The sequence below is a fragment of the Leptodactylus fuscus genome, chromosome 6 (genome assembly GCF_031893055.1).
Source record: "Leptodactylus fuscus isolate aLepFus1 chromosome 6, aLepFus1.hap2, whole genome shotgun sequence".
Lineage (NCBI taxonomy): Eukaryota > Metazoa > Chordata > Amphibia > Anura > Leptodactylidae > Leptodactylus > Leptodactylus fuscus.
In genome coordinates, this window is record NC_134270.1 from 5415577 (window position 1) to 5487665 (window position 72089).

Below are 72089 nucleotides of genomic sequence, written 5' to 3' on the forward strand. Positions count from 1 at the left end.
CTCTGAGGTTAGGGGTGACTCTCTCCAGAGTGATGGGTAACTCTCTCTGGGATGATTGGTGAATCTCTCCAAGTTGAGGGGTGACTCTCTCTGGGGTGAAGGTTGACTCTCTTCGGGGTGATGGGTGACTCCCTCCAAGTTGAGGGGTGACTCTCTCCGGGGTGAAGGTTTACTCTCTCCGGGATGATTGGTGACTCCCTCCAAGTTGAGTGGTGACTCTCACTGGGGTGATGGGTGACTCTCTACGAGGTTAGGGGTGACTCTCTCCAGGGTGATGGGTAACTCTCTCTGGGATGATTGGTGACTCCCTACAAGTTGAGGGGTGACTCTCTCTGGGGTGAAGGTTGACTCTCTTCGGGGTGATGGGTGACTCCCTCCAAGTTGAGGGGTGACTCTCTCTGGGGTGATGGGTAACTCTCTCCGGGATGATTGGTGACTCCCTCCAAGTTGAGGGGTGACTCTCTCTGGGGTGAAGGTTGACTCTCTCTGGGGTGATTGATGACTCCCTCTGAGGTTAGGGGTGACTCTCTCCGGGGTGATGGGTAACTCTCTCTGGGATGATTGGTGACTCCCTCTGAAGTTAGGGGTGACTCTCTCTGGGGTGATGAATGACTCCCTCTGAGGTTAGGGGTGACTCTCTCCGGGGTGATGGGTAACTGGGTAACTCTCTCCGGGATGATTGGTGACTCCCTCCAAGTTGAGGGGTAACTCTCTCCGGGGTGATGGGTGACTCTCTCCGGGGTGATGGGTAACTCTCTCTGGGATGATTGGTGACTCCCTCTGAGGTTAGGGGTGACTCTCTCTGGGGTGATGGGTGACTCTCTCCAGAGTGAAGGTTGACTCTCTCCGGGGTGATGGGTGACTCGCTTCAGGGTGATGGTTTCTCCCTCTGGGGTGATGGGTGACTCGCTTCAGGGTGAGAGGTGACTCCGTCATTTATGTTTTTTTGGCTCTGGATTTTATGAGACGTGATACTCAGCAATAATAATCCCATTTTTAGTGACTTGGAATAAAGGATGACGGCTACGGTAAATTTAGAAAATGATATTTGGCGCACCTCTGACCCCACCCTATGGCTCGTCATGAAGTTATACATCTCCTCTAATGATATTCCATATTTGACAATCCCTTTTCATCACAGAGTGAATCCTACTGGGAAACCAACAAACAACCAGTGCTCTGCTGCCCCCAGAGGCAAAATGAAGTATTACATGTGAAAGTCCTCCAGGGAGAGAGATGGAGATGAGAAACTGTCCGCTATTAAAGGGGTTTTCTCACTGGTATTGTTTATCCTCCAGTCACTGGATAGGGCAGGCTGAGATGGGGCTGAGCAGGGCGAGATGGGGCTGAGTAGGGCGAGATGGGGCTGAGCAGGCTGAGATGAGGCTGAGCAGGGCGAGATGGGGCTGAGTAGGGCGAGATGGGGCTGAGTAGGGCGAGATGGGGCTGAGCAGGCTGAGATGAGGCTGAGCAGGGCGAGATGGGGCTGAGTAGGGCGAGATGGGGCTGAGTAGGGCGAGATGGGGCTGAGTAGGGCGAGATGGGGCTGAGCAGGCTGAGATGGGGCTGAGCAGGGCGAGATGGGGCTGAGTAGGGCGAGATGGGGCTGAGATGGGGCTGAGTAGGGCGAGATGGGGCTGAGTAGGGCGAGATGGGGCTGAGTAGGGCGAGATCTACTATGATGTCATCAGGGTGACAAGATGTGAGTCCGGACATGTGAATCACCATGGCCAGCCTGTTTGCTATGGACAAACTGCATGACAACCAAGGGCGTCTGTATGAGTTGTCACACAACGTTGCGTTAGTAACCAGGCTGTGTCCGTTGTTCATTGAGGTCTCCAGCTCTGAGAAGACATAGTAGCATCCCCCCTCCCCCCGCTGCTCTTGTTACATAGTAGCATCCCCCCCTCCCCCCGCTGCTCTTGTTACATAGTAGCATCCCCCCCTCCCCCCGCTGCTCTTGTTACATAGTAGCATCCCCCCCTCCCCCCGCTGCTCTTGTTACATAGTAGCATCCCCCCCTCCCCCCGCTGCTCTTGTTACATAGTAGTGTCCTCACCCCCCACTCATGTTACATAGTAGCGTCCTCACCCCCCACTCATGTTACATAGTAGCGTCCTCACCCCCTACTCATGTTACATAGTAGTGTCCTCACCACCGCTCATGTTACATAGTAGCGTCCTCACCCCCTACTCGTGTTACATAGTAGCGTCCTCACCCCCTACTCGTGTTACATAGTAGCGTCCTCACCCCCTACTCGTGTTACATAGTAGCGTCCTCACCCCCTACTCGTGTTACATAGTAGCGTCCTCACCCCCTACTCGTGTTACATAGTAGTGTCCTCACCACCGCTCATGTTACATAGTAGTGTCCTCACCACCGCTCATGTTACATAGTAGCGTCCTCACCCCCCACTCATGTTACATAGTAGCGTCCTCACCCCCTACTCATGTTACATAGTAGCGTCCTCACCCCCCACTCATGTTACATAGTAGCGTCCTCACCCCCTACTCATGTTACATAGTAGCGTCCTCACCCCCTACTCGTGTTACATAGTAGCGTCCTCACCCCCTACTCGTGTTACATAGTAGCGTCCTCACCCCCTACTCGTGTTACATAGTAGTGTCCTCACCACCGCTCATGTTACATAGTAGTGTCCTCACCACCGCTCATGTTACATAGTAGCGTCCTCACCCCCCACTCATGTTACATAGTAGCGTCCTCACCCCCTACTCATGTTACATAGTAGCGTCCTCACCCCCCACTCATGTTACATAGTAGCGTCCTCACCCCCTACTCGTGTTACATAGTAGTGTCCTCACCACCGCTCATGTTACATAGTAGCGTCCTCACCCCCCACTCATGTTACATAGTAGCGTCCTCACCCCCTACTCATGTTACATAGTAGTGTCCTCACCCCCCACTCATGTTACATAGTAGTGTCCTCACCACCGCTCATGTTACATAGTAGCGTCCTCACCCCCTACTCGTGTTACATAGTAGCGTCCTCACCCCCTACTCGTGTTACATAGTAGCGTCCTCACCCCCTACTCGTGTTACATAGTAGCGTCCTCACCCCCTACTCGTGTTACATAGTAGCGTCCTCACCCCCTACTCGTGTTACATAGTAGTGTCCTCACCACCGCTCATGTTACATAGTAGCGTCCTCACCCCCCACTCATGTTACATAGTAGCGTCCTCACCCCCTACTCATGTTACATAGTAGTGTCCTCACCCCCCACTCATGTTACATAGTAGTGTCCTCACCACCGCTCATGTTACATAGTAGCGTCCTCACCCCCTACTCGTGTTACATAGTAGCGTCCTCACCCCCTACTCGTGTTACATAGTAGCGTCCTCACCCCCTACTCGTGTTACATAGTAGCGTCCTCACCCCCTACTCGTGTTACATAGTAGCGTCCTCACCCCCTACTCGTGTTACATAGTAGCGTCCTCACCCCCTACTCGTGTTACATAGTAGTGTCCTCACCCCCGCTCATGTTACATAGTAGCGTCCTCACCCCCTACTCGTGTTACATAGTAGCGTCCTCACCCCCTACTCGTGTTACATAGTAGTGTCCTCACCCCCGCTCATGTTACATAGTAGCGTCCTCACCCCCTACTCGTGTTACATAGTAGCGTCCTCACCCCCTACTCGTGTTACATAGTAGTGTCCTCACCCCCGCTCATGTTACATAGTAGTGTCCTCACCCCCTACTCGTGTTACATAGTAGCGTCCTCACCCCCTACTCGTGTTACATAGTAGCGTCCTCACCCCCTACTCGTGTTACATAGTAGTGTCCTCACCCCCGCTCATGTTACATAGTAGCGTCCTCACCCCCTACTCGTGTTACATAGTAGCGTCCTCACCCCCTACTCGTGTTACATAGTAGCGTCCTCACCCCCTACTCATGTTACATAGTAGTGTCCTCACCCCCTACTCGTGTTACATAGTAGCGTCCTCACCCCCTACTCGTGTTACATAGTAGTGTCCTCACCCCCTACTCGTGTTACATAGTAGCATCCTCACCCCCTACTCGTGTTACATAGTAGTGTCCTCACCCCCGCTCATGTTACATAGTAGTGTCCTCACCCCCTACTCGTGTTACATAGTAGCGTCCTCACCCCCTACTCGTGTTACATAGTAGCGTCCTCACCCCCTACTCGTGTTACATAGTAGCATCCTCACCCCCGCTCATGTTACATAGTAGCGTCCTCACCCCCTACTCGTGTTACATAGTAGTGTCCTCACCACCGCTCATGTTACATAGTAGCGTCCTCACCCCCTACTCGTGTTACATAGTAGTGTCCTCACCCCCGCTCATGTTACATAGTAGCATCCTCACCCTCTACTCGTGTTACATAGTAGCGTCCTCACCCCTGCTCATGTTACATAGTAGCATCCTCACCCCCGCTCATGTTACATAGTAGCGTCCTCACCCCCTACTCGTGTTACATAGTAGTGTCCTCACCCCCTACTCGTGTTACATAGTAGTGTCCTCACCCCCGCTCATGTTACATAGTAGTGTCCTCACCCCCGCTCATGTTACATAGTAGCGTCCTCACCCCCTACTCGTGTTACATAGTAGTGTCCTCACCCCCGCTCATGTTACATAGTAGCGTCCTCACCCCCTACTCGTGTTACATAGTAGTGTCCTCACCACCGCTCATGTTACATAGTAGCGTCCTCACCCCCTACTCGTGTTACATAGTAGTGTCCTCACCCCCGCTCATGTTACATAGTAGCATCCTCACCCTCTACTCGTGTTACATAGTAGCGTCCTCACCCCTGCTCATGTTACATAGTAGCGTCCTCACCCCCTACTCGTGTTACATAGTAGTGTCCTCACCCCCTACTCGTGTTACATAGTAGTGTCCTCACCCCCGCTCATGTTACATAGTAGTGTCCTCACCCCCGCTCATGTTACATAGTAGCGTCCTCACCCCCTACTCGTGTTACATAGTAGTGTCCTCACCCCCGCTCATGTTACATAGTAGCGTCCTCACCCCCTACTCGTGTTACATAGTAGTGTCCTCACCCCCGCTCATGTTACATAGTAGCATCCTCACCCTCTACTCGTGTTACATAGTAGCGTCCTCACCCCTGCTCATGTTACATAGTAGCATCCTCACCCCCACTCATGTTACATAGTAGCATCCTCACCCCTGCTCATGTTACATAGTAGCGTCCTCACCCCCACTCGTGTTACATAGTAGCATCCTCACCCCTGCTCATGTTACATAGTAGCATCCTCACCCCCACTCATGTTACATAGTAGTGTCCTCACCCCCTACTCGTGTTACATAGTAGTGTCCTCACCCCCGCTCATGTTACATAGTAGCATCCTCACCCCCACTCATGTTACATAGTAGCGTCCTCACCCCCGCTCATGTTACATAGTAGCGTCCTCACCCCCGCTCATGTCCAGTGTCATCTGCTCTATAGCACTGCCATATACTGTAGTGCTGCACATAGAGGTCAGATCCTGCCTTGGATGGAATCAGCCGAACTACAACCCCCACTCTGCAATGTGTCAGGGTGTATTAACCCTCGGTATAAGTAACAAACATGACGGTGCAAAGTGACAGTTCGGGGGTTTCTGGTTTTATATAAAGACGGTTCCTCACTTTCTGCATCGGTTCCTCACATCCCCCCCTCCCCACTGCACAAACCACAGACATTCACTTGTAGGTTTTGCATTCGGTTGGTGCTGGGTATTGTGCTGCGCAACGTCAGTAAGTGAAGAAAGTGAACGACTAAACTAAGAAAAAATGTATAGGATCTAGAGGGCGGGGGATCCTGATAGATAACACTGGATCTAGATGGCGGGGGATCCTGATAGATAACACTGGATCTAGAGGGCGGGGGATCCTGATAGATAACACTGGGTCTAGATGGCGGGGGATCCTGATAGATAACACTGGGTCTAGAGGGCGGGGGATCCTAATAGATAACACTGGGTCTAGAGGGCGGGGGATCCTGATAGATAACACTGGATCTAGATGGCGGGGGATCCTAATAGATAACACTGGGTCTAGAGGGCGGGGGATCCTGATAGATAACACTGGGTCTAGAGGGCGGGGGATCCTGATAGATAACACTGGGTCTAGAGGGCGGGGGATCCTAATAGATAACACTGGGTCTAGAGGGCGGGGGATCCTGATAGATAACACTGGGTCTAGAGGGCAGAAGATTCTTTGATCATGGACATGTCCTCCAGAGCTGCGCTCCTCTGCCTGACTGCTGTAATGTCCTTCCATTGTATGTTGCGGCCCCCAGCGCCCGCTGCGCCCGCAGATGACAGTCTCCCCTCTTCCCCCGGCCGCTCTTGCACAAGGTCTCTTTTCATCAGGTCTCTAACAGGATAGAAAAATCAATAAGGGGCTGAATAGGGAGCGGGATTAGGGGATTCTCGGCTCGGTTTTCCCACAGATCGGATTCTGACTGATTTCGGATTGCGGTTTGTAGAGAACGAATTAACCCTTCGCGATCTGGACCGACTGAGGCCGAGGCCTACGGAGGAAAGTCGAGGGATTGGGGCCACATTGAAAGCGGCGGCTTAGTAGTGTTTTCCTATAGGGTCAATGGGGTCTGAGCTGTGCGGAAAATGTGGTTGTGCCCTAGGGTGTGCATTGGGGTCAACAGGAGGAGGGGGCTCAGTATATACCTGTGTAGGGCCCCGCTATCCTCTACCCTACCTTGTGCTTAGTGATATATTTTATATGGCTTTGGGGTCCGGGGCCCAGTAGTGACCGCTACCCATGCACCCCTCATAGCTAAGCCACCAAAACTGGAAGACCCTACTCTGCCTTTACCCCGACCGTTAATGCTTGTTTCTGAAAACAGAGCCACCCCTGTCCACAGGTCATTTGTGGTATTGCAATTCAACTCTATGCACTTCAGTAGAGCTCAATAGGGTTGTTGCACCAAGGTGCCAGAATTCTGTCCTCGGCCGAGGTGTTTGGGGGTGACCGTCCTCTCTGCACCCCTACCGTTACACCGCTGCACCTAGGTCTACTCCACCTGCTCTCGGCATGGACCGTTGCCCTTAAACCAAATCCCTCTCAGCCAGAACATTTTGTGTCCTTGGAACAAAAACAGATTTCACATTTTTTCCAAAAGCAGAAAAATCTCCGTCAAGTAATTGATCTCCTCACATGACCTTCTCCTCGAAATCTGCTCCTGGGTCTGAGCTGGATTATCGGATTCTGCTCCCCGGCTTCTTATGTAACCCAGAGAAAAGCTGCGGCTGCCTCCTCGCCCCTGCAATGTGCTGCCATAATCTACTATGTGAGGCTCAGGAACCCTGCCAGGGGTTACTACAGTTCTTCTAGATATACAGTGGAGGTGCAGCGCCCCCTGGTGACGGACTGGGGGATTACATGGTGGCCATGAAAAACATCCAAGAGTCCAGGTTATAATATTAGGACATTGCACCAGAATACAGGACGAGACGTCTGACACTCAATGAGATGATTAAATGCTCCGATTGTATTCTATCCGGATAGTATAAGATGAAACGTTTCGGCCATTACATCCGGAGCGTCATCATTCACCTGTAGTATTATACAATATGGGATTATAGATGGACCCTATGCAGAGGCCTTTCCATAAGGTTGGGGTCAGCGGTGCACATTTGGGGTGTCCTGACCTTGTAGTGCCTGTAGTAGGGGCAGAATAGACACAAGTCACACCTTGGACCACTGACCAGTACTAGGACTCCCCGCAAGCTCTCAGACTGCAGAACCTCACTGTCCCCTACTGGGCCAGCCTGGTATGTGTGCTGCACTGAGTACCGCTCCACCAGGACCAGTCTACAGGAGCAGAGGGCAGGGATATAGGAGCACTATCACCTAATAGGGTGGATTTTAGCAGTGTTGAGAATTGTGAACGCAGCTCTAGATGTGACTGGAGTATAAGATGCAACGCAGATCGAGATCAGCACAAGAGACTGATCTAATATTGGTGTTGCTGCTTATTCTGCTCCATATGCACAGTGGTGTGAGGATTCGCACCGTGCACCTGCTGCCCTGCCTGACGTTCCATGTTCCAGCCGCACAGTATAATCCTTCTCCAGCCTGCAGGATCATTTCTCTGGGACCGGCACATTTTCTGCTGTGTTGTTTTTTTTCTATCCTTTTCATTTGTCTGCGGCGGCCAAAAATAACAACATTGCTGGAGTTCAGTCTGCAAAGTTCTGATCTGGTTCCACCCTTGGCATCACGACAAGCCCACAAGTGTAAAGATCTCCATCTTACCCAGAACGGACCTCAAGAGACTCTTATTAGGAAACTGCAGAGATGGACAGAAAGATCTTCATCTGGGGCATGTGTCCAAAAGGAAAGGAGTATATAGAGAACAGCCGAGCGAGTATATAGAGAGCAGCCGAGCGAGTATATAGAGAGCAGCCGAGCAAGTGTATAGAGAGCAGCCGAGCGAGTATATAGAGAGCAGATGAGCGAGTATATAGAGAGCAGCCGAGCGAGTGTATAGAGAGCAGATGAGCGAGTATATAGAGAGCAGCCGAGCGAGTATATAGAGAGCAGCCGAGCGAGTGTATAGAGAGCAGCCGAGCAAGTATATAGAAAGCAGCCAAGTTAGTGTATAGAGAGCAGCCGAGCGAGTATACAGAGAGCAGCCGAGCGAGTATATAGAGAGCAGCCGAGCGAGTATACAGAGAGTAGCCGAGCGAGTATATAGAGAGCAGCCGAGCAAGTGTATAGAGAGCAGCCGAGCGAGTATACAGAGAGCAGCCGAGCGTATATATAGAGAGCAGCCGAGCGAGTATACAGAGAGCAGCTGAGCGAGTATATAGAGAGCAGCCGAGCGAGTATACAGAGAGCAGCTGAGCGAGTATATAGAGAGCAGCCGAGCGAGTGTATAGAGAGCAGCCGAGCGAGTGTATAGAAAGCAGCCGAGCAAGTATATAGAAAGCAGCCAAGTGAGTGTATAGAGAGCAGCCGAGCGAGTATATAGAGAGCAGCTGAGGGAGTGTATAGAGAGCAGCCGAGCGAGTATACAGAGAGCAGCCGAGCGAGTATATAGAGAGCAGCCGAGCGAGTATATAGAGAGCAGCCGAGCGAGTATACAGAGAGTAGCCGAGCGAGTATATAGAGAGCAGCCGAGCAAGTGTATAGAGAGCAGCCGAGCGAGTATACAGAGAGCAGTCGAGCGTATATATAGAGAGCAGCCGAGCGAGTATACAGAGAGCAGCTGAGCGAGTATATAGAGAGCAGACGAGCGAGTATACAGAGAACAGCCGAGCGAGTATATAGAGAGCAGCCGAGCGAGTATACAGAGAGCAGCCGAGCGAGTGTATAGAGAGCAGCTGAGCGAGTATATAGAGAGCAGTCGAGCGATTGTATAGAGAGCAGCTGAGCGAGTGTATAGAGAGCAGCTGAGCGAGTATACAGAGAGCAGCCGAGCGAGTGTATAGAGAGCAGCCGAGCGAGTGTATAGAGAGCAGTCGAGCGATTGTATAGAGAGCAGCCGAGCGAGTGTATAGAGAGCAGCCGAGCGAGTGTATAGAGAGCAGTCGAGCGAGTGTATAGAGAGCAGACGAGCGAGTGTATAGAGAGTAGCCGAGCGAGTATATAGAGAGCAGCCGAACGAGTATATAGAGAGCAGTCGAACGAGTATATAGAGAGCAGCCGAGCGAGTGTATAAAGAGCAGCCGAGCAAGTATATAGAAAGCAGCCAAGTTAGTGTATAGAGAGCAGCCGAGCGAGTATACAGAGAGCAGCCGAGCGAGTATATAGAGAGCAGCCGAGCGAGTATACAGAGAGTAGCCGAGCGAGTATATAGAGAGCAGCCGAGCAAGTGTATAGAGAGCAGCCGAGCGAGTATACAGAGAGCAGCCGAGCGTATATATAGAGAGCAGCCGAGCGAGTATACAGAGAGCAGCTGAGCGAGTATATAGAGAGCAGCCGAGCGAGTATACAGAGAGCAGCTGAGCGAGTATATAGAGAGCAGCCGAGCGAGTGTATAGAGAGCAGCCGAGCGAGTGTATAGAAAGCAGCCGAGCAAGTATATAGAAAGCAGCCAAGTGAGTGTATAGAGAGCAGCCGAGCGAGTATATAGAGAGCAGCTGAGGGAGTGTATAGAGAGCAGCCGAGCGAGTATATAGAGAGCAGCCGAGCGAGTATATAGAGAGCAGCCGAGCGAGTATACAGAGAGTAGCCGAGCGAGTATATAGAGAGCAGCCGAGCAAGTGTATAGAGAGCAGCCGAGCGAGTATACAGAGAGCAGTCGAGCGTATATATAGAGAGCAGCCGAGCGAGTATACAGAGAGCAGCTGAGCGAGTATATAGAGAGCAGACGAGCGAGTATACAGAGAACAGCCGAGCGAGTATATAGAGAGCAGCCGAGCGAGTATACAGAGAGCAGCCGAGCGAGTGTATAGAGAGCAGCTGAGCGAGTATATAGAGAGCAGTCGAGCGATTGTATAGAGAGCAGCTGAGCGAGTGTATAGAGAGCAGCTGAGCGAGTATACAGAGAGCAGCCGAGCGAGTGTATAGAGAGCAGCCGAGCGAGTGTATAGAGAGCAGTCGAGCGATTGTATAGAGAGCAGCCGAGCGAGTGTATAGAGAGCAGCCGAGCGAGTGTATAGAGAGCAGTCGAGCGAGTGTATAGAGAGCAGACGAGCGAGTGTATAGAGAGTAGCCGAGCGAGTATACAGAGAGCAGACGAGCGAGTATACAGAGAGCAGCTGAGCGAGTATAGAGAGCAGCCGAGCGAGTGTATAGAGAGCAGCCGAACGAGTATATAGAGAGCAGCCGAACGAGTATGTAGAGAGCAGTCGAACGAGTATATAGAGAGCAGCCGAGCGAGTGTATAAAGAGCAGCCGAGCGAGTTTATAGAGAGCAGCCGATCGAGTATATAGAGAGCAGCCAAGTGAGTATATAGAGAGCAGCCAAGAGAGTATATAGAGAGCAGCCGAGTGAGTATACAAAGAGCAGCCGAGCAAATATATAGAGAGCAGCCAATCAAGTATATAGAGAGCAGCCGAGAGAGTATATAGAGAGCAGCCGAGATAGTATACAGAGAGCAGCCGAGAGAGTATATAGAGAGCAGCCGAGAGAGTATATAGAGAGCAGCCGAGATAGTATACAGAGAGCAGCCGAGAGAGTATATAGAGAGCAGCCGAGTATATAGAGAGCAGCCGAGAGAGTATATACAGAGCAGCCAAGCAAATATATAGAGAGCAGCCGAGCGAGTATATAGAGAGCAGCGCTCACTATTCTGCTGGTACAGTCACTGTGTACATACATTACATTACTTATCCTGTATTATACTCCAGAGCTGCGCTCACTATTCTGCTGGTGCAGTCACTGTGTACATACATTACATTACTTATCCTGTATTATACTCCAGAGCTGCGCTCACTATTCTGCTGGTACAGTCACTGTGTACATACATTACATTACTTATCCTGTATTATACTCCAGAGCTGCGCTCACTATTCTGCTGGTGCAGTCACTGTGTACATACATTACATTACTTATCCTGTATTATACTCCAGAGCTGCGCTTACTATTCTGCTGGTACAGTCACGGTGTACATACATTACATTACTTATCCTGTATTATACTCCAGAGCTGCGCTCACTATTCTGCTGGTACAGTCACTGTGTACATACATTACATTACTTCTCCTGTATTATACTCCAGAGCTGCGCTCACTATTCTGCTGGTATAGTCACTGTGTACATACATTACTTATCCTGTATTATACTCCAGAGCTGCGCTCACTATTCTGCTGGTACAGTCACTGTGTACATACGTTACATTACTTATCCTGTATTATACTCCAGAGCTGCGCTCACTATTCTGCTGGTGCAGTCACTGTGTACATACATTACATTACTTATTCTGTATTATACTCCAGAGCTGCGCTCACTATTCTGCCGGTACAGTCACTGTGTACATACATTACATTACTTATCCTGTATTATACTCCAGAGCTGCGCTCACTATTCTGCTGGTGTAGTCACTGTGTACATACATTACATTACTTATCCTGTATTATACTCCAGAGCTGCGCTCACTATTCTGCTGGTGCAGTCACTGTGTACATACATTACATTACTTATCCTGTATTATACTCCAGAGCTGCGCTCACTATTCTGCTGGTACAGTCACTGTGTACATACATTACATTACTTACCCTGTATTATACTCCAGAGCTGCGCTCACTATTCTGCTGGTGCAGACACTGTGTACATACATTACATTACTTATCCTGTATTATACTCCAGAGCTGCGCTCACTATTCTGCTGGTGCAGTCACTGTGTACATACATTACATTACTTATCCTGTATTATACTCCAGAGCTGCGCTCACTATTCTGCTGGTGCAGTCACTGTGTACATACATTATATTACTTATCCTGTATTATACTCCAGAGCTGCGCTCACTATTCTGCTGGTACAGTCACTGTGTACATACATTACATTACTTATCCTGTATTATACTGCAGAGCTGCGCTCACTATTCTGCTGGTACAGTCACTGTGTACATACATTACATTACTTATCCTGTATTATACTCCAGAGCTGCGCTCACTATTCTGCTGGTACAGTCACTGTGTACATACATTACATTACTTATCCTGTATTATACTCCAGAGCTGCGCTCACTATTCTGCTGGTGCAGTCACTGTGTACATACATTATATTACTTATCCTGTATTATACTCCAGAGCTGTGCTCACTATTCTGCTGGTACAGTCACTGTGTACATACATTACTTATCCTGTATTATACTCCAGAGCTGCACTCACTATTCTGCTGGTGCAGTCGCTGTGTACATACATTACATTACTTATCCCGTATTATACTCCAGAGCTGCGCTCACTATTCTGCTGGTACAGTCACTGTGTACATACATTACATTACTTATCCTATATTATACTCCAGAGCTGCACTCACTATTCTGCTGGTACAGTCACTGTGTACATACATTACATTACTTATCCTGTATTATACTCCAGAGCTGCGCTCACTATTGTCCTCTTAGTTACAAACCAGTAAATCCCCCATGTCCTTGAGTTTGGAGATATCTTGGATCTTCTCCTTTGTGGCTATAGATTGATAATCCATCCCCCGCCCCAGATATATTTCTGTAACATCCCCTATCACTAGGGGGAGCTCTAGCAGTACCACGACTCTCCCTGATTACACACATGCTGATTTTGTGACCTGATCCTGATCACAGACACAGCCCGGTGACACCCCGAAGATTGGGCGGAGATTTGGGGTCCATGGCTCACCAGGGGTTTCTGTTCTATGTCAGGCTCTCGTTCTATGTGATAGGTTGTCAACATCACCGTAAGACACTGAGGTCACCGCAGGCTGCCGAATTATCCATGGATACCCCCTGTACAAATCTGTGTACACCCAGTCACATGACTAACCTGCAATATCTCCGGGGTGAAAAGGACCTGCAATAGTCTGCCACTGACAGGACAGGAGAGATATCAGGCATTAAGGATCATCAGACCTCACCCTGGATTAGGAGAGACTTTCATCATCCACCATCAAAGAGACCGCTCACCGAGCTGTCTAATCGGGATGTCACCTCGTATCATAGTAATGAGCGCAACGCGTGTCCGCTACCAGTGCAAGGATAAATATATATTGTGTAGTCACGTACATAACCAGATACAGGGCCCAGAGCTGCAGAGGAGCCAACAACATGTGCAACAGACAAGATGTGAGCGCTCAGTGCCATGTATACAACCCAGAGAGCAAATGGTGCAAGAAATGTCAGAATTACTTACCGCACACGTCTCCCCAGGATTCCTAATCCAGCCCTGCTAAGGCATTCACAGGTTATGTGGGGATCAGAGAAGGATTGGAGAGTCCAAAGATCTCTGAGGGACGAGTAATACTGAAATATGTAACACCAATCCATGTACATAGGAGTAGTAATATAGTAGTTATATTCTTGTACATAGGAGCAGTATTATAGTAGTTATATTCTTGTACATAGGAGGTAGTATTATAGTAGTTATATTCTTGTACATAGGAGTAGTATTATAGTAGTTATATTCTTATACATAGGAGTAGTATTATAGTAGTTATATTCTTATACATAGGAGTAGTATTATAGTAGTTATATTCTTATACATAGGAGTAGTATTATAGTAATTATATTCTTGTACATAGGAGGTAGTATTATAGTAGTTATATTCTTGTATATAGGAGTAGTATTATAGTAGTTATATTCTTGTACATAGGAGTAGTATTATAGTAGTTATATTCTTGTACATAGGAGGTAGTATTATAGTAGTTATATTCTTGTATATAGGAGTAGTATTATAGTAGTTATATTCTTGTACATAGGAGGTAGTATTATAGTAGTTATATTCTTGTACATAGGAGCAGTATTATAGTAGTTATATTCTTGTACATAGGAGCAGTATTATAGTAGTTATATTCTTGTACATAGGAGTAGTATTATAGTAGTTATATTCTTGTACATAGGAGTAGTATTATAGTAGTTATATTCTTGTACATAGGAGCAGTATAATAGTAGTTATATTCTTGTACATAGGAGTAGTATTATAGTAGTTATATTCTTGTACATAGGAGCAGTATTATAGTAGTTATATTCTTGTACATAGGAGCAGTATTATAGTAGTTATATTCTTGTACATAGGAGGTAGTATTATAGTAGATATATTCTTGTACGTAGGAGGTAGTATTATAGTAGTTATATTCTTGTACATAGGAGTAGTATTATAGTAGTTATATTCTTGTACATAGGAGCAGTATTATAGTAGTTATATTCTTGTACATTGGAGATAGTATTATAGTAGTTATATTCTTGTACATAGGAGGTAGTATTATAGTAGTTATATTCTTGTACATAGGAGTAGTATTATAGTATTTATATTCTTGTACATAGGAGGTAGTATTATAGTAGTTATATTCTTGTACATAGGAGGTAGTATTATAGTAGTTATATTCTTGTACATAGGAGTAGTATTATAGTAGTTATATTCTTGTACATAGGAGTAATATTATAGTATTTATATTCTTGTACATAGGAGGTAGTATTATAGTAGTTATATTCTTGTACATAGGAGGTAGTATTATAGTAGTTATATTCTTGTACATAGGAGTAGTATTATAGTAGTTATATTCTTGTACATAGGAGTAGTATTATAGTAGTTATATTCTTGTACATAGGAGTAATATTATAGTATTTATATTCTTGTACATAGGAGGTAGTATTATAGTAATTATATTCTTGTACATAAGAGGTAGTATTATAGTAGTTATATTCTTGTACATAGGAGGTAGTATTATAGTAGTTATATTCTTGTACATAGGAGCAGTATTATATTAGTTATATTCTTGTACATAGGAGTAGTATTATAGTAGTTATATTCTTGTACATAGGAGCAGTATTATAGTAGTTACATTCTTGTACTTAGGAGCAGTATTATAGCAGTTATATTCTTGTACATAGGAGTAGTATTATAGTAGTTATATTCTTGTACAGAGGAGGTAGTATTATAGTAGTTATATTCTTGTACATAGGAGCAGTATTATAGTAGTTATATTCTTGTACATAGGAGCAGTATTATAGTAGTTATATTCTTGTACATAGGAGCAGTATTATAGTAGTTATATTCTTGTACATAGGAGTAGTATTATAGTAGTTATATTCTTGTATATAGGAGGTAGTATTATAGTAGTTATATTCTTGTACATAGGAGTAGTATTATAGTAGTTATATTCTTGTATATAGGAGGTAGTATTATAGTAGTTATATTCTTGTACATAGGAGTAGTATTATAGTAGTTATATTCTTGTACATAGGAGCAGTATTATAGTAGTTATATTCTTGTACATAGGAGCAGTATTATAGTAGTTATATTCTTGTATATAGGAGTAGTATTATAGTAGTTATATTCTTGTACATAGGAGCAGTATTATAGTAGTTATATTCTTGTACATAGGAGTAGTATTATAGTAGTTATATTCTTGTACATAGGAGTAGTATTATAGTAGTTATATTCTTGTACATAGGAGGTAGTATTATAGTAGTTATATTCTTGTACATAGGAGGTAGTATTATAGTAGTTATATTCTTGTATATAGGTGTAGTATTATAGTAGTTATATTCTTGTACATAGGAGTAGTATTATAGTAGTTATATTCTTGTACATAGGGGCGGTATTATAGTAGTTATATTCATGTACATAGGAGGTAGTATTATAGTAGTTATATTCTTGTACATAGGAGCAGTATTATAGTAGTTATATTCTTGTACATAGGAGTAGTATTATAGTAGTTATATTCATGTACATAGGAGGTAGTATTATAGTAGTTATATTCTTGTACATAGGAGTAGTATTATAGTAGTTATATTCTTGTACATAGGAGGTAGTATTATAGTAGTTATATTCTTGTACATAGGAGTAGTATTATAGTAGTTATATTCTTGTACATAGGAGTAGTATTATAGTAGTTATATTCTTGTACATAGGAGCAGTATTATAGTAGTTATATTCTTGTACATAGGAGTAGTATTATAGTAGTTATATTCTTGTACATAGGAGTAGTATTATAGTAGTTATATTCTTGTACATAGGAGCAGTATTATAGTAGTTATATTCTTGTACATAGGAGGTAGTATTATAGTAGTTATATTCTTGTACATAGGAGCAGTATTATAGTAGTTATATTCTTGTACATAGGCGAAGTATTATAGTAGTTATATTCTTGTACATAGGAGCAGTATTATAGTAGTTATATTCTTGTACATAGGCGAAGTATTATAGTAGTTATATTCTTGTACATAGGAGCAGTATTATAGTAGTTATATTCTTGTACATAGGCGAAGTATTATAGTAGTTATATTCTTGTACATAGGAGTGACAGTACTTTAGTCATTATATTGTTTGCCATTTGGTTGAAACTCATATTGGTTGCGTATTATTATATAATAGGTGTCTCGGTGTATTATGTACAATATCTGTTACTGACTCGTATTACTATATAGGTAACTGCATAAACTGTAATTTTCTGACTTGTGAAATGTTTTCAGCCTACATTAATAATTAAATTAATCCTTTGGAATTTCAGATTTTTACATCAGGATTATGATGACGTTTCGGGTAAATTTCTCCTATTATACTCGGCTTACTCCAGGCATACACTGACCACAATGGGTCCCTCAGGACGGACTACCAGGTCTTGGCTTGTTTTTGGCTATCACTTAATTTCAGTCTTGCTGCGATTCATGTTTTTGGTGACTGTCAGAGCTGCGCTCTATTAACCCTTTGTTGGTGATCTGGTGGCTTATGCCAAATATCTCCCGATCCCCCCATAGCCCTCTAATAGGTGATATTATCCTATAGATCCTTTATTCCTGGTAATAGTCTTTACTTTATCTGGAAACAACATAAGTTCACGAGTAACAATTATCTGGCGACATCCTGACGATTTCAGCGCCATTTTTTTTAATGGTCTGTTATTGTTTTTCATCAATTTGCCCTCATTAAAGCTTCTTGTTATTATCTCAGGATCTCGCCGGGTTTTTCTTCTTAGTAATAATGCCAGCGAATTGAGTCAACGCTCCAAAGAAAATTTCAGTCAATTATTGTACGACTGGTCATAAAGGACAATGACTTATAAGGAAGAAATATAGTAATCTGTCCATGGGTGAGAAGAGATGAGCGAGCGAAGAAATCCAAAGTGCGGGACTTAGATAGATAGATAGATAGATAGATAGGAGATAGATAGATAGATAGATAGATAGATAGATAGATAGATAGATAGATAGGAGATAGATAGATAGATAGATAGATAGATAGATAGGAGAGAGATAGATAGATAGATAGATAGGAGATAGATAGATAGATAGATAGATAGATAGATAGATAGATAGGAGATAGATAGATAGATAGATAGATAGATAGATAGATAGATAGATAGATGGATGGATGGATGGATGGATAGATAGATAGATAGATAGATAGATAGATAGATAGATAGATAGATAGATAGATAGATAGATAGATAGGAGATAGATAGATAGATAGATAGATAGGAGATAGATAGATAGATAGATAGATAGATAGATAGATAGATAGATAGGAGATAGATAGATAGGAGATGATAGATAGATAGATAGATAGATAGATAGATAGATAGATAGGAGATAGATAGATAGATAGATAGATAGATAGATAGATAGATAGATAGGAGATAGATAGATAGATAGATAGATAGGAGATAGATAGATAGATAGATAGATAGGAGATAGATAGATAGATAGATAGATAGATGATAGATAGATAGATAGATAGATAGATAGGAGATAGATAGATAGATAGATAGATAGATAGATAGATAGATAGGAGATAAATAGATAGATAGATAGATAGATAGATAGATGATAGATAGATAGATAGATAGAAGATAGATAGATAGGAGATAGATAGATAGATAGATAGATAGGAGATAAATAGATAGATAGATAGATAGATAGATAGATAGATAGATAGATAGATAGGAGATAGATAGATAGATAGATAGATAGATAGGAGATAGATAGATAGATAGATAGATAGATAGATAGGAGATAGATAGATAGATAGATAGATAGATAGATAGATAGGAGATAGATAGATAGATAAATAGATAGATAGATAGGAGATAGATAGATAGATAGATAGATAGATAGATAGGAGATAGATACATAGATAGATAGATAGGAGATAGATAGATAGATAGATAGATAGATAGATAGATGATAGATAGATAGATAGATAGGAGATAGATAGACAGATAGATAGATAGATAGGAGATAGATAGATAGACAGATAGATAGATAGATAGGAGATAGATAGATAGATAGATAGATAGGAGATAGATAGATAGATAGATAGATAGATAGATAGATAGGAGATAGATAGATAGGAGATAGATAGATAGATAGATAGATAGATAGATAGATAGATAGGAGATAGATAGATAGATAGATAGATAGTAGATAGATAGATAGATAGATAGGAGATAGATAGATAGATAGGAGATAGATAGATAGATAGATAGATAGATAGATAGTAGATAGATAGATAGATAGATAGGAGATAGATAGATAGGAGATAGATAGATAGTTGTATAATCCCTCATGGATTTCCCTCTGTTCTCTTTCCTCTTATACGATTCTTATTCGCCGTTGCTTTCGCCACAAATGTTTATGATCAGATTTTCCAGTGTGAATTCTCGCCATCTGCTTCCGATTATTCGGGCGCTTCGTGTCACTTCGCGGTCTGTAATCAGAGACTCCTCGTGTTTTTCCAGCCCCGGTTCCAGGACACAAGTCATCTGCGTATAATGGCTGCGGCCGCCATGTAATTAAAGGGAACCTGTTGTGGATTTCTGTGCAATGCTCCGGATTGTTCTCTGGATGTGGACGGGACAATATTACTTAGTCAGGACTTACTCTATAAGTTTGTGAACCCCTGAGAATGTGACATAGGTCTAGACATATAGTGAGGACGTGGCCATATATACACCATATATACAGCAGTCTTGCTTGTCGTTCTTATTTCTTGTATCTTGGTCCTAGTGCTAGTCCTGTATATATTTGGGTCAGGGCTGAATATTGGGGTCACACTCGGGGTCCCCTGAGGAGTCACTATCAGTAGCCAGAAAAGGAGATTGTCAGAGGTAACGTCCAGGTCTGACATCTAGTGTCCGCTCCCTGTCATTACACTGACACCAAATCATGCAGAAGGTTAATTTTGGCAAAATCTCAAACATTTACTTTACCCCTGATATTATCTTATCCCCCCTCTAGATACCTGAGCTTAGATACAGCACCCGGCAAGGTCTAGGAAACCTTAGATACAGGGCTGCCCCCCTGACAATGTGGGAGACTCCCAAGTATATGGAACTTTTCCTTTGCTTCTTCTTTCAGCTTTCCAGGTCTCAAACCTACAGTATGAGATACAGAAGGACTAACAGAGGCCTATTAATTCTATTAATTTAATTAATATTATAAATGTGAAAATTTATGTGTTTGGATGTTCGGATGTTTGTTCCTCAATCACACAAAACCCGCTCGACCGATTTGGCTGAAATTTTCCCCAAACATAGTTAATACACCCGATTGCGCAATAGGCTACTTTTCGTCACAATAGCGCACATACGTTTGTGCCAGGACCCCCACAAATCCCAAACTCACATCACTATCTCTGCAATCTCACACACTTTGGACCATAGCAAGCCACAAAATTCCTATAACCCTCTACAGCCTCGCCCCTAACCCCACACAATCTCATATACATATACTTTACCACTTTGCCCCTCACCTTACCGATACTCCAGGAGGCGCTCTATAACGCTCCAGAGCAGCCATGTTTGCCGACCCTCCACCCCTTTCACGATCCGCAACACCCTGTGGAATTCCTCAACTCCATAGAATTACCCGGCGTCCCTTCACATAAACTGGAACTCACGATTGGCGTCCCTGTCCTACTCATGCGTCATCTCGATGCACCCCAATTGTGTAATGGGGCGAGGCGACGGGTCACACTACTAGGAATAAATCTCATTGCAGCCACTACAGGAGCAGCGACAGGTGACAGTGTGTTAACCCCGCGCATCCCAATTATACCAAATCATTTCCCATTACAATTCACACGACTACAATTTCCCCTTCAGTTACAATGACCATTAATAAATCCCAAGGACAAACGCTGAGAGTAGCCGGAAGACATTTACCACACCAGGCTCCTCACATGGACAACTGTATGTGGCTGCTCCAGAGTCTCCTGTGCCCAAAACTTACATGTACTGGTGGAAAATAACAAATCCTACAATGTCGTATATCCAAGTACATTCACTTGTAATCCCTCTGTCCCAAAGTCACTATGTACAGTTTATACCAACACCGTATATATAGCAGCTGAAATACAAATTACCTTCATCACAAAAGTCTCACGTATTCTCAGAATTACAGCAAAAACAAGATACACAGTTACATTTCATATCCCATACCTTATACACAGTACGAAAACCTGACCCGCGCCTGTATATACCCACTGCTACAATCACCGCAGACCAAGTCGCGGGTACCAGCTAGTTGTGCTATACAGCGGTCTATAGGCTGCACTGATATCTATGAGATGTGCAGGTATAGGCAGGCATGGACGCACATTGTGCTATACAGCGGTCTCTCAACTTTTAACGGTTTGTTCACAAATCAATTTTATGAAAAAATATTTTTAAAAAATGCAAAAAATCTGGCAATAATGTTGTGCATTATACTGGGTGAGAGAAGGTGTCGGGCAGTGACTGTATATAGCACTGGGTAAGCAGAGATATACAGGACAGTGTCTGCGGGTCTTTGTTTCTTGCTCTTGTAGTGCCCTCTGCTGGACATACTTGGTTCTGGATCTTCCTTCTCGTTCTTTCTTCCACTACCTGCCTGACAGCTCAGTCACTATATACTGCCATATTCTCTATGTCTGGGAACCTGTACGGGCTGACAAGTCCCCGAGACACAACTAGTCGCCGACCATGATCTCTGCCGGTCCAGTCTCAGGGCCCGGGAGTTATTAAAGCCAAAGCACAGACTCTGACATCTCTGCTGTTTCAGACTCCAACTCTGAAGTTCCATCTTCTTCATAAGAGACTTGTGCAAAATATAAGAAGAAATGAATAATGTCCTGTAATAAAATGGTAAAATACAGAAGGCTGTACACTCAGCATTATATATATATACAGTATATAGCAGGGAGACGTCACCAGTCTACCAGTAAGGCTTCTATCGCCTTGAGATTCTCCCCAGATGTCGGTGATAGTAGGAGAAGTAATTGTAGTAGTAATAATACAAGATGTCCCACCCCGGAGTATAACAATGTGAATTACTCTACAAGGTGCCTGTATCATCCTGCAACAAGGCGGAAAATATTCCTTATTTAATGAAGAATTGATTCTGTGTCATACGGCGGCGGGGACTATAGATGGCACGGGTACAGCGGCCCGGAGTGGCATAGGAAGCCTGCAGTATACTGTACCATTGTGACGACCTGCTGGGTCACCGGATCAGCAGGGGTATTTGAAGAAATTTGGAGGGAGAAACCCACCTACCTTCAAAACCATCACAAAATGGGCAAAAAGTTGTAGGCTCCAGCCCAAGGGCCAAAAAATGAAACACTGCTGGTGCAAGGCTCTAGTCACCCCAAGAGCCAAAAACCCTGCTTTCTAAAGGCTCCACTCACCCAAAGAACCAACAAATCTCTGCTGGTGAAGGCTGAACTATGTAAAAGGGCCTAAATCTCTGCAGGCAGAGGCTGAAGTCACCTGAAGGGCCCCAATCTCTGCTGGAGCTCAGTTTAAAGGCCTGGAACTTCATTTTGAAGGGCTCATGTTAAGGGCCATAAAAGTGAATTTTGGAAGGTCTCACCACATCACACACATCCACAATGACAGGTATTTTCCCACCTTGATAGAGGTTGTAGTGAGTGTGTATAGTGTGTAGTTGTTAGGCTGTGATGTTGGGGTAATAGAGGGACTTTGGTGTGTTAGATGCCCCCAGACATGCGCCCCCTGCTGTCCCATTTCCATTGCAAAGGTGTTGGCATCATTTCCTGGGGTGTCATAGTGGACTTGGTGACTCTCCTGAGACGAATGGTGGGATCCCCTGTAGTGAAGCATTTTCTCCCATAGACTATAATGGGGTTTGATTTTTTGTTCGAATAGTCCAATATTGAGATGCTATTCAGAACGAATAATGAACATCGAATATTTTACTGTAACACTCATCTCTAATCAACACCTTATGTAATGTGGACTTGTCTTCCACTAAATACAAGTATGGTCAGTTCTTACAGATTGCCTTTAAGGTCACGCCTAATAATTTGCATTTTTAAAGTTGTACTCGTGAGTGGGTCACCCTGTAGTGGGAGGAGTAATTGTGGTACTAGTAATAATAGTAGTAGTAGTATTGGTAGTAGAAACAATAGAAGTAGGAGGAGTATTTGTAGTAATAATAATAATAGTATTAGTATTGGTAGTAGAAATAGTAAGAGTAGTAATTGTAGTAGTGACAATAGTAGTAGTAATAATAATAATAATAGTAGTAGTGGAAGTAGAATAGTAGGAGTAATAGCAATGATAATAGTAGTAGTAGAAGCAGTAACTGAAGCAGTAGTAGTTCCATTAGAAATAGTAGTAGTGGTAATAATAGCAGGAGTAGTAATAGTAGTAGTAGTAGTAATAATAGTAGTAATATGAGCAGGAGTAATAATAGCAGTATTAATACTAGTATTATTAGTAGTAGAATAGTAGTCATATTAGGAGTAGCAGTAGTATTAGTATTGTTACAATATTTTTAGTAGTAACACTAGTAGTAGTAGCAGAGGCAGTAGTAATAATAATATTAACAGTACTGGTAATATTAGTACTAGTAATAATAGTAATTGTAATAGTAATAATTTTAGTAATAGTAATAGAATTAATAGTAACAGTGGTAATAGTATAGCAGGTGTAGCAGAGAGAATAGCAGAAGTAGTAGTAATAATAATAATAACAATAATAGTAGTATTGTAGATGTAGCAGTAATACTATCAGAAGTAATAGTAGTTATAGTAGTAGTAATAGTCACTGCAGGAGTAGTAGGAGTAGTAATAATCTTAGTAGCAGTAATAGTATGGTAGGTGTAGAAGTAATAATAGCAGAAGTAGTAGCAGTAGTAATAGTCATTGCAGTATTAGCAGTAGTAATAGTCATTGCAGTATTACCATATTACATTAGTTGGAGAATCTGAGATCTTTGTGCAGTTCCTTGTGGTCCATGGTTATTATTGCAGATAACTGGGTGAAGTGACACAAGGCCGGATATCCCGGAGTCTGTGCCATTGTTGTGGAGAGGAAGTTTGGATCAGAACCAGGACAGGCGGCCGCTGGAGCTCCGACAACCATTGTCTTATATTATATAAATACACCAAGAAAATATCAAGTCACCTCTGAGCTATCGAGGACTGAGCATGTGCCGAAAATAAAGGGACACTCCGCCTCTCACAGCAGCAGCCGAGGTTTAGGACCCTGAGAGATTCCTGGTCTGGGGTTTGTATTTTGGGTTCTTATTAGGACAGCAGTTGTAGGGTTCTGGTCTGAGCTCTGTATATTTTGGCTTTCTAGTATGGGGGGGGGGGGGGTCTGTATGTATTTTGGGGTTCTGAGATGACGTCTATATTATTTTAGGATTCTGGTATAAGGTCTACATTGATTTTCAGGAGTTTCAGGTCTGGGGTCGCCTCTTTTACACTGTCCAGGGATGGGGGGCATTTGCATCTTTTTTTTGCCCCATTGTCCAAAAATCCACCATGAATAGGATCGCCATTAGGCCACGGAGACAAAAAGCAAAAGCGTTGAGTTCTTAGGACACGGGAGAGATCGCTGCTGATATATATAGAGTCAGAGAATTTCCCGGACTCCAAACTGACACAAATCCAGTAATACATTGTAACAAACTCCCAGACAGGAAAGCTAGGTCTGTATTCAGATTGTAAAGATTGCCTGCACTGGATACAAATGTTTCCACCTCTCATCGGTGATAAGATCCAGAAGATTTCCAGCACAGGAGGAACCGAAAGCTACAATATATTACAAAGGTCAGGACTTCTCACTGTGCAGTGCTTGAGCTTCATTGGCATAATATGGACGACCCCTTTCATTTTGGGAATGTTTCAATGTTATTACAGGTCACCCGGCATGAATATCTCTGCAATCTGCAAACACTGAGAACAAACTTCCGAGTGCAGCTCCGATGACTTCAGCATTGTCCACGTCCTTGTTTTTGCAATCCACTTTGTTAAAGCAGGACTTGCGAGAAGGAGGAACAATCCGCTCGGCCTTGTCTGGCACACGAGCAGTTAAACGCCTCTGGCTCGGTTACTCAGTCAGGTGTGGCCCTCTGTAAACCTGATATTCGGCTGTGCAGAAGGCAGAAAAGTTATCGACGCGAGCTGGTCGCTTCTTGAACATGGCCGACACAGAAAGCAATTCCAAGTCAGCCTCCAGATGCCAGAGCTGTGGAGAAATCTCATCCATGGGGCACGACGAAGAGGACAAAGTGGCCAAGACCACTAAAAGCCACTCCATAGCAGAGCTGGGACCATTGACAGTCACCGGTTTTGCAGCTGGAGACACAATAAGAGCAGAAGATCCTTCCAAGGAGAAAAGTGAGGAGTCTGCGGGTGATGAGGTCTGGTGTGACTTCTGCGTGGAGACCAAGGTCAAGGCTGTGAAGACCTGCCTTACATGCATGGTCAATTACTGCGGCACTCATCTCCGGCCCCACATGGACAACCCCAAGCTGCACTCCCACCAGCTGGTGCCCCCTGTCAATGACGCCGCCTTGAGATCCTGCAGTGTCCATGGTAAACCTCTACAGTGGTTCTGTAAGGAAGATCTGATGTGTATATGTGAGGAGTGCGCCACGGGGGACCACAAAGACCACAACCCAATACCATGCGGGAATGCCAGGAAGCAGGTGGAGGTAAGACCCAAACACACCGCCATGCTGTTAAGTAACTGTACACATCGTCTGACTCTGACCTTTCTTTTTTACTTCGTAAGCTTTCCTTGTAAGAACTTGTCTAGCAAGAGAAATATCATCCATAGTTGTCATATTGCAGATTCCTCTCTAGCGCCCGGGAACAAGCACGCCGCATTCTTTACATGCCCCTGAGGGTGCTAAGTTCACAGAGCAGCGGCCTAGTGATGTCACTGCATCCGTATGATGACATCACTAAAGATATCACGTTAATAGAATGATTATCAAAGTCTAATAAGTGGCCAATAACTGAGACCTGCAATAATGTCTGGAAATAATCGGCCCGGGTCACTATCAATGTAACAAATAATCAACGTATAAGACACAAGGAGTTGTATCAAGTATAAGAAACATTGTAGATATTGTTCAAATATCTGTAGTATATGGAATATTTATATCAACTTACTTATTAGCTACTTGTCATAGTTCTAAAGTCTGTAGTCAAGATATCCTGAAATTTATGGATGACTGAGCAAGTGTATACAGGATGTGTCATAGAGACTACACCCCGACATGATCCCACTTGTTCATAAGGAAACCACTGCTAATAATGACTATAAGTGCAAACCCAGTAAGTGTAACATAAAATACTATAATACTACTCCTATGTACAAGATAATAACTACAAAATAGTTTCTTCAAAACCGCAGCTTTGATGTAAGGGTCCGCAACTCAGAACTTTTTTTAAAACAACTTCTTTATTTCATCTTCTTAAAAAATCAGTTCGCCACCTTAGGCTGAGGAACACATTCATAGACAACACATAGTGAAGACAAAATAGACACTGGACATTGTGAGTTTAAAAGTCGCTATGAATAAGGAACTAGCCTCAGGCTAGTTTCACTATGAATAAGGAACGCTTTGGACGTTCCGAAACGCGTCAGTTTCATAGCGACTTTTAAACTCACAATGTCCAGTGTCTATTTTGTCTTCACTATGTGTTGTCTATGAATGTGTGCCTCAGCCTAAGGTGGCGAACTGATTTTTTAAGAAGATGAAATAAAGAAGTTGTTTTAAAAAAAGTTCTGAGTTGTGGACCCTTACATCAAAGCTGTGGTTTTGAAGAAACTATTTTGCACAAATCCACTCCAGTGAGTCAAGGAGAATAGGGTCGTGCACCAATCTTGATACCATAAAGGACGACAAGGGTGAGCTACTTTATATCTTTTTCCAAGAATATAACTACTATAATACTGCTCCTATGTACAAGAATATAACTACTATAATACTACTCCTATGTACAAGAATATAACTACTATAATACTACTCCTATGTACAAGAATATAACTACTATAATACTACTCCTATGTACAAGAATATAACTACTATAATACTACTCCTATGTACAAGAATATAACTACTGTAATACTACCTCCTATGTACAAGAATATAACTACTATAATACTACTCCTATGTACAAGAATATAACTACTATAATACTACTCCTATGTACAAGAATATAACTACTATAATACTACTCCTATGTACAAGAATATAACTACTATAATACTACTCCTATGTACAAGAATATAACTACTATAATACTGCTCCTATGTACAAGAATATAACTACTATAATACTGCTCCTATGTACAAGAATATATCTACTATAATACTACTCCTATGTACAAGAATATAACTACTATAATAATACTCCTATGTACAAGAATATAACTACTATAATACTGCTCCTATGTACAAGAATATAACTACTATAATACTGCTCCTATGTACAAGAATATAACTACTATAATACTACTCCTATGTACAAGAATATAACTACTATAATACTACTCCTATGTACAAGAATATAACTACTATAATACAGCTCCTATGTACAAGAATATAACTACTATAATACTACCTCCTATGTACAAGAATATAACTACTATAATACTACTCCTATGTACAAGAATATAACTACTATAATACTCCTCCTATGTACAAGAATATAACTACTATAATACTACTCCTATGTACAAGAATATAACTACTATAATACTCCTCCTATGTACAAGAATATAACTACTATAATACTGCTCCTATATACAAGAATATATCTACTATAATACTACTCCTATGTACAAGAATATAACTACTATAATACTCCTCCTATGTACAAGAATATAACTACTATAATACTGCTCCTATGTACAAGAATATATCTACTATAATACTACTCCTATGTACAAGAATATAACTACTATAATAATACTCCTATGTACAAGAATATAACTACTATAATACTACTCCTATGTACAAGAATATAACTACTATAATACTACTCCTATGTACAAGAATATAACTACTATAATACTGCTCCTATGTACAAGAGTATAACTACTATAATACTACTCCTATGTACAAGAATATAACTACTATAATACTACTCCTATGTACAAGAATATAACTACTATAATACTACTCCTATGTACAAGAATATAACTGCTATAATACTACTCCTATGTACAAGAATATAACTACTATAATACTACTCCTATGTACAAGAATATAACTGCTATAATACTACTCCTATGTACAAGAATATAACTACTATAATACTACTCCTATGTACAAGAATATAACTACTATAATACTACTCCTATGTACAAGAATATAACTACTATAATACTACTCCTATGTACAAGAATATAACTGCTATAATACTACCTCCTATGTACAAGAATATAACTACTATAATACTACCTCCTATGTACAAGAATATAACTACTATAATACTACTCCTATGTACAAGAATATAACTACTATAATACTACCTCTTATGTACAAGAATATAACTACTATAATACTACTCCTATGTACAAGAATATAACTACTATAATACTACCCCTATGTACAAGAATATAACTACTATAATACTACTCCTATGTACAAGAATATAACTACTATAATACTACCTCTTATGTACAAGAATATAACTACTATAATACTACTCCTATGTACAAGAATATAACTACTATAATACTACTCCTATGTACAAGAATATAACTACTATAATACTACCTCCTATGTACATATATATAACTACTATAATACTACCTCCTATGTACAAGAATATAACTACTATAATACTACTCCTATGTACAAGAATATAACTACTATAATACTACCTCCTATGTACAAGAATATAACCACCATAATACTGCCCCTATGTACAAGAATATAACTACTATAATACTACCTCCTATGTACAAGAATATAACTTCTATAATACTACTCCTATGTACAAGAATATAACTACTATAATACTACTCCTATGTACAAGAATATAACTACTATAATACTACCTCCTATGTACATATATATAACTACTATAATACTACCTCCTATGTACAAGAATATAACTACTATAATACTACTCCTATGTACAAGAATATAACTTCTATAATACTACTCCTATGTACAAGAATATAACTACTATAATACTACTCCTATGTACAAGAATATAACTACTATAATACTACCTCCTATGTACAAGAATATATCTACTATAATACTACCTCCTATGTACAAGAATATAACTACTATAATACTACCTCCTATGTACAAGAATATAACTACTATAATACTACTCCTATGTACAAGAATATAACTACTATAATACTACTCCTATGTACAAGAATATAACTACTATAATACTACTCCTATGTACAAGAATATAACTACTATAATACTACTCCTATGTACAAGAATATAACTACTATAATACTACCTCCTATGTACAAGAATATAACTACTATAATACTACTCCTATGTACAAGAATATAACTACTATAATACTACTCCTATGTACAAGAATATAACTACTATAATACTACTCCTATGTACAAGAATATAACTACTATAATACTACTCCTATGTACAAGAATATAACTACTATAATACTACCTCCTATGTACAAGAATATAACTACTATAATACTACCTCCTATGTACAAGAATATATCTACTATAATACTACACCTATGTACAAGAATATAACTACTATAATACTACCTCCTATGTACAAGAATATATCTACTATAATACTGTCCTCTATGTACAAGAATATAACTACTATAATACTGCTCCTATGTACAAGAATATAACTACTATAATACTACTCCTATGTACAAGAATATAACTACTAATCAAATCAAATCAAATCAAAAAATGCTTTATTGGCACGTCCGAATAGGTATTTGGCATTGCCAAAGCTAGTAAAGTGGGTGGGTGGGTGGGGGAGTTGGGTTGGGTGGGTGGTGGGTGGGTGGTGGGTATGGGGGGGGGGGGGTTCGGTTATAACAGTCCATGGAGTCTCATCTTCCTCTTCGTTGGTGACTGCTATATGGGGAGGTGGGGGTGGGGGTGGGTGGGGTGGGTGTATTGGGATAAATATAACAGTCCATGGAGTCTCATCTTCCTCTGGTTTGGTGACAGCTGGACACGTATTGGGCAGCGATTTCCACAGTGGCCTCTTCTTCTCCCAGTAGGATGTAGAGTTTCCTCTTCTCGTCTGCAGATATGAAGTCTGGGATGTGGGCAGAGAGTCTTTGGTAGTAGACGGCCCTCACAGCTGAGTATTTGGTGCAGTGTAGCAGGAAGTGGGTCTGGTCTTCTAGGGCCCCCTGGTCACAGTGCTGGCACAGTCTCTTCTCCCATGGCTTGTACGTCTGCCTCTATCGCCCCGTCTCTATCTCTAGGTTGTGGGCGCTCAGTCTGTATCGGCTCAGGGTCTGTCTGTGCTTGGGGTGGCGTATTCTCTCCAGGTAGGTGGCCATGGTGTAGTCCCTTTGTAGGGATTGGTACACGGTGAGTTTCTTGGAGTTATTTATTTCGTTTCTCCATTCTTCAATGTACCGCTCTCTGTTTGCCTCTGTGGTCGCCTTTATTTCGGCCTTGGTTATCATCTGTTGGAGTTTTTGGTTTGGTGGTTGGCTGCTGTTTGGTTGGTGAGTGTCTGGTTTGCTCAGGTGGCTTAGCCATGCTTGGTGGTGGTAGGAGTCGCTCCCCTGGATGTGTGCCTGGAAAGCTAGCGCCCTCTTCTGTATGGTGAGCCATAGGGGGAGTCTGCCTAGCTCTGCCCTGCAGGCCATGTTGGAGGTGTTGCGATGGACATGTAGCAGGTATTTGCAGAACTCCAGGTGGAAGTTCTCTGTTGGGCTGGAATCCCACCTTGACTGGTCTGGGTAGGTGGCTGGGCCCCAAACCTCACTGCCATAGAGAAGGATCGGGGAGATGACTGCGTCAAATATCTTCATCCAGACCCTCACCGGTGGTTTGAGGTGGTACAGTTGTCTTCTGATGGCGTAGAAGGTTCTGCAGGCTTTTGCTTTCAGGGTTTCTATTGCTGCTTTGAAGCTTCCTGATTGGCTGAGCTCCAGCCCCAGGTAGGTGTAGCTGTTGGTTTTCTCCAGTGTGGAGCCGTTCAGTGTGAATTGTGAGGTGGTGGAGGCTTTATTGTGGCCCTTCTTCTGGAATACCATGATTTTGGTCTTCTTCTGGTTGATGGGTAGGGCCCATGTGGTGCTGAATTTTTCCAGCACTGACAGGCTTTCTTGGAGGTCTTTCTCGGTGGGGGCCAGGAGTAGGAGGTCGTCGGCGTACAGCAGGAACTTCACCTCTCGATTGTTCAGGGTGAGGCCTGGGGTTGATGAGGCCTCCAGGGCTGTAGCCAGTTCATTGATATAGATGTTGAAGAGCGTTGGGCTCAGGCTACAGCCTTGTCTGACCCCTCGGGCCTGTTGGAAGTATGCTGTCCTTTTCCCATTCACCTTCACACTGCACTGGTTTCCGGTGTAGGAGCTCTTGATGACGTCGTACGTTCTTCCTCCTATTCCACTCTCTAGGAGTTTTAGAAGTAGGCCTGGGTGCCATACTGAATCAAACGCCTTCTTAAAGTCCACGAAGCAGGCGAATATCTTGCCTCTTCTGGTGTTGTGGACGTGCGTCTTGATGAGGCTGTGCAGGGTGTAGATATGGTCTGTGGTGCGGTGGTTTGGCATGAACCCTGCTTGGCTCTTGCTGAGGACCCCGTGTTGTGTGAGGAAGGTGAGGATTCTGTTATTGATGATGCTGTTGAACAGTTTCCCTAGCGTGCTGCTGACGCAGATCCCTCTGTAGTTGTTGGGGTCATATTGGTCCCCATTCTTGTAGATGGGGGTTATGAGCCCTTTGTTCCAGTCTTCGGGGAAGTGTCCAGCATTGAGCACGAGGGTGAATAGCTTTGCCAGTGCCGCGTGTATTGCTGGAGAGCTGTATTTGATCATCTCTGGTAGGATGCCATCAGGGCCACTGGCCTTTTTGCCTTTCAGCACGGCAATTCTTTCCTGTATATCTTTTATGGTGATTGACGAGTCCAGAGGGTTCTGGAAGTCTTTGATGACTTTCTCCATGTCCCTCAGTTTGGTGATTATCTGTTGCTGTTCTGGAGTTAGTTCTTCTTCTGGGATGTTTTTGTAGAGACCTCTGAAGTAGTTGAGCCAGATATTGCCATTTTGGATGTGGAGAGAGTTTTTCTTGGGCTTTGTGCCCATGTGGTGCCAGGTCTCCCAGAATGAGCTGTCCTGGAGGGAGTCCTCTAGTTGCTCAATTTTGTGGGAGAGGTATCTCTGTTTCTTCTCTCTGAGGATGCCCTTGTATTGCTTGCATAGATTGCTGTAGGCTTTCCTCACCTCCTTGTTGTTGGGGTCCCTGTGTTTTTGGTTGGAGGCTGTTCTTAGGGTATGGCGTAGTGCTTTGCAGTCGCTGTCGAACCATTTGTGGGACTGTTTGTTGGTTTGTCTTATGGGTTTGGTTGGTTTCAGGCCTGCTAGTTCTGCTGTGGTCTGTAGGATGTACTTGAGATCCTTCACAGCTCCGGTGACTCCCTGTTGGTCTGGCTGATAGGTGTTTGTATGGAAGTTTGTGAACAGTTTCTTGATTTCGGGTCGGTTGGTTGCGTTGCTATATTCTATGGCCTGGTGGTTGGCCCATTTGAAATGTCTTGGTAGGTTGTAGAGGCCGGACTGTTGGGGCTCATGTGTGGGTGTTTTGTTCATGGTTCTCATGTATAGTAGGATCTGGTTGTGGTCTGATAGATGGGAGTCAGGTGCGATTGTGAAGTCTTCAATGTCTGACAGGTCTGCGTCTGTAATGGCATAGTCCACCACGCTGTTGCCCACTTGAGAGTTTAGTGTGAAGCGTCCTCTGGGATCGCCTGTGGTACGTCCATTTATTATGTACAGTCCTAGGCTTCGGCACATGTTCAGCAGTTGTCTCCCACTCTTGTTGACAATTCTGTCTTGGCTGTTTCTTCTTGTCTGTGTGGTGGATCTCACTACCGTGCGTATGTGGGTTGTCGTCAGGAGGCAGGTAGTCTATCTCTGTGCCTGTCCTTGCATTCAGGTCTCCGCATATTAGTACTCTGCCTTTGGGTTGGAAGTGGACGGCTTCCCTTTGTAGGACCTCGTAAGTGTCGGGGTGGTGGTAGGGGGACCCTGGTGGGGGCATATATACTGCACAGAGATAGATGTCCTGCTGGCCGCTGAGGATGGAGCTGCTTATTTTTATCCATATGTGATTAGTTCCACCTTTGGTAGCTTTTACGTGTTCTTTGAGCTCCTCCTTGTACCATATTAGTATGCCTCCTGAGTGGAGGCCATGTTTGGTGGTCTTATTTTTCTGGGCGGGCACTGAGAATTCCTTGTAGCCCATGGGTGTTAGGGACTCGTCATCTGCCCGGGTCCATGTCTCTAGGAGGATTTGAATGTCTATGTTTTTTAGTCTGTCTATGAAGTCTGGATCTTTTGATTTAGATCCAAAGGCTGAGGCGTTCAGCCCTTGTATGTTCCAACTACTGATAGTTAGTGATTTCATCTTCAGTGTGTAAACCTTGTAATGAGCTGTCCTGCAGAGGACGGGCTGGGTTCTTGGTTGGTTGCAGTGTGGCCAGGTATTGGTTTATGTGCATTGCTGTTGTGGCCATTGTAGTGACCGCATGCTCTATTCTCTTTATTGTCTCTATGTCGGTGCTATAATACTATAATACTGCTCCTATGTACAAGAATATAACTACTATAATACTGCTCCTATATACAAGAATATAACTACTATAATACTGCTCCTATATACAAGAATATAACTACTATAATACTACTCCTATGTACAAGAATATAACTACTATAATACTACCTCCTATATACAAGAATATAACTACTATAATACTACCTCCTATATACAAGAATATAACTACTATAATACTACTCCTATGTACAAGAATATAACTACTATAATACTACTCCTATGTACAAGAATATAACTACTGTAATACTACCTCCTATGTACAAGAATATAACTACTATAATACTGCTCCAATGTACAAGAATATAACTACTATAATACTGCTCTATGTACAAGAATATAACTACTATAATACTACTCCTATGTACAAGAATATAACTACTATAATACTACCTACTATGTACAAGAATATAACTACTATAATACTGCTCCTATGTATAAGAATATAACTACTATAATATTACTCCTATGTACAAGAATATAACTACTATAATACTACCTCCTATGTACAAGGATATAACTACTATAATACTACCTCCTATGTACAAGAATATAACTACTATAAGGGTGCATGCACACTGAGTAACGCCGGGCGTGTATCACAGCCGTACACGCCGGCATTACAGCAGACTGCCGAACACTTCCCATTCACTTCAATGGGAGCGCTCGTAACAGCGGCGTTTACGAGCGCTCCCATTGAAGTGAATGGGAAGTGTTCGGCAGCCCTGCTGTAACGCCGGCGTGTACGGCTCTCATACACGCCCGGCGTTACGTAGTGTGCATGCACCCTAATACTGCCTCCTATGTACAAGAATATAACTACTATAATTCTGCTCCTATGTACAAGAATATAACTACTATAATACTGCTCCTATATACAAGAATATAACTACTATAATACTACTCCTATGTACAAGAATATAACTACTATAATACTACCTCCTATGTACAAGAATATAACTACTATAATACTACTCCTATGTACAAGAATATAACTACTATAATACTACTGCTATGTACAAGAATATAACTACTATAATACTGCTCCTATGTACAAGAATATAACTACCATAATACTACCTCCTATGTACAAGAATATAACTACTATAATACTACCCCTATGTACAAGAATATAACTACTATAATACTATGCCTATGTACAAGAATATAACTACTATAATACTACCTCCTATGTACAAGAATATAACTACTATAATACTACTCCTATGTACAAGAATATAACTACTATAATACTACTCCTATGTACATGAATATAACTACTATAATACTACTCCTATGTACAAGAATATAACTACTATAATACTACTGCTATGTACAAGAATACAACTACTATAATACTACCCCTATGTACAAGAATATAACTACTATAATACTATGCCTATGTACAAGAATATAACTACTATAATACTACCTCCTATGTACAAGAATATAACTACTATAATACTACTCCTATGTACAAGAATATAACTACTATAATACTACCCCTATGTACAAGAATATAACTACTATAATACTGCTCCTATGTACACAAATATAACTACTATAATACTGCCTCCTATGTACAAGAATATAACTACTATAATACTACTCCTATGTACAAGAATATAACTACTATAATACTACTCCTATGTACAAGAATATAACTACTATAATACTACCTCCTATGTACAAGAATATAACTACTATAATACTACTCCTATGTACAAGAATATAACTACTATAATACTACCTCCTATGTACATATATATAACTACTATAATACTACTCCTATGTACAAGAATATAACTACTATAATACTACTCCTATGTACAAGAATATAACTAATATAATACTGCTCCTATGTACAAGAATATAACTACTATAATACTGCTCCTATGTACAAGAATATAACTACTATAATACTACTCCTATGTACAAGAATATAACTAATATAATACTGCTCCTATGTACAAGAATATAACTACTATAATACTGCTCCTATGTACAAGAATATAACTACTATAATACTACTCCTATGTACAAGAATATAACTACTATAATACTACCTCCTATGTACAAGAATATAACTACTATAATACTGCTCCTATGTACAAGAATATAACTACTATAATACTACTCCTATGTACAAGAATATAACTACTATAATACTACCTCCTATGTACAAGAATATAACTACTATAATACTACTCCTATGTACAAGAATATAACTACTATAATACTACTCCTATGTACAAGAATATAACTACTATAATACTGCTCCTATGTACAAGAATATAACTACTATAATACTACCTCCTATGTACAAGAATATAACTACTATAATACTACTCCTATGTACAAGAATATAACTGCTATAATACTACCTCCTATGTACAAGAATATAACTACTATAATACTACCTCCTATGTACAAGAATATAACTACTATAATACTACCTCCTATGTACAAGAATATAACTACTATAATACTACCTCCTATGTACAAGAATATAACTACTATAATACTACTCCTATGTACAAGAATATAACTACTATAATACTACTCCTATATACAAGAATATAACTACTATAATACTACCTCCTATGTACAAGAATATAACTACTATAATACTGCCCCCTATGTATAAGAATATAACTACTATAATATAACAATATGGATAAGAGGCCACTGTGGAGATCGCTGCCCAATACGTGTCCAGCTGTCACCAAATAAGAGGAAGATGAGACTCCATGGACTGTTATATTTATCCCAATACACCCGCCCCACCCCACCCCACCCCACCCCACCTCCCCATATAGCAGTCACCAACGAAGAGGAAGATGAGACTCCATGGACAGTTATACCCCAAACCACCCACACCACCCCCACCACTCACCCACCCGAGTCCAACTCTCCCCCCCCCCCACTCTACTAGCTTTGGCAATGCCAAATATCTATTCGGACGTGCCAATAAAGCTTTTTTGATTTGATTTGATTTGAAGAGTCTGGTCTTATGTAGTCAGTAGAATCTTTGTCTCTTTCTTTATATAACTGACCTCAGTCTTACGCTCTGCCTTACACATTACATATGAGTGCACAGTTAGTCTCTGACTAATCCCTATTATATAATATACGTTACACTCAGAGCTCTGTCACCTATACCATCCTGTCACTGTGCGCTGTATGTTGGGTGACTGTATATAAATCAAATCAAATCAAAAAATGCTTTATTGGCACGTCCGAATAGGTATTTGGCATTGCCAAAGCTAGTAAAGTGGGTGGGTGGGGGGGGAGTTGGGTTGGGTGGGTGGTGGGTATGGGGGGGGGGGTTCGGTTATAACAGTCCATGGAGTCTCATCTTCCTCTTCGTTGGTGACTGCTATATGGGGAGGTGGGGGTGGGGGTGGGTGGGGCGGGTGTTTTGGGAGATATATATATATATATATATATATATATATATACAGTCCTATGAAAAAGTTTGGGCACCCCTATTAATCTTAATCATTTTTAGTTCTAAATATTTTGGTGTTTGCAGCAGCCATTTCAGTTTGATATATCTAATAACTGATGGACACAGTAATATTTCAGGATTGAAATGAGGTTTATTGTACTAACAGAAAATGGGCAATATGCATTAAACCAAAATTTGACCGGTGCAAAAGTATGGGCACCTCAACAGAAAAGTGACATTAATATTTAGTAGATCCTCCTTTTGGAAAGATAACAGCCTCTAGTCGCTTCCTGTAGCTTTTAATCAGTTCCTGGATCCTGGATAAAGGGATTTTGGACAAACAATTCAAGTTCAGTTAAGTTAGATGGTGGCCGAGCATGGACAGCCCGCGTCAAATCATCCCACAGATGGTCAATGATATTCAGGTCTGGGGACTGGGATGGCCATTCCAGAACATTGTAATTGTTCCTCTGCATGAATGCCTGAGGATTTGGAGCGGTGTTTTGGATCATTGTCTTGCTGAAATATCCATCCCCGGCGTAACTTCAACTTCGTCACTGATTCTTGAACATTATTCTCAAGAATCTGCTGATACTGAGTGGAATCCATGCGACCCTCAACTTTACCAAGATTCCCGATGCCGGCATTGGCCACACAGCCCCAAAGCATGATGGAACCTCCACCAAATTTTACAGTGGGTAGCATGTGTTTTTCTTGGAATGCTGTTTCTTTTTGGACGCCATGCATAACGCCTTTTTTTATAACCAAACAACTCAATCTTTGTTTCCAAAATGAAGCTGGCTTCTCCAAATGTGCTTTTTCATACCTCAGGCAACTCTATTTGTGGCGTACGTGCAGAAACGGCTTCTTTCTCATCACTCTCCCATACAGCTTCTATTTGTGCAAAGTTCGCTGTATTGTTACCGATGCACAGTGACACCATCTGCAGCAAGATGATGCTGCAGCTCTTTGGAGGTGGTCTGTGGATTGTCCTTGACTCTTCTCACCATTCTTCTTCTCTGCCTTTCTGATATTTTTCTTGGCCTGCCACTTCTGGGCTTAACAAGAACTGTCCCTGTGGTCTTCCATTTCCTTACTATGTTCCTCACAGTGGAAACTGACAGGTTAAATCTCTGAGACAACGTTTTGTATCCTTCCCCTGAACAACTATGTTGAACAATCTTTGTTTTCAGATCATTTGAGAGCGGGCTGTCCATGTTCGGCGACCATCAAACTTAACTGAACTTGAATTGTTTTGTAGAAAGAAATGGTCCAAAATCCCTTCATCCAGGATCCAGGAACTGATTAAAAGCTACAGGAAGCGACTAGAGGCTGTTATCTTTGCAAAAGGAGGATGTACTAAATATTAATGTCACTTTTCTGTTGAGGTGCCCATATTTTTGCACCGGTCAAATTTTGGTTTAATGCATATTGCGCATTTTCTGTTAGTACAATAAACCTCATTTCAATCCTGAAATATTACTGTGTCCATCAGTTATTAGATATATCAAACTGAAATGGCTGTTGCAAACACCAAAATATTTAGAACTAAAAATGATTAAGATTAATAGGGGTGCCCAAACTTTTTCATAGGACTGTATATTTCCCTCTACGATTCCTCTTCTGTCCAGGTTTACTCATTATGTGCAGGGCGGCTTTATCTATAGGACCATCGGTGCACTTGTTAGCGGGCTCTATGGTAGTGCGGCCCCCCCTTTGGCAGCAGGACAGTCCTACATTTGATGTGTCGCTGTCCTGTGGGTCTGCACCTGGGACATGTCAGTATGGAGTATATTATAGGGGGCATATATTATAGGGCCTCTCGGGAGCCATTATTCTGTGTGGCATTATACTATTTGGGGACCATTGAGGGGGCAGTATAATTTGTACAGGTGGGGTATTTCTAGGCGTTGGTGATGGGGGGGGAGGTTATGTAATCTTTGCACATGGCCCACCAATGATTATAACGTTGTCACTTTAAGGGAATCAACACCCAGATGCAAATCCTGCCTGAATATTCCGGAGTGTGACAACTCCTTGATACATTGTATTAGTCATGATCCCAGGTTGGGCTGAGGTTCGGGTGAGAGCAGATTGTCGCTTGTTTCCTGTAAACAATACCCGGGCGCCCTGGTGATATGTGACGCTGCTCGATGCCGCTGATCACATTGGTGCATGGGCCGGGCCGGAACATTCTGCGATATTACAGGGGTCGCTCCTATGACCTCTGACTTTAACCTTAAATGTTTGGTTATTTTGGGGCTTAAGGACCAGAGAACATTTTAGTTTTCATTATATTTTTGTTTGTGCCAATGGGTCTGATGTTCTGGAGCTTGTATGTATTTCATACATTGCAGGCTGCTCAGTCCCATTCAGTATAAAAGCTGTCAGTAAGCTTGACCAGGGCCGCGCCTCTTATGAGTAAGCTGACATCACTCATAATGTGTTCGGGCAGAGTACAGGCGGAGGCCCCCTATAGCTTGTTTGATGGATTGCACTCTGAGGGCACTGAGCAGCCTGCAACGTATGAGGACGCACACCGGCTGCAGAAGGCAAATGGAGACTTGTTTTTAATAAAAAAAACTGTTGCACTTGTTTTATAATTTGTTACTCTGTTGCGTCTTCGTATTGTCACATTTCCTCTTTTGCACCTTCAGGTAGAAGTGAAGGAGATCGTCACCGAATACGACTGGAAGCTGAAATGTGCCGAGAACGCCATAGTCAAGCTGGAGGCAAACACCACGTCTATACAGGTAACCAACAAAGATGACTTGGCGAGCAATGGCAACCAGTGCGGAGGACCAGACTAAAGCGACCACGTTTACCAAATTTCTGATTCAAATCTCTGGCAGAACAAGGGGGGGGGGGGGAGTAGAAGACATATCTAAAGAGGTTGTACAGATGAGAAGACCAGGACTGCTTACTTCTAAACAGAGCTCCGCATGTGTATACGGGCTGTGTCTGGTGTTGTATCTCAGCCTTGATGATGTAAATGAAGCTGAGATGTAATACCACACACAACCTGTGGAAAGAGGTGGCGCTGGTTTAGAGGAAAGCAGCCATGTTTTTTGAAACCTGTAGAATTTGTGCCAACTTAGATCATGGATCATCATGCTTTCCTGGCAGATGGGCCACTAATTTATAGCCCCTGGCTTAAAGGGGTTTTCCAGCCCCAAATTGAATTTTCATACTGAAGATCTGTTGGCGGTGCTAGTGGACAAGTAGAAGTAATAGAAGCAGCGCAGCAGCCCTGGACACTGCATTGGTGACTCCAGCGATCTGCTGCTCCTGTGCTGTCCACGCCTTCCATCTGGCAACCAAAGACTTCTAGGACCACTGATCTGTGCGGGGTCTGGGTATCGGACCCCCGCAGATCACATACTGACGTCCTGTGGATTGCTCATCCAATTGAAATTCGATTTGGGGCAGGACCACCCCTTGTCAGTTTCCTCTGCAGACTTTTTTCCTCGGGGGGTCTCTCGATTTCCCCTGATGATGAAATTGGTTGAATTGGTGAATTTTGGTAGAGCCTCTCATTTGTAATTACAGAACTCGGTTGCAGACGCCAAGCGGGCCACAGATCTCCAATTTGAAGAGCTTCAAGATGCCGTCAAGAAGGCGCACGCCAAAGTGCTGGAGTTCCTGGAGCAACGGGAGAGGGCGGCCATCAACCAATCCATCGGTATTAAGACCCACCTGGAGCAGCAATGCAACGAACTCAAGAAGATCAAAGCCAAAGTGGAGGGGATCGCGAACCACACCAGCGAGTTCTGCTTCCTTCAGGTAGGGGACGCTAGAACATGAAGTCATCACCTCCGCGTGGTCACATCCCCTGGGGGCCTTCACCTAACCTTTATCCATTTGGCAAAGGGGATGAGTCTAGAATCCATGTTCACTGAAGATTTTTTGCAATTTTTTTTGCAATGCAGATGTCTGTTTTTAGAATTAGGTGACTAACATTACAGGACCTCGTGTCATTTCTGCAGGAATATTGTGAATTTAAGAAGGCGACCAGTGACGTCGCCCTCCCAAGCGTCTACATCGGACTTATAGACAAGATGTCGGGGATCAGGAAGGTGGTGAAGGACGCAACCGCAAAAGTGATCCATGAACTGCAGACGTCCTACACCGAAAATCTGAAGGAGTTTGCTAAGGAGGGTAAGTGTCTCGTGCGGGGGCTGCGCAGATCCAAAAGTAAGACAGTGTAAATCACCTGAGCCTGAGCTCGGCAAACAAGGTGCGGCCACAAAGCGTAGGTCAGCAAATAGTTAAAGTGGAAGTCAAATAAATCAGGTTTACGACCTTGAAAAGGAACAAGAGGGCGACCAGGTAGAGGAATCCGTCCAGGAGCTCGGTGTAATGGACAGGGTGCTTTGTAGGACAGACGGCAATGTGGGGTTATCCCTAACACTTTTCTTTTGCAGAGGACGTGGGGATAAAGACCATGGTGTCTGCAATCGTCTCCAAGAGCCACAAGATCTCCGCGCCGGACCCCTCAACCAGAGAAGACTTTCTGAAATGTAAGTGTCGTACAAGGGAGTGTTCAGACAGTGCAAATTAGGTCAACATCACATCAACAATTGGGGCCAAGCAGGTAAAAACTTAAAGGGGTTCTACTATTAAAATCAATTTTTTTGTCGGTCACACGTAGGAATAGCCTTAAGAACGGCTAGTCGTCTCCTGCCTTTAGATGTCTTCTCTGTGCCCAGTTTTCATCAGTATGCAAATGAGTTCTCTCGCAGCACAGGGGGCGGGCCTCAGCGCTCAAACAGCACTAGGGGCATCCCCAATGCTGTGAAAGAACTCTCCAGCGACGCCTACGTCTTCTTCAGGAACGGCCTCTCTGTGCATCTTCTATCGGCGCTGGGGGTCAAACTTCTAGGCCTCGGGCAGAGCTGACTGTGTATGCCCGCCGGCCACAAGAAAATGGCCGCTTACTTACTGTGTAAGCGGACATTTTTCTTGTGGCCTTGGGCATGCGCAGTCAGCTCAGCCCGAGGCCTAGAAGTTTGAACCCCAGCGCCAGAAGAAGACCCGTTCCTGAAGAAGATGGATGCAGCGCCGGAGAGATCTCTCGCAGCACTGAGGATGCTCCAGTGCTGTTTGAGTGTTGGGGCCCGCCCCCAGTGCTGCGAGAGAACTCATTTGCATACCAGCAAAAACCAGGATTTCTAAGGAACGGCGGCGCGGACAAGACATCTAAAGGCAGGAGAAGAATAGACTTTCTTAAGGCTATCCCAACGTGTGACCGACAAAAAATTTGATTTTAAAGGTAGAATCCCTTTAAATATAAAAAACTTTATTTGAAAAAAAAAATAACATTTTGACATGCCTTCAACCAAACTCACCTGGCCCATGTGAATACACCCCTAGAACCACGGATGTGCTGCCACCAATAAAGGTTCTCCAGGATTGTTTCAAAATGTTACAAATTTTATTACGGAAAAGTTCACACCCCTGAGAAAACCAGGCCCCTCCCAATGAAGCGTCAGACAAGTTCACGCCCTAGGACACGCCCTAGGACATGCCCGTATTATGGGACAGATCGGTAGATTTGGTGGGACCCCTTAGGACCCCTTTCATTAGACGGAGTCCTCGGCCGCAGACATGACTGCAGTTCAGACAAGGACTTGTTCTTCCAGGCAGTAACTGTATCCCCGGCTCTATGTAGGTCAGGCTGTCCCGGGATCACTATCCGTATACCAGGCCCCTGGAGACGGCGGCGGCGGTGGCGTCACCTCTGATAATTGATATGTAATGGACTCGCTGCTTCGCTTCCTGTTGGTTTTACAACCTCATAAAGCGGAGATGTAGGAATAAGAGAGTGCTGAGCACTGAATAAACACTCCATAGACTCGCCATAAAAACTACTGCAACCCAAGACTGTCACAGGGAAACCCAATATAACTAAGCCCGTAGATAAGGCGGGGGGGGGGGGGTGTCTGTAGCTGCAATGGAGGGACATACAAAGGAAGAAGGAGGGTGGGGGAGGGGAGGGATCGGATTATTCATTTAAAGGGGTTTCCAAGTTGGGAATCCTTAAGATCAGATCAATGGGGTCTGACGCCTAGCACCCTTGCCGATCAGCCTTTAGTAGAGTCCATGGGGCAAAAGCAAAGATTGCAATCTCTTCATTGAATGCCACGAACATGACCACAGGCCTTACCTTAATGCTGCAGATGGCGTCAGGGGCACCGGCTCATGAACCCCCAACTGTCTTCAGTTTGCCAGGTCTGTCCTTTAATAGTTGCTGCAGTTCTGGGCACTGGCCAAGGGGGCGGCATTATGTTTAGTGCCAACCTCTGTCTCTGGGGTTATTCCAATCGGTAATAGACAATATTATATACGTGGATCCCGGATCTTCCACTGGCCGGTCTCCTGTGCAGAATGTGCAGCTCAAGGGGGCAACAAATTCAGTTGGGGGTTTTAATGGGCAATATACTGTGTTGGGGCATTAAGGGGGCATTATGCTGTGTGGGGACAACTAAGAGAGCAGCATACTAGTAGGGGCACTAAGGGGGCATCGTATTCTGTGGGGGCCAGGAAGAGAACATTATACTAGTAGGGGCACTAGGGGGCCATTATACTAGTAGAGACAATATACTCTATGGGGGCCAATCATAAAGCAGCATACTAGTAGGGGCACTAAGGGGGAATTATATTCTATGGGTGCTGCAAGGAGAACATTATAGTAGTAGGGGCACTAAGGGGGCATCATATTCTGTGGGGGCCAGGAAGAGAATATTATACTAGTAGGGGCACTAAGGGAGCGTTAAACTCCATGGGGCCCCACTAAGAGAACATTATACTAGTAGGGGCATTATGGGGGCATTATACTAGTAGGGGCATTATGGGGGCATTATACTAGTGGGGTCATTATGGGGGCATTATACTAGTAGGGGCATTATACTAGTGGGGTCATTATGGGGGCATTATACTAGTGGGGTCATTATGGGGGCATTATACTAGTAGGGGCATTATGGGGGCATTAAACTAGTAGGGTCATTATACTAGTGGGGGCATTATGGGGGCATTATACTAGTAGGGGCATTATACTAGTAGGGGCATTATGGGGGCATTATACTAGTAGGGGCATTATGGGGGCATTATACTAGTGGGGTCATTATGGGGCATTATACTAGTAGGGGCATTATGGGGGCATTATACTAGTAGGGGCATTATGGGGGCATTATATTAGTAGGGGCATTATGGGGGCATTATACTAGTGGGGTTATTATGGGGGCATTATACTAGTGGGGGCATTATGGGGGCATTATACTAGTAGGGGCATTATGGGGCATTATACTAGTAGGGGCATTATGGGGGCATTATACTAGTGGGGTCATTATGGGGCATTATACTAGTAGGGGCATTATGGGGGCATTATACTAGTAGGGGCATTATGGGGGCATTATATTAGTAGGGGCATTATGGGGGCATTATACTAGTGGGGTTATTATGGGGGCATTATACTAGTGGGGTTATTATGGGGGCATTATACTAGTAGGGTTATTATGGGGGCATTATACTAGTAGGGGCATTATGGGGGCATTATACTAGTAGGGTCATTATGGGGGCATTATACTAGTAGGGGCATTATGGGGGCATTATATTAGTAGGGGCATTATGGGGGCATTATACTAGTGGGGTTATTATGGGGGCATTATACTAGTAGGGGCATTATGGGGGCATTATACTAGTAGGGTCATTATGGGGGCATTATACTAGTAGGGGCATTATGGGGGCATTATATTAGTAGGGGCATTATGGGGGCATTATACTAGTGGGGTTATTATGGGGGCATTATACTAGTAGGGGCATTATGGGGGCATTATATTAGTAGGGGCATTATGGGGTATTATACTAGTGGGGTTATTATGGGGGCATTATACTAGTGGGGTCAATATGGGGGCATTATACTAGTAGGGGCATTATGGGGGCATTGTACTAGTAGGGGCATTATGGGGTATTATACTAGTAGGGGCATTATGGGGGTATTATACTAGTAGGGGCATTATGGGGGCATTATACTAGTAGGGGCATTATGGGGGCATTATACTAGTAGGGTCATTATGGGGGCATTATACTAGTAGGGGCATTATGGGGGCATTAAACTAGTAGGGGCATTATGGGGGCATTATATTAGTGGGGGCATTATACTAGTGGGGGTATTATACTAGTAGGGGCATTATGGGGGCATTAAACTAGTAGGGGCATTATGGGGGCATTATACTAGTGGGGGCATTATACTAGTAGGGGCATCATGGGGGCATTATACTAGTAGGGGCATTATGGGGGCATTATACTAGTAGGGGCATTATGGGGGCATTATACTAGTAGGGGCATTATGGGGGTATTATACTAGTAGGGGCATTATGGGGCATTATACTAGTAGGGGCATTATAGGGGCATTATACTAGTAGGGTCATTATGGGGGCATTATACTAGTAGGGGCATTATGGGGGCATTAAACTAGTACGGGCATTATGGGGGCATTATATTAGTGGGGGCATTATACTAGTGGGGGTATTATACTAGTAGGGTCATTATGGGGGCATTAAACTAGTAGGGGCATTATGGGGGCATTATACTAGTGGGGGCATTATACTAGTAGGGGCATCATGGGGGCATTATACTAGTAGGGTCATTATGGGGGCATTATACTAGTGGGGGCATTATACTAGTGGGGGCATTATGGGGGCATTAAACTAGTAAGGACATTATGGGGGCATTATACTAGTGGGGTCATTATGGGGGCATTATACTAGTAGGGACATTATGGGGGCATTATAGTAGTAGGGACATTATGGGGGCATTATACTAGTAGGGGCATTATGGGGGCATTATAGTAGTAGGGACATTATGGGGGCATTATACTCTATGGGGGTCACTAAGTGCATTATACTAGTAGGGGCACCAAGGGGGGCATTATACCCTGTAGGGGCCACTAAGAGAGCATTATATTGTGTCAGGATTACCTAGGGGGCATCGTAGTGTATGATGAGGCCCTGTGTAATATACGGAGGGGTGCAGCATAGGAAGTCTGGTATTTTGCCGGACAAGATGTCAACCTACGCCAAACTATTTTGTCCAGATTTTATTACTAAGGGGGGCAGGACTTGTAAATAAGGGGCGTCCTCCTTTTCAGCCGCTCCCCTGTAAGCCGCACTCCATTGGCTTCAGTACCATATCAATGACTCCTATTCCATGTTCTTGTAGACAAGTCTAACGTGACCCTGGACCCGGTGACCGCTCACTGCTTCCTCCGGCTACTACAGAACAACCGGAAAGTGAACAACGCCTCCCCGTGGCAACAATCCTACCCAGAACACCCGGAGCGGTTCGAGTACTGGCGACAGGTTCTCAGTGAGGAGAGCTTTTATATGGGGCGCCATTACTTCGAGGTTGAGTTCAAAGGTGAGGTCATCTACATCGGCGTGACCTACCAATGTATAGACCGGAAGGGGAAGGAGAGTAACAGCACCATCACCGGGAACGATTTCTCCTGGACCATTAAGTGGAACGGGAAGGAGTTTTCTGCCTGGCACAGCGACGTGGAGACTCCTCTAAAGACTGAGAAGTTTTCAAGGATCGGAGTCTATATCAATTACCAGAGAGGAACGGTGGCCTTTTACGGGGTGAAGGACAGCATGACGCTCCTGCATAGGTTTGAGGGCACGTTTTCGGAACCCCTCTACGCTGCCTTTTGGCTTCCCAAAAAGGAAAGTTCAGTGACCATACTCAGTCCAGAAGACATGGCCCAAACTGTGCCAAGCGTGGACACCAAGGTGTCTCCAGTCTCTTCCAAGGAGACCATCATGATGACGACCACTAAGACCGAAGTCTTGGTCAATACCACAGTTCAGACCATCAAGGTGGAGACAAATAGCAGTGAAGACACCACCAAGACAACGCTGTCCTCTGCCCTACAGACCAATGGAAGGTTAGAAGAAGGTCCACCCATCACTAAGGTCACCAGTGTTTAGCATTGGGTCTCGGAGGGTCGGGAACTTTCTTTTGGTGAAGAACATTGTAATATCTAGGTTTTGGTGACACTTTAGGAGCAAAAATGGAAATCTGCAGGTCACAGGAACATCGAAGCCCAATAGATTGTATGAGATCCCATAATAAGCAATCATCGCACCGACAACGGGAGACGGAGCATAAGATGTGACCAGAGATGGAGCCAAGGATCCTTTACCTGCATCCAAGATTTAGCTGTCTGTCCCCTCTGGACATGTACATTGCTTATACACGTTACACACTGTATACACAATATACATTGCTCACACGCACAGACAAACACAGTACATACTGTAGACACAAGACACACCTACATACTTAGTTTACACATTACACACACATTGTATACAAACATTACACACACTTATACACAATACATGTATCCATAATGCGCAGACATATATGCAAATGTAGCATTAAACACACCCACAAATTACACACATCCAGACATCTCCACTTCCCTACCTGCGCCCAAACACTGCCCCACATCCCCCATCACCCCCACTACTCTGTCAGTACTTGCCATGTCCCTCCCTGACCGCTCACCGGACGCATCTTCCAGAGGTCACGGACGTCACAGCCATGGTTTCCTCCAGACACATCTGACTACAAGGTTACAGTGTTACATTTGTCTTATCTTACTATTTATAATAAAATACACAAAAAATAGAAGTCTCTAGAATCTTATTCTGACAAATGTGAGAGATGTGGAGAGGAAATATATTACACCTGTATGTTATCTGTCTGAAGAACCACAAGGTGGCGGTATAATGTCTGTCTGACAAATGGGGGAGGGGGTCACTGACATCATCAGCAAAAGGTTTGTATTTACCCAATAGACAATCAGCTTCTATACTCAGATCTATCTCCTAATCAGGACTGGCGCCTCCAAATAATGAAAGTTCCCGCTTGTGTCTTTATTCCCGGATTTGTGACGTTTCTCTCCCTCTCACTGGAGACTTTCTCCGGCAGGGACTTAGTGATACAAGTGACATCCTACTAATATTATAAAGGTGAAAGTTTGTGTGTTTGGATGTTTGTACACCGACATATTGCCCAGGAAGGAAGGGTAGGCTACTATAAATGTGGGTCACTCACCCCAAATCGCCACCGTGACCCTCCAAAGAACCTTCTGGGCTCTGCTGTACAAGATGGCATTCCTCCAGAGCTGGTCTGTGCACGCAACTCCTATTGGTGCATGGCTGGGTGTGGGTGGGCTCTGGAGCCAGGGCTGCGGCACCATATGTTGGGGGCTGAAGGTGGGCGTGCCGATTCAGCAGGGACACAGTGAGGAAGATGGCGGCCGCCCACATGGTCCCGGAGCCGCAGCTATCCCAGGCCGCCTGCACAGCTCGTGGATGGCTAAAGAGGAGGCTTCTGCACCTGACACACCACATAACTGGTCAGTGCAGCGGATACAGGGCGATGGTTGGGGGGTTGCCCCAGATCGGTGACCCGGCCAGTGTCCCCAGGGAACAACCACATTCACCCTGAACACATTTCCTCCATCGGCGCGTGGGCGCAGCCATGTCCCCTCTCCACGCCGGCACCCGGAGAAGTCTCCAGGGCCGGCGTCAGGTTGCTATCACACCCGGGAGCCTTGCGCTGGCTCCCCGGCCTGTCAGTCTTTCGCTTCTATTACTGCCTAGGCTGCGTAGCCTGCAATAGAGGCGCCGGTATTATACAGTACATTGCATAAAACCAGCGCTCCCAGCTGTCATAGCAACCTGACGCCACCACCCGCCTCAACCTCCGGGAGCCAGTGATAAAGGCGATCATGGCAGTGCCCACGCGCTGCCAGAGTAACTGCATACTACCTGTCGGTGGCCGCAAGGATCGGCGACATTAACCCCATACCTCCCAACCGTCCTGATTTCCGCGGGACATTCACGATTTGGGTGACATGTCCCACGGTCCCGGTTGGAGGGAGGTATGTCCCGATTTCAGCTCCTCGCTTCAGCCACATATGTGTCAGCGAGAGAGGCGGGCAGAGAGCGGCGAGGGAGCGGAGGAGAAGGTAAGTTTAATGTGCAGATGGAACGTGAATCTGGGGGCAGATGAAGGAGAGAACGGTATGACACTGGGGGAAGAGATGGAGGGACATGAATCTGGGGGCAGAGATGTGGGACATGAATCTGGGGGCAGAGATGGAGGGGACATGAATCTGGGGGCAGAGATGGAGGGGACATGAATCTGGGGGTAGAGATGGAGGGACATGAATCTGGGGGCAGAGATGTGGGACATGAATCTGGGGGCAGAGATGGAGGGGACATGAATCTGGGGGCAGAGATGGAGGGGACATGAATCTGGGGGCAGAGATGGAGGGACATGAATCTGGGGGCAGAGATGGAGGGGACATGAATCTGGGGGCAGAGATGGAGGGGACATGAATCTGGGGGCAGAGATGGGGGGACATGAATCTGGGGGCAGAGATGGAGGGACATGAATCTGGGGGCAGAGATGGAGGGGACATGAATCTGGGGGCAGAGATGGAGGGGACATGAATCTGGGGGCAGAGATGGAGGGGACATGAATCTGGGGGTAGAGATGTGGGACATGAATCTGGGGGCAGAGATGGAGGGGACATGAATCTGGGGGCAGAGATGGAGGGGACATGAATCTGGGGGCAGAGATGGAGGGACATGAATCTGGGGGCAGAGATGGAGGGGACATGAATCTGGGGGCAGAGATGGAGGGGACATGAATCTGGGGGCAGAGATGGGGGGACATGAATCTGGGGGCAGAGATGGAGGGACATGAATCTGGGGGCAGAGATGGAGGGGACATGAATCTGGGGCAGAGATGGAGGGGACATGAATCTGGGGGCAGACATGGAGGGACATGAATCTGGGGGCAGAGATGGGGGACATGAATCTGGGGGCAGAGATGTGGGACATGAATCTGGGGGCAGAGATGGAGGGGACATGAATCTGGGGGCAGAGATGGAGGGGACATGAATCTGGGGGCAGAGATGGAGGGACATGAATCTGGGGGCAGAGATGGGGGGACATGAATCTGGGGGCAGAGATGTGGGACATGAATCTGGGGGCAGAGATGGAGGGGACATGAATCTGGGGGCAGAGATGGAGGGGACATGAATCTGGGGGCAGAGATGGAGGGGACATGAATCTGGGGGCAGAGATGGAGAGGACATGAATCTGGGGGCAGAGATGGAGGGGACATGAATCTGGGGCAGAGATGCAGGGACGTGAATCTGGGGACAGAGATGGAGGGGACATGAATCTGGGGGCAGAGATGGAGGGGACATGAATCTGGGGACAGAGATGGAGGGGACATGAATCTGGGGGCAGAGATGGAGAGGACATGAATCTGGGGGCAGAGATGGAGGGACATGAATCTGGGGGCAGAGATGGAGGGGACATGAATCTGGGGGCAGAGATGGAGGGACATGAATCTGGGGGCAGAGATGTGGGACATGAATCTGGGGGCAGAGATGGAGGGACATGAATCTGGGGGCAGAGATGGAGGGACATGAATCTGGGGCAGAGATGGAGAGGACATGAATCTGGGGGCAGAGATGGAGGGGACATGAATCTGGGGGCAGAGATGGAGGGACATGAATCTGGGGGCAGAGATGTGGGACATGAATCTGGGGGCAGAGATGGAGGGACATGAATCTGGGGGCAGAGATGGAGGGACATGAATCTGGGGCAGAGATGGAGGGACATGAATCTGGGGCAGAGATGGAAGAGGGACATGAAACTGGGGGCAGATGAAGGGTGTATATGAAACTGGGGGAGAGATAGAGGGGGGACATATAATTTACGGGTGACTGTAGGAGGATTATACTGTGTGCGGGCACATGAAAAATTAACGAGTGGGCGGAGTCAACACTAAAGTGGGCGGGGCTTGTCCCTCTTTCAGTTCTTCAAAAGTTGGGAGGTATGTAACCCTTCCGGCACCTCAGTGACAGCTGGGCAAGGTGCAGGAAGGGTTAATATCGCAGATCATTGCGGCCACCGACAGGTATTATGTGGTCCTATTGCGGGCTATGTTACGTGGCCTGCAATAGAAGCCCCGGTATTATGAACTGCATTACAATGCATTGTGTTGCTCATCAGACACCCTGGGGTTCAAGACCCCAAAACACAGTGTATAATAATAATATAAAATTATATATATATATATATATATATATATATATATATATATATATATATATATAAAAACAGCAACCAAGAATAAACACAAAAACTTTCACCACCCCTATCCCTATAAACATACACAAGTTATTAAATACATATTAGGTATCCCTGTCTCCCAACACCGCCAGAGGTGGAGGGGCATGTGTGGAGCCTTTGGGGAGAGTAATTAGGGGGGACAATGGGGTGCACAGGGCTTTGGAGCAGGGAGGAGGAGTTCACGGTGTGCCATGCGAGAGGGGTCGGCGCAAAAGAGGGATTTGTGAGTCAGCGGGGGTCCGCGGATGCCGCAACATCATCCCCAACTACAACCCGCTGATGAAGCCACGGGTAAATGCTAGTTATATATATATATATATATATATATATATATATATATATATAGGGGGCGACACCGAGTGTAATTATCACAATCAGATACATTTATCACAAATAATCTAATGTGCAGAAAGCCTCAGTACACGGATGTGTCATATGGAAATCTATAGGAACATATATAGAAGTGTAATAATAGAGAATCCAGGTGATATAAAATAAAATAATCCTATATATATAATCCTATATAATACAATCTATAGGCGACATCTCACTCTCTATAAGGGCTGCCGATGGTAAAGCCTCATGTAGGATGTTCAGCGTTCATTAACTGCTGCTGCGCATGGTGGGAACTGGATTCCTCCATTGTGTCTGGCCGCACATGCGCAGGAGCTCTCTGAGTACACAGCGGCCATATTGGGGACTGGCAAAATGCCCATAAGTGCACTGCGCATGTCAGATAGCGCATAAAAAGAGTTGACACCGGGGATCCCTGGCTGCACCCTGCAATCGACCCATATGTCCATTGCGATCAACCGGTAGATCGCAATCGACGTATTGGGCACCCCTGCTCTAGTGTTTGGGATTGAAAACCAAGCTATATATTATGGAGCACCTGGTGTACAGAGGCAGAGATACACAGGAAAATACAGGGTCCAGCCTCCCTACACCTGACGCTGTGCGGTACTGTGGTCTTGTGCAAAGTGATGTCAGGACCCCTAAAGATCAGACTTTACCATTACGGTAAATACATAAATCCAATGTATCAAAATCATTTACAAAAATCTAAACAAACTTCACAAAGTTTACCATCAAACAGAAAAAAATCCTTATCTCAATGTCACCGGCTGTGTGGTTGCGGATTACGTTGCCTGTATTGCGCACGTCCGATGTCCCCGGGCGCTGATACTTTTTATTGCCCGCGTTTAATGTGAATGGTTCTGTCTGCTCGTTCTCTGACACAAGAGGAGAATTTATACCCGATCTCCCTGGAAAATCTCTGACATTTCGACTCTGAAATGCCAAACGTTCCGCTGAGCTTTCCCTGATTCTGCTCTGTAGTGGGAAGGAAATTGCAGTTCATTTATTCTTGATTAGCTGGGTAATTGTTATGTGCAAGCGCGGCTCCGAGCGAGCGGGTAGAAAGGCTGCGCCCAATGAAATTAAGACGTTTAGCTAATAATTGGCTACAGACGATGTTTGCCCAAATGGTTGGAATTATTGCTATTCGGTAAATTTGTTACAATGTAATAATGCAACATTGAGCTTGTCACTGGATGTGATATTACATCTGATAATACCGACTAAGCGGGTAATAAAGTAACCGCAAGAATTGTATCAAAGGTCAAAGCCAATGAGATAAGAATAATTCAATCAGATCAGGGGCAAATAATTGTCTATAACAGGCGGTATTATAGTAGTTATAGTCTTGTACATAGGAGTAGTATTATAGTAGTTATATTCTTGTACATAGGAGTAGTATTATAGTAGTTATATTCTTGTACATAGGAGGTAGTATTATAGTAGTTATATTCTTATACATAGGAGTAGTATTATAGTAGTTATATTCTTGTACATAGGGGCAGTATTATAGTAGTTATATTCTTGTACATAGGAGGTAGTATTATAGTAGTTATATTCTTGTATATAGGAGTAGTATTATAGTAGTTATATTCTTGTACATAGGAGTAGTATTATAGTAGTTATATTCTTGTACATAGGAGGCAGTATTATAGTAGTTATATTCTTGTACATAGGGGTAGTATTATAGTAGTTATATTCTTGTACATAGGAGTAGTATTATAGTAGTTATATTCTTGTACATAGGAGTAGTATTATAGTAGTTATATTCTTGTACATAGGAGTAGTATTATAGTAGTTATATTCTTGTACATAGGAGTAGTATTATAGTAGTTATAGTCTTGTACATAGGAGAAGTATTATAGTAGTTATATTCTTGTACATAGGAGCAGTATTATAGTAGTTATATTCTTGTACATAGGAGTAGTATTATAGTAGTTATATTCTTGTACATAGGAGCAGTATTATAGTAGTTATATTCTTGTACATAGGAGGTAGTATTATAGTAATTATATTCTTGTACATAGGAGTAGTATTATAGTAGTTATATTCTTGTACATAGGAGCAGTATTATAGTAGTTATATTCTTGTACATAGGAGCAGTATTATAGTAGTTATATTCTTGTACATAGGAGGTAGTATTATAGTAATTATATTCTTGTACATAGGAGTAGTATTATAGTAGTTATATTCTTGTACATAGGAGTAGTATTATAGTAGTTATATTCTTGTACATAGGGGGCAGTTTTATAGTAGTTATATTCTTGTACATAGGAGCAGTATTATAGTAGTTATATTCTTGTACATAGGAGTAGTATTATAGTAGTTATATTCTTGTACATAGCTGGTAGTATTATAGTAGTTATATTCTTGTACATAGGAGTAGTATTATAGTAGTTATATTCTTGTACATAGGAGTAGTATTATAGTAGTTATATTCTTGTACATTGGAGTAGTATTATAGTAGTTATATTCTTGTACATAGGAGCAGTATTATAGTAGTTATATTCTTGTACATAGGAGTAGTATTATAGTAGTTATATTCTTGTACATAGGAGTAGTATTATAGTAGTTATATTCTTGTACATAGGAGTAGTATTATAGTAGTTATATTCTTGTACATAGGAGTAGTATTATAGTAGTTGTATTCTTGTACATAGGAGCAGTATTATAGTAGTTATGTTCTTGTACATAGGAGTAGTATTATAGTAGTTATATTCTTGTACATTGGAGTAGTATTATAGTAGTTGTATTCTTGTACATAGGAGCAGTATTATAGTAGTTGTATTCTTGTACATAGGAGTAGTATTATAGTAGTTATATTCTTGTACATAGGAGTAGTATTATAGTAGTTATATTCTTGTACATAGGAGTAGTATTATAGTAGTTATATTCTTGTACATAGGAGCAGTATTATAGTAGTTGTATTCTTGTACATAGGAGCAGTATTATAGTAGTTATGTTCTTGTACATAGGAGTAGTATTATAGTAGTTATATTCTGGTACATAGGAGTAGTATTATAGTAGTTATATTCTTGTACATAGGAGTAGTATTATAGTAGTTATATTCTTGTACATAGGAGTAGTATTATAGTAGTTATAGTCTTGTACATAGGAGAAGTATTATAGTAGTTATATTCTTGTACATAGGAGCAGTATTATAGTAGTTATATTCTTGTACATAGGAGTAGTATTATAGTAGTTATATTCTTGTACATAGGAGCAGTATTATAGTAGTTATATTCTTGTACATAGGAGGTAGTATTATAGTAATTATATTCTTGTACATAGGAGTAGTATTATAGTAGTTATATTCTTGTACATAGGAGTAGTATTATAGTAGTTATATTCTTGTACATAGGGGGCAGTTTTATAGTAATTATATTCTTGTACATAGGAGCAGTATTATAGTAGTTATATTCTTGTACATAGGAGGTAGTATTATAGTAATTATATTCTGGTACATAGGAGTAGTATTATAGCAGTTATATTCTTGTACATAGGAGTAGTATTATAGTAGTTATATTCTTGTACATAGGAGTAGTATTATAGTAGTTATAGTCTTGTACATAGGAGAAGTATTATAGTAGTTATATTCTTGTACATAGGAGCAGTATTATAGTAGTTATATTCTTGTACATAGGAGTAGTATTATAGTAGTTATATTCTTGTACATAGGAGCAGTATTATAGTAGTTATATTCTTGTACATAGGAGGTAGTATTATAGTAATTATATTCTTGTACATAGGAGTAGTATTATAGTAGTTATATTCTTGTACATAGGAGCAGTATTATAGTAGTTATATTCTTGTACATAGGAGCAGTATTATAGTAGTTATATTCTTGTACATAGGAGGTAGTATTATAGTAATTATATTCTTGTACATAGGAGTAGTATTATAGTAGTTATATTCTTGTACATAGGAGTAGTATTATAGTAGTTATATTCTTGTACATAGGGGGCAGTTTTATAGTAATTATATTCTTGTACATAGGAGCAGTATTATAGTAGTTATATTCTTGTACATAGGAGGTAGTATTATAGTAGTTATATTCTTGTACATAGGAGTAGTATTATAGTAGTTATATTCTTGTACATAGCTGGTAGTATTATAGTAGTTATATTCTTGTACATAGGAGTAGTATTATAGTAGTTATATTCTTGTACATAGGAGGTAGTATTATAGTAGTTATATTCTTGTACATAGGAGTAGTATTATAGTAGTTATATTCTTGTACATAGCTGGTAGTATTATAGTAGTTATATTCTTGTACATAGGAGTAGTATTATAGTAGTTATATTCTTGTACATAGGAGTAGTATTATAGTAGTTATATTCTTGTACATTGGAGTAGTATTATAGTAGTTATATTCTTGTACATAGGAGCAGTATTATAGTAGTTATATTCTTGTACATAGGAGTAGTATTATAGTAGTTATATTCTTGTACATAGGAGTAGTATTATAGTAGTTATATTCTTGTACATAGGAGTAGTATTATAGTAGTTATATTCTTGTACATAGGAGTAGTATTATAGTAGTTATATTCTTGTACATTGGAGTAGTATTATAGTAGTTGTATTCTTGTACATAGGAGCAGTATTATAGTAGTTGTATTCTTGTACATAGGAGTAGTATTATAGTAGTTATATTCTTGTACATAGGAGTAGTATTATAGTAGTTATATTCTTGTACATAGGAGTAGTATTATAGTAGTTATATTCTTGTACATAGGAGCAGTATTATAGTAGTTGTATTCTTGTACATAGGAGCAGTATTATAGTAGTTATGTTCTTGTACATAGGAGTAGTATTATAGTAGTTATATTCTGGTACATAGGAGTAGTATTATAGTAGTTATATTCTTGTACATAGGGGGTAGTATTATAGTAGTTATATTCTTGTACATAGGAGCAGTATTATACTAGTTATATTCTTGTACATAGGAGTAGTATTATAGTAGTTATATTCTTGTACATAGGAGGTAGTATTATAGTAGTTATATTCTTGTACATAGGAGTAGTATTATAGTAGTTGTATTCTTGTACATAGGAGTAGTATTATAGTAGTTATATTCTTGTACATAGGAGCAGTATTATAGTAGTTATATTCTTGTACATTGGAGTAGTATTATAGTAGTTATATTCTTGTACATAGGAGGTAGTATTATAGTAGTTATATTCTTGTACATAGGAGTAGTATTATAGTAGTTGTATTCTTGTACATAGGAGTAGTATTATAGTAGTTATATTCTTGTATATAGGAGCAGTATTATAGTAGTTATATTCTTGTACATTGGAGTAGTATTATAGTAGTTATATTCTTGTACATTGGAGTAGTATTATAGTAGTTATATTCTTGTACATAGGAGTAGTATTATAGTAGTTATATTCTTGTACATTGGAGTAGTATTATAGTAGTTATATTCTTGTACATAGGAGTAGTATTATAGTAGTTATATTCTTGTACATAGGAGGTAGTATTATAGTAGTTATATTCTTGTACATAGGAGTAGTATTATAGTAGTTATATTCTTGTACATTGGAGTAGTATTATAGTAGTTATATTCTTGTACATAGGAGTAGTATTATAGTAGTTATATTCTTACTAGCTGGTACCCGCGACTTCGTCTGCGGTGATTATAGAAGTGGGTATATACAGGCGTGGGTAAGGTTTTCGTACTGTGTATAAGGGATGGGATATGAAATGTACCGTATTTTTTGGACTATAAGATGCACCAGGTTTTAGAGGAGGAAAATAGGGAAAAAAAAATTTTGAAGCAAAAACTGGTAAAATATTTAATATATGAGAGTTGTAGTTTTGCAACAACTGCAAGGCCACATTGACAGGTGACCCTGCAGCTGTACGGGGATGCATAGAGTGTTTTTTTTTTTTGCGGGGCCAGAAGTACTTTTTAATTATACCATTTTGGGGAATGTCTATTTCTTAGATCACCTTGTATTGAAAAAAAAAACAGGAGGTGATTTAGAACTTTTATTTATTTCATATTTTTATTATATATTTTTAAAGTTTTTTTTTTTTTTTTTTACTATTTTATTCTTCCCCGGGGGCTTGAACCTGCGGTCACTTGATTGCAAGTCCCATAGACGGCAATACAAGTGTATTGCCGTCTATGGGACATTCTGTATATTAGTATTACGGCTGGTCATAGACCCAGCCGCAATACTAATATATAGCAGTGACAGGCCGGGGAGCTTCATTAGGCTCCCGGCTGTCACCCGAACAGGTCGGCTCCTGCGATATTGCCGCGCAGGAGCCGACCTGCAACTTTACAGGTACGGGGCCGGTGGGGACCGGCCCCGGGGGAGAAGGGGCCACGGATACTGACCCGGCATCCGCTGTACTAGAGAGGCGGATGCCGGGGAGGGATAGACGCCGGGGCCTGAGACATCGCTCCTCTGCCCTGCATGAAGCCAGCGGCGGGGGGACGGAGGAGCGGAATAGCATCGCCGCTGTTGGCTTCATGCGGGGCAGAGGAGCACAGCGATGTCTCAGGCCCCGGCACCTGTAATGGCGTCTATCACTTGCCGGCTTCCGCCTCTCTATTAGAGCGGATGCCAGGCGCCACATTCAGACTATAAGACGCACCCTTCTTTTCCCCCCAAATTTTGGGGAAAAAAAGTGCGTCTTATAGTCCGAAAAATACGGTAAGTTTGTATCTTGTTTTTGCAGTAATTCAGAGAATCCGTGAGACTTTTGTGTTGCAGTTACTTTGTATTAGAGCTGCTATATATACGGTGTTGTGAGAAACTTTACATAGTGACTTTGGGACAGAAGGATTTGAAGTTAACCCTTTCCCGCCGATGGCATTTTTTGATTTTTGTTTTTCGTTTTTGACTCCCCTCCTTCTAAACCCCATAACTTTTTTATTTCTCCGCTCCCAGAGCCATATGAGGTCTTAATTTTTGCGGGACAAATTTTTCTTCATGATGCCACAATTAATTATTCTATATAATGTACTGGGAAGCAGGGAAAATATTCAGAATGGGGTGGATTGGACGAAAAAATGCAGTTCTGCGACTTTCTTACGGGCTTTGGTTTTACGGCGTTCACTGTGCAGCCACAATGACCTGTCCCCTGTATTCTGAGTTTCGGTACGGTTCCAGGGATACCAAATTTATATGGTTTTATTTACATTTTGACCCCTTAAAAAAATCCAAAACTGTGTTTAAAAATTTTTTTTTTGAAAAGTCGTCATATTCCGACAGCCGTAACTTTTTTATACGTCCGTGTACGGGGATGTATAGGGCGTCTTTTTTTGCGGGGTCGGGTGTACTTTTTAGTTCTACCATTTTCGGGAAATGTTATTGCTTTGATCACTTTTTATTCAAATTTTTATCAGAATCAAAACAGTGAAAAAACGGCGGTTTGGCACTTTTGACCATTTTTCCCGGTACGACGTTTACCAAACAGGAAAAATATTTGTATAGCTTTGTAGAGCGGGCGATTTCGGACGCGGGGATACCTAACATGTATGTGTTTCACAGTTTTTAATTACTTTTATATCTGTTCTAGGGAAAGGGGGGTGATTTGAATTTTTAATCCTTTTTATTTGTTTTTATATTTTTTTTACTTTTTTTTAAAAAATTTTTTTTTGCATTTATTAGACCGCCTAGGGGTATTGACATGGGTGGGGGGTGTCGCGGATTGTCAGAGCGGTGGGGGTCGGCAAACATGGCTGCTCCGGAGCGTTAAAGAGCGCCTCCTGGAGTATCGTTAAGGTGAGGGGGAAAGTGGTAAAGTATATGTATATGTGATTGTGTGGGGTTAGGGGCGAGGCTGTAGAGGGCAATAGGAATTTTGTGGCTTGCTATGGTCCAAAGTGTGTGAGATTGCAGAGATAGTGATGTGAGTTTGGGTTTTGTGGGGGTCCTGGCACAAACGTATGTGCGCTATTGTGACGAAAAGTAGCCTATTGCACAATCGGGTGTAGTGACTATGTTTGTGGAAAATTTCAGCCAAATCGGTGGAGCGGGTTTTGCGTGATTAAGGAACAAACATCCGAACATCCAAACACACACAAACTCACAAACCCACAAACTTTCACATTTATAATATTAATAGGATACATAGGAGTAGTATTATAGTAGTTATATTCTTGTACATAGGAGTAGTATTATAGTAGTTATATTCTTGTACATAGGAGTAGTATTATAGTAGTTATATTCTTGTACATAGGAAGTAGTATTATAGTAGTTATATTCTTGTACATAGGAGGTAGTATTATAGTAGTTATATTCTTGTACATAGGAGGTAGTATTATAGTAGTTATATTCTTGTACATAGGAGGTAGTATTATAGTAGTTATATTCTTGTACATAGGAGGTAGTATTATAGTAGTTATATTCTTGTACATAGGAGTAGTATTATAGTAGTTATATTCTTGTACATAGGAGGTAGTATTATAGTAGTTATATTCTTGTACATAGGAGATAGTATTATAGTAGTTATATTCTTGTACATAGGAGTAGTATTATAGTAGTTATATTCTTGTACATAGGAGGTAGTATTATAGTAGTTATATTCTTGTACATAGGAGGTAGTATTATAGTAGTTATATTCTTGTACATAGGAGTAGTATTATAGTAGTTATATTCTTGTACATAGGAGTAGTATTATAGTAGTTATATTCTTGTATATAGGAGTAGTATTATAGTAGTTATATTCTTGTACATAGGAAGTAGTATTATAGTAGTTATATTCTTGTACATAGGAGTAGTATTATAGTAGTTATATTCTTGTACATAGGAGTAGTATTATAGTAGTTATATTCTTGTACATAGGAGTAGTATTATAGTAGTTATATTCTTGTATATAGGAGTAGTATTATAGCAGTTATATTCTTATACATAGGAGCAGTATTATAGTAGTTATATTCTTGTACATAGGAGTAGTATTATAGTAGTTATATTCTTGTACATAGGAGTAGTATTATAGTAGTTATATTCTTGTACATAGGAAGTAGTATTATAGTAGTTATATTCTTGTACATAGGAGGTAGTATTATAGTAGTTATATTCTTGTACATAGGAGGTAGTATTATAGTAGTTATATTCTTGTACATAGGAGGTAGTATTATAGTAGTTATATTCTTGTACATAGGAGGTAGTATTATAGTAGTTATATTCTTGTACATAGGAGTAGTATTATAGTAGTTATATTCTTGTACATAGGAGGTAGTATTATAGTAGTTATATTCTTGTACATAGGAGGTAGTATTATAGTAGTTATATTCTTGTACATAGGAGTAGTATTATAGTAGTTATATTCTTGTACATAGGAGGTAGTATTATAGTAGTTATATTCTTGTACATAGGAGGTAGTATTATAGTAGTTATATTCTTGTACATAGGAGTAGTATTATAGTAGTTATATTCTTGTACATAGGAGTAGTATTATAGTAGTTATATTCTTGTATATAGGAGTAGTATTATAGTAGTTATATTCTTGTACATAGGAAGTAGTATTATAGTAGTTATATTCTTGTACATAGGAGTAGTATTATAGTAGTTATATTCTTGTACATAGGAGTAGTATTATAGTAGTTATATTCTTGTACATAGGAGTAGTATTATAGTAGTTATATTCTTGTATATAGGAGTAGTATTATAGCAGTTATATTCTTATACATAGGAGCAGTATTATAGTAGTTATATTCTTGTACATAGGAGTAGTATTATAGTAGTTATATTCTTGTATATAGGAGTAGTATTATAGCAGTTATATTCTTATACATAGGAGCAGTATTATAGTAGTTATATTCTTGTACATAGGAGCAGTATTATAGTAGTTATATTCTTGTACATAGGAGCAGTATTATAGTAGTTATATTCTTGTACATAGGAGGCAGTATTATAGGAGTTATATTCTTGTACATAGGAGGCAGTATTATAGGAGTTATATTCTTGTACATAGGAGTAGTATTATAGTAGTTATATTCTTGTACATAGGAGTAGTATTATAGTAGTTATATTCTTGTACATAGGAGTAGTATTATAGTAGTTATATTCTTGTACATAGGAGTAGTATTATAACAGTTATATTCTTGTACATAGGAGGCAGTATTATAGCAGTTATATTCTTATACATAGGAGTAGTATTATAGTAGTTATATTCTTGTACATAGGAGTAGTATTATAGTAGTTATATTCTTGTACATAGGAGTGGTATTATAGTAGTTATATTCTTATACAAAGGAGTAGTATTATAGTAGTTATATTCTTGTACATAGGAGTAGTATTATAGTAGTTATATTCTTGTACATAGGAGTAGTATTATAGCAGTTATATTCTTGTACATAGGAGGCAGTATTATAGCAGTTATATTCTTATACATAGGAGTAGTATTATAGTAGTTATATTCTTGTACATAGGAGCAGTATTATAGTAGTTATGTTCTTGTATATAGGAGTAGTATTATAGTAGTTATATTCTTGTACATAGGAGCAGTATTATAGTAGTTATATTCTTGTACATAGGAGTAGTATTATAGTAGTTATATTCTTATACATAGGAGTAGTATTATAGTAGTTATATTCTTGTACATAGGAGTAGTATTATAGTAGTTATATTATTGTACATAGGAGCAGTATTATAGTAGTTATATTCTTGTACATAGGAGGCAGTATTATAGCAGTTATATTCTTGTATATAGGAGTAGTATTATAGTAGTTATATTCTTGTTCATAGGAGTAGTATTATAGTAGTTATATTATTGTACATAGGAGGTAGTATTATAGTAGTTATGTTCTTGTATATAGGAGTAGTATTATATTAGTTATATTCTTGTACATAGGAGTAGTATTCTAGTAGTTATATTCTTGTACATAGGAGCAGTATTATAGTAGTTATATTCTTGTACATAGAAGGCAGTATTATAGCAGTTATATTCTTGTACATAGAAGGCAGTATTATAGCAGTTATATTCTTGTACATAGGAGTAGTATTATAGTAGTTATATTCTTGTACATAGGAGCAGTATTATAGTAGTTATATTCTTGTATATAGGAGTAGTATTATAGTAGTTATATTCTTGTACATAGGAGCAGTATTATAGTAGTTATATTCTTGTATATAGGAGTAGTATTATAGTAGTTATATTCTTGTACATAGGAGGTAGTATTATAGTAGTTATATTCTTGTACATAGGAGTAGTATTATAGTAGTTATATTCTTGTACATAGGAGGTAGTATTATAGTAGTTATATTCTTGTACATAGGAGTAGTATTATAGTAGTTATATTCTTGCACATAGGAGTAGTATTATAGTAGTTATATTCTTGTACATAGGAGTAGTATTATAGTAGTTATATTATTGTACATAGGAGGTAGTATTATAGTAGTTATATTCTTGTATATAGGAGTAGTATTATAGTAGTTATATTCTTGTACATAGGAGTGGTATTATAGTAGTTATATTCTTATACAAAGGAGTAGTATTATAGTAGTTATATTCTTGTACATAGGAGCAGTATTATAGTAGTTATATTCTTGTACATAGGAGTAGTATTATAGTAGTTATATTCTTATACATAGGAGTAGTATTATAGTAGTTATATTCTTGTACATAGGAGTAGTATTATAGTAGTTATATTATTGTACATAGGAGCAGTATTATAGTAGTTATATTCTTGTACATAGGAGGCAGTATTATAGCAGTTATATTCTTGTATATAGGAGTAGTATTATAGTAGTTATATTCTTGTTCATAGGAGTAGTATTATAGTAGTTATATTATTGTACATAGTAGCAGTATTATAGTAGTTATGTTCTTGTATATAGGAGTAGTATTATATTAGTTATATTCTTGTACATAGGAGCAGTATTATAGTAGTTATATTCTTGTACATAGAAGGCAGTATTATAGCAGTTATATTCTTGTACATAGGAGTAGTATTATAGTAGTTATATTCTTGTACATAGGAGGTAGTATTATAGTAGTTATATTATTGTACATAGGAGCAGTATTATAGTAGTTATATTCTTGTACATAGGAGGCAGTATTATAGCAGTTATATTCTTGTATATAGGAGTAGTATTATAGTAGTTATATTCTTGTACATAGGAGCAGTATTATAGTAGTTATATTCTTCTATATAGGAGTAGTATTATAGTAGTTATATTCTTGTACATAGGAGGCAGTATTATAGCAGTTATATTCTTGTACATAGGAGGTAGTATTATAGTAGTTATATTCTTGTACATAGGAGTAGTATTATAGTAGTTATATTATTGTACATAGGAGGTAGTATTATAGTAGTTATATTCTTCTATATAGGAGTAGTATTATAGTAGTTATATTCTTGTACATAGGAGGCAGTATTATAGCAGTTATATTCTTGTACATAGGAGTAGTATTATAGTAGTTATATTCTTGTACATAGGAGGTAGTATTATAGTAGTTATATTCTTGTACATAGGAGTAGTATTATAGTAGTTATATTCTTGTACATAGGAGCAGTATTATAGTAGTTATATTCTTCTATATAGGAGTAGTATTATAGTAGTTATATTCTTGTACATAGGAGGCAGTATTATAGCAGTTATATTCTTGTACATAGGAGTAGTATTATAGTAGTTATATTCTTGTACATAGGAGGTAGTATTATAGTAGTTATATTCTTGTACATAGGAGGCAGTATTATAGGAGTTATATTCTTGTACATAGGTGTAGTATTATAGTAGTTATATTCTTGTACATAGGAGGCAGTATTATAGGAGTTATATTCTTGTACATAGGTGTAGTATTATAGTAGTTATATTCTTGTACATAGGAGTAGTGTTATAGTAGTTATATTCTTGTACATAGGAGTAGTGTTATAGTAGTTATATTCTTGTACATAGGAGTAGTGTTATAGTAGTTATATTCTTGTACATAGGAGGTAGTATTATAGTAGTTATATTCTTGTACATAGAAGTAGTATTATAGTAGTTATATTCTTGTATATAGAAGTAGTATTATAGTAGTTATATTCTTGTACATAGGAGTAGTATTATAGTAGTTATATTCCTGTACATAGGAGTAGTATTATAGTAGTTATATTCTTGTACATAGGAGCAGTATTATAGTAGTTATATTCTTGTACATAGGAGTAGTATTATAGTAGTTATATTATTGTACATAGGAGGTAGTATTATAGTAGTATACTAATATATAGCAGTGACAGGCCGGGGAGTCTCATTAGGCTCCCGGCTGTCACCCGAACAGGTCGGCTCCTGCGATATCGCCGCGCAGGAGCCGGCCTGCAACTTTACAGGTACGGGGCCGGTGGGGACCGGCCCCGGGGGAGAAGGGGCCACGGATACTGACCCGGCATCCGCTGTACTAGAGAGGCGGATGCCGGGGAGGGATAGACGCCGGGGCCTGAGACATCGCTCCTCTGCCCTGCATGAAGCCAGCGGCGGGGGGACGGAGGAGCGGAATAGCATCGCCGCTGTTGGCTTCATGCAGGGCAGAGGAGCACAGCGATGTCTCAGGCCCCGGCACCTGTAATGGCGTCTATCACTTGCCGGCTTCCGCCTCTCTATTAGAGCGGATGCCAGGCGCCACATTCAGACTATAAGACGCACCCTTCTTTTCCCCCCAAATTTTGGGGAAAAAAAGTGCGTCTTATAGTCCGAAAAATACGGTAAGTTTGTATCTTGTTTTTGCAGTAATTCAGAGAATCCGTGAGACTTTTGTGTTGCAGTTACTTTGTATTAGAGCTGCTATATATACGGTGTTGTGAGAAACTTTACATAGTGACTTTGGGACAGAAGGATTTGAAGTTAACCCTTTCCCGCCGATGGCATTTTTTGATTTTTGTTTTTCGTTTTTGACTCCCCTCCTTCTAAACCCCATAACTTTTTTATTTCTCCGCTCCCAGAGCCATATGAGGTCTTAATTTTTGCGGGACAAATTTTTCTTCATGATGCCACAATTATTTATTCTATATAATGTACTGGGAAGCAGGGAAAAAATTCAGAATGGGGTGGATTGGACGAAAAACATACATAGGAGTAGTATTATAGTAGTTATATTCTTGTACATAGGAGGTAGTATTATAGTAGTTATATTCTTGTACATAGGAGCAGTATTATAGTAGTTATATTCTTGTACATAGGAGTAGTATTATAGTAGTTATATTCTTGTACATAGGAGTAGTATTATAGTAGTTATATTCTTGTACATAGGAGTAGTATTATAGTAGTTATATTCTTGTACATAGGAGTAGTATTATAGTAGTTATATTCTTGTACATAGGAGGTAGTATTATAGTAGTTATATTCTTGTACATAGGAGGTAGTATTATAGTAGTTATATTCTTGTACATAGGAGTAGTATTATAGTAGTTATATTCTTGTACATAGGAGTAGTATTATAGTAGTTATATTCTTGTACATAGGAGTAGTATTATAGTAGTTATATTCTTGTACATAGGAGTAGTATTATAGTAGTTATATTCTTGTACATAGGAGCAGTATTATAGTAGTTATATTCTTGTACATAGGAGCAGTATTATAGTAGTTATATTCTTGTACATAGGAGCAGTATTATAGTAGTTATATTCTTGTACGTAGGAGGCAGTATTATACTAGTTATATTCTTGTACATAGAAGTAGTATTATAGTAGTTATATTCTTGTACATTGGAGTAGTATTATACTAGTTATATTCTTGTACATAGAAGTAGTATTATAGTAGTTATATTCTTGTACATAGGAGTAGTATTATAGTAGTTATATTCTTGTACATAGGAGTAGTATTATAGTAGTTATATTCTTGTACATAGGAGTAGTATTATAGTAGTTATATTCTTGTACATAGGAGTAGTATTATAGTAGTTATATTCTTGTACATAGGAGTAGTATTATACTAGTTATATTCTTGTACATAGAAGTAGTATTATAGTAGTTATATTCTTGTACATAGAAGTAGTATTATAGTAGTTATATTCCTGTACATAGGGGGCAGTATTATAATAGTTATATTCTTGTACATAGGAGGCAGTATTATAGTAGTGATATTCTTGTACATAGTGGACAGTATTATAGTAGTTATATTCTTGTACATAGGGGCAGTATTATGGTGGTTATATTCTTGTACATAGGAGGTAGTATTATAGTAGTTATATTCTTGTACATAGGAGTAGTATTATAGTAGTTATATTCTTGTACATAGGAGTAGTATTATAGTAGTTATATTCTTGTACATAGGAGGTAGTATTATAGTAGTTATATTCTTGTACATAGGAGGTAGTATTATAGTAGTTAGATCCTTGCACATAGGAGTAGTATTATAGTAGTTATATTCTTGTACATAGGAGTAGTATTATAGTAGTTATATTCTTGTACATAGGAGTAGTATTATAGTAGTTATATTCTTTTACATAGGAGGTAGTATTATAGTAGTTATATTCTTGTATATAGGAGGTAGTATTATAGTAGTTATATTCTTGTACGTAGGAGGCAGTATTATAGTAGTTATATTCTTGTACATTGGAGTAGTATTATACTAGTTATATTCTTGTACATAGGAGTAGTATTATAGTAGTTATATTCTTGTACATAGGAGTAGTATTATAGTAGTTATATTCTTGTACATAGGAGTAGTATTATAGTAGTTATATTCTTGTACATAGGAGTAGTATTATAGTAGTTATATTCTTGTACATAGGAGTAGTATTATAGTAGTTATATTCTTGTACATAGGAGTAGTATTATAGTAGTTATATTCTTTTACATAGGAGGCAGTATTATAGTAGTTATATTCTTTTACATAGGAGTAGTATTATAGTAGTTATATTCTTGTACATAGGAGTAGTATTATAGTAGTTATATTCTTGTACATAGGAGCAGTATTATAGTAGTTATATTCTTGTACGTAGGAGGTAGTATTATAGTAGTTATATTCTTGTACATAGGAGCAGTATTATAGTAGTTATATTCTTTTACATAGGAGTAGTATTATAGTAGTTATATTCTTGTACATAGGAGTAGTATTATAGTAGTTATATTCTTGTACATAGGAGCAGTATTATAGTAGTTATATTCTTATACATAGGAGTAGTATTATAGTAGTTATATTCTTGTACATAGGAAGTAGTATTATAGTAGTTATATTCTTGTACATAGGAGTAGTATTATAGTAGTTATATTCTTGTACATAGGAGGCAGTATTATAGTAGTTATATTCTTGTACATAGGAGTAGTATTATAGTAGTTATATTCTTGTACATAGGAGTAGTATTATAGTAGTTATATTCTTGTACATAGGAGCAGTATTATAGTAGTTATATTCTTATACATAGGAGTAGTATTATAGTAGTTATATTCTTGTACATAGGAAGTAGTATTATAGTAGTTATATTCTTGTACATAGGAGTAGTATTATAGTAGTTATATTCTTATACATAGGAGTAGTATTATAGTAGTTATATTCTTGTACATAGGAGCAGTATTATAGTAGTTATATTCTTGTACATAGGAGTAGTATTATAGTAGTTATATTCTTGTACATAGGAGCAGTATTATAGTAGTTATATTCTTGTACATAGGAGCAGTATTATAGTAGTTATATTCTTATACATAGGAGTAGTATTATAGTAGTTATATTCTTGTACATAGGAAGTAGTATTATAGTAGTTATATTCTTTTACATAGGAGTAGTATTATAGTAGTTATATTCTTGTACATAGGAGTAGTATTATAGTAGTTATATTCTTGTACATAGGAGTAGTATTATAGTAGTTATATTCTTGTACATAGGAGTAGTATTATAGTAGTTATATTCTTGTACATAGGAGGTAGTATTATAGTAGTTATATTCTTGTACATAGGAGGCAGTATAATAGTAGTTATATTCTTGTACATAGGAGTAGTATTCTAGTAGTTATATTCTTGTACATAGGAGTAGTATTATAGTAGTTATATTCTTGTACATAGGAGGCAGTATTATAGTAGTTATATTCTTGTACATAGGAGGCAGTATTATAGTAGTTATATTCTTGTACATAGGAGTAGTATTCTAGTAGTTATATTCTTGTACATAGGAGTAGTATTATAGTAGTTATATTCTTGTACATAGGAGTAGTATTATAGTAGTTATATTCTTGTACATAGGAGTAGTATTCTAGTAGTTATATTCTTGTACATAGGAGTAGTATTATAGTAGTTATATTCTTGTACATAGGAGGTAGTATTATAGTAGTTATATTCTTGTACATAGGAGTAGTATTGTAGTAGTTATATTCTTGTACATAGGAGCAGTATTGTAGTAGTTATATTCTTGTACATAGGAAGTAGTATTATAGTAGTTATATTCTTGTACATAGGAGTAGTATCATAGTAGTTATATTCTTGTACATAGGAGTAGTATTATAGTAGTTATATTCTTATACATAGGAGTAGTATTATAGTAGTTATATTCTTGTACATAGGAGCAGTATTATAGTAGTTATATTCTTGTACATAGGAGCAGTATTATAGTAGTTATATTCTTGTACATAGGAGGTAGTATTATAGTAGTTATATTCTTGTACATAGGAGTAGTATTATAGTAGTTATATTCTTGTACATAGGAGCAGTATTATAGTAGTTATATTCTTGTACATAGGAGCAGTATTATAGTAGTTATATTCTTGTACATAGGAGTAGTATTATAGTAGTTATATTCTTGTATATAGGAGTAGTATTATAGTAGTTATATTCTTGTACATAGGAGTAGTATTATAGTAGTTATATTCTTGTACATAGGAGCAGTATTATAGTAGTTATATTCTTGTACATAGGAGTAGTATTATAGTAGTTATATTCTTGTACATAGGAGTAGTATTATAGTAGTTATATTCTTGTACATAGGAGTAGTATTATAGTAGTTATATTCTTGTACATAGGATTAGTATTATAGTAGTTATATTCTTGTACATAGGAGTAGTATTATAGTAGTTATATTCTTGTACATAGGAGGTAGTATTATAGTAGTTATATTCTTGTACATTGAAGGTAGTATTATAGTAGTTAGATTCTTGTACATAGGAGCAGTATTATAGTAGTTATATTCTTGTACATAGGAGCAGTATTATAGTAGTTATATTCTTGTACATTGAAGGTAGTATTATAGTAGTTAGATTCTTGTACATAGGAGGTAGTATTATTGTAGTTATATTCTTGTATATAGGGGACGGTATTATAGTACATTTCTTAGGATTTATGACAATCAGTCGCTTACATATAAGGTTATGTATTATATCTGATCTGTATTTCTTTTCTCTATTTCCGCAGATCTTTTTCATTAGGTTAATAATCCTATCACTAATCTTGGTAATAATTTCTGACATCATTACTGTCTAATATAAATTCTTTTTCCGCTACCTGGCGTCTTTTCTCTTGTATTTCTCCCACGATGTCTTGGATGTCAATTGAATTACGGGGAGAGTAAGGGCCTCACCAATATCTGGTGTAACGCTCAGTTTGGGGCGACCTTTCCCCGGCCGGTTACTGTCTTCCATCATTCTGAGGTTCGCAGCTGTTACAGGAAAAGCTGCTGTTCCTAAATCTCGGCCTCCGGGATGTCACTTTAGGGGCTGATGTCATTTTCTGCCGTCCAGTAATGATAAATGAGTTGAGTTCAGATGCGCCGGTAGGAACACGCAGACTTCGCCATTCCTCACTCGACATCTTGGAGCTCAAGTAAAAATAATGGGTCGATGATTTCTGTGATCAAGGTCTATCGGCAACACCCAAGGGTGGATTTCACATTCGGGTTCCAAATATCAATTCTCCTCTCCTTCACGTAATTACTGGCGCCTGGAAGTTCTTACCAACTGGCGGTCGGGAAAGTTGGGTGGACGTTGGGGAGAACTTCAAAGACGAGGTCTTATAGGCGACTGCAGATATATGCTTCTTGAGTCATCGCTATCAAATGGACGGAGGGCTTAATGCTGTAAGTGATGTCACTTCTGTGGCCTGACAAGTACACAATGTGGCCCCCTGGAGGGGGGAGGGCAGGTACGGCCAGGGGATTCCAAATCTCCATGATATGAAGCATATGAACTGCAGACATTGAGGTTCGGAGTAAGTTGATCTTAATAGTAAGTAATAATCACTTGTCGATTGATTTACAGAAACACGAGATGTTGGGGGCTCAACTTTAGGAGGAATGTTCCTATAGGAGCCATGTCATGTATGACCCTGGGGTCTAGGGCTGTGAGGGGGTCCCTTGCGAGGGGGTTAATGTAGGATTATAATGCAGGGACAAGTTTCCATGTAGACCTTGCGTTGACATCAGAAATACACCATACATAACACCTGGGGTCTTCAGGGGAACATGTGCAGGAACGGGGCCCCGTGTAGGATTAGAGCTCTCCTTATAGGCTCGGTGTTGACGGCAGAGATGTGTTATATATGATACTAGGGATGAAATAGAGATGGATTGGAGGATAACCTTCCACCGGCCCCATATCACGTATGGTCTCGTATGACACTCAGGGTAGTAAAAGCATAAAAACTGGGGTTGACTTTAAGTACTGTTTGGGTTTCTCGATACCTCCGCAGCGATGCGTCCTGGAAGATGTCGTCAGAAGGGTTGATGCAGATCTGAAATGTAGTTTGGTAGAGGACATGTCCGGGTGCACTGCCTGGTTCTTACATTGGGCCATTGTCCCAGCTTCGTGCTCTTGGTTCCCCTCCATGGTGCTACGCTGGTCACTGCCGCCCTCCTACTGGATCTTGTGGCGCTTCTTCTGGATCGAGCCTGGTTCTGTTTAGGCCACCATACATGACTACACTTAGGAAACGTCTTAGGAAACCTTTCCCCCGCTGAACTGTGTCTGATACAAAATTGCTTCAGCTTCTGCTCAATGCAACACGTTATTATGTTGCAATGTTCTTCTTAGTCTCTTCTTCTGCTTCTTTTCTGAGTTGCCCGAACTCTACCAGCCATGACCTTGTCCTGATTACCATTGTGAACAATTGCAAACTGCCCAGAGCTCCTTCCCCCGACTACGACGTCCTATGAAGATTTTGGTGTCTTGCTCTGGTTTCTGCCCTTGGTGCCAGATGCAGTGACCTGGGAGTATTCCCTATGATTGTACTCCTGGATTTAGCCTTCATGTCCATTTGCAGACACAAGGTTTGCATCGACTCCAGTAAGACGGTGACAGATTCTTCCATATACTTCATGGGTTCCGATCTGTTCTAGGAGACGTTTCCTTACTCGTACAGTGTTCACATCTGATAGATCCCATGCTGGGCTATGGCTGATACTTTTATGTTCTTGAGAAATCTTCATCATGTATAATACTTGTAGTAATGATTTATATGCCTACTCGCCCCCCAACAAGTGCAGTTAGCAAACACATCCACTAGGTGGCCCCATTACTCTATAAAGGATCATCATGTAATGAAGG

General features: G+C 40.8%; 1 protein-coding gene across 1 annotated transcript; it reads left to right on the top strand.

Moving 5' to 3' along the window:
- The first annotated feature begins 24881 nt into the window (after positions 1 to 24881).
- On the top strand, positions 24882 to 47710 carry LOC142209234 (tripartite motif-containing protein 16-like protein). The gene is made up of 6 exons (XM_075278162.1): positions 24882 to 25534; positions 39759 to 39854; positions 40651 to 40884; positions 41088 to 41259; positions 41526 to 41621; positions 46321 to 47710. Exons 1-6 carry the CDS (start codon positions 25019 to 25021, stop codon positions 47085 to 47087), a joined length of 1881 nt encoding a protein of 626 aa, XP_075134263.1. The 5' UTR covers positions 24882 to 25018; the 3' UTR covers positions 47088 to 47710.
- Positions 47711 to 72089: the final 24379 nt, after the last annotated feature.

Coding starts and splice junctions, on each gene's coding strand:
- LOC142209234 (XM_075278162.1), top strand. CDS start 25,019: ATGGCCGACACAGAAAGCAATTCCAAGTCAGCCTCCAGATGCCAGAGC. Junction 25,535..39,758: donor ATGCCAGGAAGCAGGTGGAG/GTAAGACCCAAA, acceptor TTGCACCTTCAG/GTAGAAGTGAAGGAGATCGT. Junction 41,622..46,320: donor CAGAGAAGACTTTCTGAAAT/GTAAGTGTCGTA, acceptor ATGTTCTTGTAG/ACAAGTCTAACGTGACCCTG.